This window comes from Pristiophorus japonicus, chromosome 5 (genome assembly GCF_044704955.1).
Source record: "Pristiophorus japonicus isolate sPriJap1 chromosome 5, sPriJap1.hap1, whole genome shotgun sequence".
Lineage (NCBI taxonomy): Eukaryota > Metazoa > Chordata > Chondrichthyes > Pristiophoridae > Pristiophorus > Pristiophorus japonicus.
Window position 1 is genome coordinate 219,785,884 of NC_091981.1, and position 72,089 is coordinate 219,857,972.

Sequence of the window (72,089 nt, forward strand, 5' to 3'; positions counted from 1 at the left end):
TTAAATAATAACTTGCTCTTTGATTTTTTTTCTGCCAAAGTGCATGATCTCATACTTTCCAACATTATACTCCATCTATCAAATTTTTGCCCACTCACTTAGCCTGTCTATGTCCTTTTGCAGATTTTTTGTGTCCTCCTCACACATTGCTTTTCCTCCCATCTTTGTATCATCAGCAAACTTGGCTACGTTACACTCGGACACTCGGTCCTTTCTTCCAAGTCGTTAATATAAATTGTAAATAGTTGGGACCCAGCACTGATCCCTGCAGTACCCCACTAGTTACTGATTGCCAACCCGAGAATGAACCATTTATCCCAACTCTCTGTTTTCTGTTAGTTAGCCAATCCTCTATCCATGCTAATATATTTCCCCCAACACCGTGAACTTTTATCTTGTGCAGTAACTTCTTCTTCTGCGTCTTCCTTTTTCCTCTGCAAGCGGATGCTGTAAATGTGAAATGACAGCATAAACTGCTGCCAATACTCATTTGGGTAGACAGCATGTTGACCTGAGACATGAACTCCACGGATGTTGCGTGACCTGCTGAGTATTCGCACTATGTTCTGTCTTTTCAAAGGCATTCACTTACCATCCAAGCCCTTGCAAGTGTCCAGCAACGCTCCCAAAATACTTTTTAAAAACTTTTCACATCGATTGCAGCAAGTCACCACTTCAATAAAATGCAAGATTCCAAGGCCACACCTTTACATTCAAACTTACCTGATTGATGTGTGAGTCCCTTTAACAGCTGCAGATATTGCCCCTGTCAGCCAGCTTTTTTTTATATTGGTTCATTGGATGTGGGCTTTGCTGGCAAGGCTAGCATTTATTGCCCAACCCTAATTGCCATTGAGAAGTTAAGAGTCAGCCACATTGCTGTGGGTCTGGAGTCATGTATATGCCAGATCAGGTAAGGATGGCAGATTTCCTTCCCTGAAGGACATTAGTGAACCAGTTGGGTTTTTATGACAGTCCAGTATTTTTATGGTCGCTTTTTATTGCAGATGATGTAATTAACTGAAGTTAAATTCCACAGCTGCCATGGTGTGATTTGAACTCACATCCCTGAGATCATTAATCCAGGCCTCTGGGTTACTAGTCCAATAACATAACCACTATGCTAACATTCCCATTAACTAGGTTAACCTGGCGTGCTTACGACCCAGCGCTGAATTGAATTCTGGGGTCGAAGTTCGCGTAGGTGACGTTCAGTCACAGTTGCACGCCGCCTGACGTCACCACACCGACATTTTTATTTACAGCACGCTGCCGGTTACCAGCAGCGCAAAGAGGCCCACAAATATGACAGCCGCCGCAGGGACCACCTCCAGTTGGCGTTGGACACCATTTTTTCGAGAATCACTGGCACTAATGGGGGCGTTAAGTATATGAATTTCTCACCCATAAACTTTATGAGTGATAACTGAGACATCAAATGCATCGATTATTCAAAAATAATTTCTCCAAATTGCAATAAGGTGACTGCTCATAACTGTATCTTTTGATCATGATACAGATCTGTTATACTCTCATTTTATTAATGTTGTAAAGAACTTTGTGGGTAAGAAAAATAATGAAGTTTGTAAAGTACATTAAAGTGGAATTTTCTCTCTTCCCCCTTCCCCCACATGCAGTTTGAATGAAGACAACTTGTCAAATAACAGTCTTCACAGTGAATTATAGTTTATTTCCCCTAATCATAACTAGCCCATATTGATTACTTTTAATTGATTGTTCTCCTGTTCTTCTTGTTAGAAATAGGCCTTTGTTGCCATCCTTTGGATTCTTCTGTAAAGGTTGAATCTCCACCATCATATCTTAAATGCACGTCCCCAGATTTTAATGACATGGAATATCAGACACAAAAATCCTTAAAAACATTAGTGTGATCGAGACCTGCTATTCCCTATGCAGTCAGTTCCCAGTCTTAAGCTGCATCAGTAGGGAGAAAGCTAAGTTAGAAAGAAAGATTCATGAAGTGAGCATTGTTCCTTTTGGAAGTCACATCAAGGTGACCCAATTGAGATTTCCAAGATTATAAAAGAAATTATCTAAGTGAAATTATTTATTATTGGGAAGGATTCAGTACCAGTTAAACTGAGGAAAATTAGGGATTAGAGGTGGAACTTTTATTATAAAATGGAAAAGAAGATTGGACAGATTTATAAGGATTTAAAAAAATTGATTAACTGTTTATTGAGTCATCCAAGCATTGCAGTTGAAAGTCTAGATTTGTGCCATGTGCAAGATGCCATTGTTCTGCGTGTTGTGTGCAATGGAAAATTACAACAAGTGTGAAGATGAGCTTCCTCAGTTTTGATGGTTAAGATTAATTCCTGCAATTACAGATGGCTTTTGATTAGCTGCTCTCTGTAATGTTTGTGTTGTTATGCTGGATGAGATTGGCAGAAGGATTGTATTTTGAAAACCAGTTAAAAATGTACCTGTGCCATCCACAATCTGGGTAAAACCATCCATGGTTGCCAAATATTGAAATAAACAGACTGATGGGGTGGGCAGTGTGATGCCTCAAGCCCTGGTGCTAGCATCCTAGAATTGGCACATGTGGTGGCTGGAAGGAAGTCAAATGTACTTCTTGTTGGGATCAGTACTGGCACTAGGCTCTTGGGTAAAATAACATTTATGCTCACTGGAAAATCCGAAGGAAAGGCTTCATGACATTTTTAAAATACTGCAAACGTCTTTCATGCACTAATGCAGCACAGAATCTGAACTGGAATGTATTTGTGATACACACAACGTATGACAAGCAGCCCTTTTTATTTTACAATAACATTCTGCCTGCCTGCATATACTTTTGGCTCATGACATTGTTATATATGTGGATGTATTTACTCTGTACAGCCACCAGAGGGCTCATCCCCTGGAGTCCCAAGAGATCCCATAATCCCTTGGGAGCAGCTGTACATAAGGAGGCCCCACAGGCTGGAGAGGCTGCACGTCCGCAGAGTCCACCATCAAGGGTGATGAATGCAAGGCCATTAACACCTTGTTGACGCTGCAGGGGTGATCATCGTTTCCATTCATGCTGATTCAAAGAGTACGTTTGCAAGGGCTGTGGAACAATGGTACACCTCCAACGAGTGTGCAGGTGAGCTGCAAAGCCTGTTAAAGCTGCAAACCACCATGTTGCAGAGGAGAACAGATCCACGGAGGATCACGACGAACCAGAGCCTCAGATAGAGGAGGCAGAGGTACATGGGGTGCACACATTCACCACGAATTATCCCCCGATAATGCTGAATGTTGAACTAAATGGACTCCTGGTGTCAATGGAGCTGGACACGGGCACGAGCCAGTCCATCATGGGCAAAAAGACTTTCGAAAGGTTGTGGTGCAACAAGGCCTCAAGGCCAGTCTTAACTCCAGTTCGCACAAAACTAAGAACTTACACTAAAGAACTGATTCCTGTAATCGGCAGTGCTACCGTAAAGGTCTCCTATGATGGAGCAGCATGAAAGCTACCACTCTGGGTGGGACCGGGCGATGGTCCCACGCTGCTCGGCTGGGAAAGATACGCTGGAACTGGGATGGCGTCCGAGCGCTATCGCCCGCTGATGACACTTCGTGTGCCCAGGTCTTCAACAAATTTCCTTCGCTATTCGAACCAGGCATCGGGAAATTCCAAGGATCAAAAGTGCAGATCCACCTAATTCCAGGGGCACGACTCATCCATCACAACGCAAGAGCAGTACCGTACATGATGAGAGAAAGGGTAGAGATTGAGCTAGACTGGCTGCAAAGAGACTGAGTTCAGTGAGTGGGCCAGTCCTATTGTCCCAATCCTCAAGGGAGATGGCACTGTCAGAATCTGTGGCGATTACAAAGTAACTATCAATCGTTTCTCCCTGCAGGACCAATACCCACTACCAAAGGCCGATGATCTCTTTGCAACGCTGGCGGGAGGAAAGACATTCACGAAGCTGGATCTGACTTCAGCCGACATGACACAGGAACTGGAGGAATCATCGAAGGCCCTCACCTGCATCAACACGCACAAAGGTCTTTTTGTTTATAACAGATGCTCGTTTGGAATCCGATCAGCAACAGCGATATTCCAGAGAAACATAGAAAGTTTACTGAAGTCTGTCCTGCACACTGTTGTCTTCCAGGATGACATCTTGGTCACAGGTCAGACCACAGTCGAACACCTGCAGAACCTGGAGGAGGTTCTTAGTTAACTCAACCACATGGGGCTCAGATTAAAACGCTCGAAGTGCATTTTCCTGGCACCTGAAGTGGAGTTCTTGGGAAGGAGGATTGCGGCGGACGACATCAGGCCCACCAACTCGAAGACGGAGGCAATCGAGAACGCACCGAGGCCACAGAACGTGACGGAGCTGCAGTTGTTTCTGGGACTCTTGAACTACTTTGGTAACTTCTTACCAGGTCTCAGCACACTGCGAGAATCACTACATGTCTTACTATGAAAAGAAGGCGAATGAGTTTGGGGCAAAAGCCAAGAAAATGCCTTTGTAAAAGCGAGAAAATTGTTATGCTCCAAAAATTGCTTGTATTGTATGATCCATGCAAGCGTTTGGTTTCCAGCATGTGATGCATCGTCATATGGCGTCAGGTGTGTATTACAACAAGCTAATGATTTCAGGAAACTGCAACCGGTTGCTTATGCATCCAGGAGTCTATCTAAGGCCGAGAGAGCCTGCAGCATGATTGAAAAAGAAGTGTTAGCGTGTGTCTGTGGTGTAAAGAAAATGCATCACTATCTGTTTGGCTAAAATTCAAATTGGAAACTGACCATAAGCCACTTATATCCCTGTTTTCCGAGAGTAAAGGGATAAATACCAAGGCATCGGCCCATATCCAGAGATGGGCGCTCACATTGTCCGCATACAACTACACCATCCGCCACAGGCCAGGCACAGAAAATTGCGCCGATGCTCTCAGTAGGCTGCCATTGGCCACCATGGGGGTGGAAATGGCAGAGCCCGCAGATCTAGCCATGGTTATGGAAGTATTTGAGAGTAAGCAATCACCCGTCACTGCCCGGCAGATCAAAACTTGGACAAGCCAGGACCCCTTATTATATCTAGTCAAAAGCTGTGTGCTTCACGGGAGCTAGTCCAGTGTCCCAGTGGAAATGCAGGAAGAGATAAAGCCATTCCAGCAGCGCAAAGATGAAATGCCTATACAGGCAGACTGCCTTCTATGGGGCAATCGAGTAATGGTCCCCAAGAAGGGCAGAGACACCTTCATCAATGACCTCCACAGTACCCACCCAGGCATCGTAATGATGAAAGCGATAGCCAGATCCCACGTGCAGTGGCGCAATATCGATGCGGACTTAGAGTCCTGCATTCACAGATGTAATACATGCTCGCAGTTATGCAGTGTACCCAGGGAGACGCCGCTAAGTTTATGGTCTTGGCCCTCCAAACCGTGGTCTAGGGTACATGTCGACTATGCAGGCCCGTTCTTGGGTAAAATGTTCCTTGTGGTTGTAGACACGTACTCCAAGTGGATTGAATGTGAGATAATGTCGGCTAGCACGTCTGCTGCCACTACTGAAAGCCTGCTGGCCATGTTTGCCACTCACGGCTTACCCGATGTCCTGGTGAGCGACAACAGGCCATGTTTTGCCAGTGCTGAGTTCAAAGAATTCATGACCCGTAACGGGATCAAACATGTCACATCTGCCCCTTTCAAACTAGCGTCCAATGGTCAGGCAGAGAGAGCAGTGCAAACCATCAAGCAAGGCTTGAAGAGGGTAACTGAAGGCTCACTGCAGACTTGCCTATCCCGAGTCCTGCTTTGCTACCGCATGAGACCACACTCACTCACTGGGATCCCACTTGCTGAACTGCTCATGAAAAGAGCACTTAAGACAAGGCTCTCGTTAGTTCACCCTGATCTACATGAACAGGTAGAGAGCAGGAGGCTTCAACAAAGTGCATACCATGATAGCGCAAATGTGTCACGCGAGATTGAAATCAATGATCCTGTATTTGTATTAAATTATGGACAAGGTCCCACGTGGCTTCCCGGCACTGTCGTGGCCAAAGAGGGGAGCAGGGTGTTTCAGGTCAAACTTTGAAATAGACTCATTCACCGGAAACACTTGGACCAAATCAAACTCAGATTCACGGACTATCCTGAGCAACCCACCTTGGACCCTACCTTTTTTGATCCCCCAACAAACACACTAGTGGCAACCGGCACCACGGTTGACCACGAAGCAGAACCCATCATCCACAGCAGCCCTGCAGGGCCTAACACACCAGGCAGCCCAGCAAGGCCAGCTGCACAGCAGCCCAGCGAGGGCCCAACAAATGATTCAACAACACCAGCTTTCACACCGAGACGATCAACCAGGGCAAGAAGGGCTCCAGATCGACTCACATTGTAAATAGTTACACTATTGACTTGGCGGGGAAGTGTTATCTATGTGGACTTGTATTTACTCTGTACAGCCACCAGAGGGCTCATCTCCTGGAGTGCCAAGGGATCCCATAATCCCTTGTGAGCACAGGTATTTAAGGAGGTTTCACAGGTTGGAGAGACACTCTGAAGACCTGGAATAAAAGACTAAGGTCACACTTTACTTTGAGCTCACAGTGTTATGTCTGACTCTTTCTCCATGCACAACAATTGTGACCACTGTTTCGATAAGCAACTGCCTTCCAAAACTTTGTGTGTAAATTCTGTTATATGATTCACATCCTGAACATAAATTTGTAGTTATCAATTTTGATTGATAATTAATATAACATAAACACATATGGTTCCACGTAGAACGAGTATATTAAAACCAGCTAGGAATTGGAAGGAAATGTCTGAAATCTGAGATATTATCTAACGTTAAAAATTATTGAAGTAACTGCAAAAAGTGATACTGTTGTCTTGAGTACTATTATTGATGTGTCACTGGAACAAAAACTCTGTGTTGATGGCAGAAGCCCCGTTTATTTCCTCAGTGAGATTAAACATACATTTCATTGAAAGATAAAAGTGGCTCCATCTTGCAGTAAAACCAAAAATGCTGGAAATACATAGCAGGTCTGTTAGCACCTGCAGATTCAGCATATTTTGTTGACTGTTTTATGCTCTCCCTCCTGCCACTAGGTCTTACTGGCTCTCCACCACCTCTCTCAGCCAGAAAGGTGCCTGAACAGCAACCACTGCTGCAAATCTGCGAGATGCCTGCAGCAGCACAAGTAGCTGTCATGGTAGAGGCCTCTGACTGCTGTCCAAAAGCAGCAGCCAGGAGGCTTTGCAGCTATTCCCACCTCCAATTTTTGTTTTACTGTTATAGCCTACATTTTAAACCTGAAGAATTATGAATGGAAGAAAATGAGAGGTTACTCGCTGTAGATATTGTCTTCTATATTCTCTATATGAAGTATCTCCATTTACAAATCTCCCTTTTTGTTCTGTGTCTAGAATATGGATGGAACTATTCGGTTGAGTATGTGTTGTCATGCTCCCAATGTACACCTGCAGCCTTATTACTGCTTCTTCTGCTGAACGAACTGAGACGTTTCCCAGAATGAAGCGTTATGTAGAGTTGAGATGGGGTGCTCAACATGTGCACAGGAAGTTCTTAAACTGATATGGATGGAAGATTATCCTGTTTGTACATTACAATTGTATTTCATTGGGAATGAAGATGATGGCACACAATGAGTAATCTAATTTTCTCACAATTCTTGACAGCATTGGGGGGAAAATTCCGGTTGGAGGCTTCCTTCAGAAGAACGCCTCCGACCCGATAATTTTTTCCAAAAATACCTGGTGGTCACAGAGGCACCGATGATTGGGGTAGGAAGCCTTCATTCGCTGTGCCTCCCCGTACGTACGGAAATGCTGAAGTCACGTGGGCCTGGACCACCAATCACTAGGCAGTATTCTCATTGATAAAAATGGGAACTCCGTTTGTACGAGTTCCCATTACAATCAATGAGAAAACCTGCCTAAAAGAAGAAACACAGCATAATAAATTAAAAAATTCACATATTTAAAATGAATTGAAATTAAATATAATTAAATGTTTAAATAAAATTCCAAAAAATATATTTTTTCTAAATGCGTTTTAATAAGGTTAAAAATAAACTTACCTGAATGGACAGGGTTTTTAACATAAAAATGAATGACTAAATTTAATTTATACTTGTTTTAAAACTCTTATGCTGGTAAAAGTAAGTTCTACGCCTGCGATGGGATTTGAGTATAAGAGCAGGGAGGTCTTACTGCAGTTGTACAGGGGTGAGACCACACCTTGAATATTGTGTACAGTTTTGGTCTCCTAATCTGAGGAAGGACATTCTTACTATTGAGAGAGTGCAGCAAAGGTTCACCAGACTGATTCCTGGGATGGCAGGACTGACATATGAAGAAAGACTGGATCGACGAGGCTTATATTCACTGGAATTTAGAAGAATGAGAGGGGATCTCATAGGAACATATAAAATTCTGACAGGATTGGACAGGTTAGATGCAGGAAGAATGTTCCTGATGTTGGGGAAGTCCAGAACCAGGGGTCACAGTCTAAAGATAAGGGGTAAGCCATTTAGGACCGAGATGAGGAGAAACTTCTTCACTCAGAGAATTGTGAACCTGTGGTATTCTCTACCACAGAAAGTTGTTGAGGCCAGTTCGTTAGATATATTCAAAAGGGAGTTAGATGTGGCCCTTATGGCTAAGGGGATCAAGAGGTATGGAGAGAAAGCAGGAATGGGGTACTGAAGTTGCATGATCAGCCATGATCATATTGAATGGTGGTGCAGCTCAAAGGACCGAATGGCCCACTCCTGCACCTATTTTCTATGTTTCTATGTTTTTACCAGGCGTAAAAATTTGAAGGACATTCACTGGGTATGAGTTGGTCAATTGGCCCAATCTCTCCCTCGAGGATGTTCTTCTGGGGATGGAGAGGATTTGGCAAGAGAAATCTTGACAGATCGGAAAAGCCGGATTTTGGCGCATGCTCATCGCGCCCCGAAAACCGGATTTAGCGAGGCCTCGCCGGGTCCACGCGCACTTCGTATTCACCCGGAGAGGCCGAAATCTTCGGCCCATTATGTTTCTACCAGGTTTAGTTTTATTGCTTTCTGTGACAAGTAAAATCTTACAAGAATTTACTGTTGACAGTCAAACAGTATAATGCAATTTTAAAGGGTTTGGAATTTTTTTTAGGGTCATTCTATATCCAACACAACTTCATTAATTCAATCAAGGGTACAGGATTTCTTCCAAAATCTTTAAAGTAAACCTTGGAGGAATAGAATTTGTAAAATTACTTAAGTATAAAACGAGTTCATATCCCTATTTTACCTCTCTCTCTTCCTTCTCCACTTCATTTGTATGTGCACTTGTTCTTGAGGGGTTACAGAAGCCAGCCAATAAAAACAGTTTGAAAATCTCTTTGGAATTATCTCATTGTAATTCTTATCACTTCAATTACAAATGCTTCTTATACACATTGACATTTAGCTTCACTAAGGGGGTCTAATTCCTCTTCTTGATCATTTTGCCAAAAAAAAAATCAATCGCGGTATTAAATGAGATTTCCTATTTTGTACTTATGACTTTTCCAATAACATTATTGACAGGAGTAATTTCACTCCAGAAATGTTTAAACATACATCACCCTTCTTTGAATGAGCTAGGTGCCATAGAATTACCAGAGTATCTTCAGTCCCAGTAAATCTGGCTCCTTTCCCTTCAGAAGCATATAGTTGTGGCTGCAGCAAATAGATAAGCCATCAATTTTCTTGTCTCTCTCACAAATACACCTACTGGAGAAAGGCCAGAAGTTTAACATCCTGCCAAATTGACTGTTATGTTCGATAATCTTTCCTATCTCCCAAATGACCATTTCTCATAAAAGAATGGACTTATCTTCGGACAGCTCTATTGCAGGTGGAATCATGTGCCCCTCAAGCATACTCATGATATGATAGTAAGACCCTACATGATGCTGTTGGAGTACAATACATCCGGTGAAGGATGTGAAATAAACCTCTGTATCTGGTGCAAATTGTTTGGTTGTAACTGGCAGAACAGACATGCTGGTCCCTTTTCAAAGGGGGAAACCTAAGCTCTACATCCAGCTTGTTATCTCCATTACATTCTTATTAAGAGACACCCCAACAGATTCTAGTAATTACTCACTTTCAGTCTCTGAAGATACCAGAATGTTCCTAGCACTGCTTGAGTGTTGTCAATAGCTGATCATCTTTTAAAAATTCTTCCCCTAAAGGAGTATAATGCCTGAACGTTAAATAGGGATAATGTCCTTGGAGTAGATTTTGACTTTGTTAAAAAGTATAAAACGGGTGATAGTGAATCGGCAGCCCGTTTTACATCTCTCCCGATTTTTATCTCCACAATAGGAGGAATTGGGAGAAATGTAAAACAGGCTGCCGATTCGTTATCAACCATTTTACACTACCGCACAGATTTCAAAATCTCCCCCCCTGTACTTGAGAGCAAATTTTCACTATTTCTTCAAAGAAAAATGCGAGAAATAGATTTTTATCTTCACTGATTGAGTTCTAATCTGATGGAGAGGATTGGCTGTTGCAGAACCCACCCGATTATCATTTTGTTGATTTCAATAGAATTAAAATCGGGCAGGCTCTAGAATGGCGATCCACTCGGCCAGATTACCATCCAAGAGGTGAAGACATAAATATACCCAATTTTATAATTGGGTGGTTCCCTCTCTCTGATCAGTACACTCTCTCCCACCCTGCTCCCCTGCACATGTTCCCCAATAGCCTATGATTTTTAGAAACAACTAGGCAGAGCTCTTAATTTCTACCCACGGCTTTCAAACATGGCAATCCACCCAATGTGAAATGCCCGCAATTGCACAGCCAGCTACTGAACCCAGACCGGTATTCATTTCTCTTTCGATAGGTAAAACTTGATTAAATCAGTAAAAGGAGCAAGCAATTACTGGTGCTGATATTAGCAGATGAACAATACCAACTTGTATTTATATAGCGCCTTTAATGTCCCAAAATGCTTCATAGGAGATTTAGCAGACAAAATTTGACACTGAGCCACATCAGGAGATATTGGGACAGGTGACTAAAAGCTTGGTCAAAGAGAAAGGTTTTAAGGAGTGAATTAAAGGAGGAGAGAGTGGTAGAGAGGCGGAAAGTTTTAGTGAGTGAATTCCATTGTTTAGGACCTCGGGAGCTGAAGGCATGGCCACCAATGGTGGAGTGATGAAAATTGGGGATGCACAAAAGGCCAGTATTAGAGGAACGCAGAGATCTTGGAGAGTTGCAGGGCTGGAGGAGTTTACAGAGATAGGGAGGGGAAAGGTCATGGAGGGGTTTGAACACATGGATGAAAATTTTAAAATGGAGGAGTTGCCATACCGTGAGCCAATGTAGTACAGGGGTGATCAGGTCTTGGTGTGAGTTAGTGCGAGCACTAAATGCATTCCTATGCTGCTATTTTTCTACGTTAAACCTGCTATAGAAATCGAATCATAGCCTCGCTGATAGTGGGCCACAGCTAAGTTCCAGAGCGAGGGTGCCGATCGCAGCCAGCAGGAGTGTTGTGGAGCCGGGAGGAACATTCCCGCTCCTCCTGGTTCCACCACAATTTAAGAAAATAATAATTAAACTTAGCTTTCCAGTGGCTGCTGGCTAGGTGGTATGCATGACCAGAAAACTGATGGCTGTGATACTCAGGCCTGCCCAATTTCGGGGAGAGGTTCTAAAACACGTGTTAGACCCCTCATCAGCGAGGGACTTAATACCCGTTTTAAATGGCCACCATGGACACAAGGCAAGTGGCCCGGCAGAATGTTTGGTCAGACATCCTTGGGCATAAAACGGATGCAATGAAGTCCAATTTCTGCCCACTATTTTTTTTTGTTGATAGTACATACCTGGGCAATCTTTCACATTGTAAGGTAGTAATTTCTAGCCCAAGGTTTCTTACCTCTCTATACAAATGTGATATTTTGCTTGTTTTATTTGTGTAAGAATAAACCCAGCAAGTCAGTTTAACCCCAGTCAGGGGAAGATTTTAGAAACGATAATCAGTGTAGGGGGTGGTGGGTTTGTCAGCCTTTTCTGACCTTGACCGTTCGAATCGTCCCACTCCCTGGTTCTAGGGCTTGGAATTATTTAGGGGATGTGATAGATGTAGACAGACAACTGTTTGGTGCAAGAACAAATATTTTATTTAGACAATAGCACACCACACTAATTAACTAAATAGCATATAACAAAATGTACAGAAAAAGGGGGAAAATATATAAGCAACGGGTACAGAGGTTATGCAGTGAAAAAAAAACACCTCCTGCCACTACACTAAGATAGGCTCTGAAATTGCAGGGACTATGCTCACCAAAGGATTTCTCCACAGTTTAGACCAGTTGCACACTGCTTTCTCTCTCCTCAGTCTTGTGGATTCTTTGGCTGGTTGCGGTGTCTTCGGTATTAGCACTGGTCGACGTTTTGATGGTAAATAAGTTTTTTCCTTGAGTCAGCGCTGGATGATTGTTGTAGACAGACTCCGAGGCTTCTTATTAGGTTCTTCTTGTTGTGTTGCTGTAACCTCGTGTGGCAAGTTAGATGTTTGAAAGCCAGAGTCAAAGGGCCCAGAGTCCAAGTGCTTTTTCAGAGTGTTCTTGGGTACGTTTCTTCAAAATTGTTTCCTCAGCCCAAAGGTTACCACCCAAGCTACCAGCAAGGCCCCCCAGTTATACCTGAGAGGCTGCTTAAACTTTTGCGCCAAAACTCGGGTGCACAATTGATTTTTGATGACTGCTTTTGTGCGATTTTGGCTGGCTGATGAACTCTAATGCGATCCCTTTGTGAGAATTTTGGTGGGCTGATTGAGCATTAGCATGATACAAGATTCCCAAAGGTGTTGATGGGGTTTTCGAATGGTGCTGTTAGAATGTAATCAGGTCTTGATACTGTCCATTGTGTGTTTTGCTGATGCCAGGGTTTTTCTGTATAGCTGTTTTAAGAACTATTAAAATATGTATGTATCTGGGTCCCTGGTAAATGGGCTTTTGTTAGACTGCTAATGTCTCCCTGGGGCCTGCCTCCCAGATGGGTTAGCAGTCCTATAAGGATCCTATTTCCTTATGCAGACCCAGCATACAATTTAAAAATGTCCAAACACAATCTAAAAGGCCCTAGTTTAGTCCAAAGGTGCCTAATAGTGAGATATTTCTATCCACATTTCTCCTCCAAACCAAAAGTATAACACAGTTCCCTTTTAAATTCCAGACACATGTCCATTGAGTAGGCGTCCCAGAATTTTGTGAATCCTACATCAGGGGCAAAATTAATAATCACTTGGACAAGTGTGGATTAATTAAGGAAAGGTAAATCATGTTTAATGAACTTAATTGAGTTTTTTGATGAGGGAACAGAAGGAGTTGATGAGGGCAATGCAATTGATGTGGTGTACATGGAATTCCAAAAGGCGTTTGATAAAATACCACATAATAGGCTTGCCAGCAATGTTTAAGCCCATGGAATAACAGGGACAGTGGCAGCATGGATACAAAACTGTAAAAAATCATACGGGATTCTAGGCTTCATAAATAGAACCATAGGGCTCGATTTTTCCTACCGAGGCAGGAGAGAAGTGGGCAAAGTCCAAGGCAGGCTACGACACCGCTTCTGGCTCCATGTCAGTTCCTCCCAAGACTTTCCCCTGATTGGTCTTGTTAAGCCCACCCTGTGAGGTTCCTGGCCAATTAAAATGAAGCGGGTTTGATGACATCATTTGATGACGCGTCATTAGCTGGTTTTCTTAAAGGGACCATGCCCACAGTGTTCTGCAGCATTCAGGTACTGCAAACACTGACAAGCACTGCACAAAGGTGCACAGCTGTACCCAGGCTCTCCCATGACTCCCTCCATATGCTTATGGAGGGAGTCACAGCATTGAGGGAGGTTCTCTTCCCTTCCCATGGGCGCAAGAGACTTCCCCAGGACATCAATGCAGCCTGGTTGCACATTGTACAGGAGGGCTCAAGCAAGGATGTCAACTGGAGGAGCTTGGCTGCAGTGGTGCAAACCATTCAATAATCTCACTAGTTCACGAAACATTACTGCAAAGCCACACTGAACCTCATCCTGCTGTGCCCCTCATTACACCCCCATCACTCTGCCTTCTCTACCCTACTCCTGCACATCCTTACTCACTTCAACTTACCTTGCTCCTCCACCCATCTCTCTCTACCTACATTATCACTTTCCCATCTCACTAGCCACTCCTCACAATCAACCTCATCCTTGTCCAATCATACCAACTAACAACACACAACGATAGGCACTTGGGTCTTTTAGCCAATGTTCATGTAAAGTTTATGTTGATGTGTTGTCAAACATTGAAATCTTTATTTTCAATACTTTACCTTCTTAGACATAGCTCTGTGCACCTTTGGAAGTGGCTTAGTGAGTTGCAGTGAATGGTGAGAAATAATGGTACCCTCCGCAATGGTGATGATTGTGAAACATAGAAACATAGAAAATAGGTGCAGGAGTAGGCCATTCGGCCCTTTGAGCCTGCACCACCATTCAATAAGATCATGGCTGATCATTCACCTCAGTACCCCTTTCCTGCTTTCTCATCATACCCCTTGATCCCTTTAGCCATAAGGGCCACATCTATGTCCCTCTTGAATATATCCAATGAACTGGCATCAAAAACTCTCTGCGGTCGGGAATTCCACAGATTAACAACTCTCTGAGTGAAGAAGTTTCTCCTCATCTCAGCCCTAAATGGCTTACCCCTTATATTAGACTGTGTCCCCTGGTTCTGGACTTCCCCAACATCGGGAACATTCTTCCTGCATCTAACCTGTCCAGTCCCGTCAGAATTTTATACGTTTCTATGAGATCCCTCTCATCCTTCTAAACTCCAGTGAATACAGGCCCAGTCGATCCAGTCTCTCCTCATATGTCAGTCCTGCCATCCCGGGAATCAGTCTGGTGAACCTTCATTGCACTCCCTCAATAGCAAGAATGTCCTTCCTCAAATTAGCAGACCAAAACTGAACACAATATTCCAGGTGAGGCCTCACCATCGCCCTATACAACTGCATCAAGACCTCCCTGCTCCTATACTCAAATCCCCTAGCTATGAAGGCCAACATACCATTTGCCTTCTTCACCGCCTGCTGCACCTGCATGCCAACTTTCAATGACTGATATACCATGACACCCAGGTCTCGTTGCACCTCCCCTTTTCCTAATCTGCCACCATTCAGATAATATTCTGTCTTCGTGTTTTTTCCACCAAAGTGGATAACCTCACATTTGTCCACATTATACTGCATCTGCCATGCATTGGCCCACTCACCTAACCTGTCCAAGTCACCCTGCAGCCTCTTAGTGTCCTCCTCACAGCTCACACCGTCACCCAGCTTAGTGTCATGTGAAAACTTGGAGATATTACACTCAATTCCTTCATCTAAATCATTAATGTATATTGTAAATAGCTGGGGTCCCAGCACTGAGCCCTGCGGCACCCCACTAGTCACTGCTTGGGCATTATAGGGATGCTTTGTGGTGTTGGTGTGGTGGTGTCAACCTGGTACATCATGTGGCAGCCAGGATGTACAGCATCAAGTGAAGTAAATCTGGCCATGGTGAGGCCATCTCTGGCTTCCCAGACAGCAATGTGGTCATGTGCTGGTGCCCTGTGTCCTGCGCAGCATCAGTTGGTTACAGAGAAGGTTGGTGCAGTTGTTGGTGTTGGGGAAGATTGTGGTGGGATTCTGAGTACCAAGGTGAGATTTTTTTCAAGGACTCTGATGCTGATGGAATGAAGCTGAAAAGTGTATTGCAAATCCTGAAGGCTCCAGCTTCTAAGATTAGCAATTGAACAGCTGTGAAATCGTAGATGTTATACCACTTTTGCAGCTGACAACTATTCACAGCAATGGGGAGACATTGAGAACCCGACACATTTACCTGATGTGATCTCAGAGCACCGGGAACCTCGTAAAAAAGTTGGAAATATGGTTAGTACCTGGTTAAATGCTTTTTAAATACCTTTAAACAAGCTGTTAAGAATTTGAAATGGCTCCCCTGCCGTTTGGTGTCGGGTCTGTGAAGCACAATCCCTAACTTGACTTTTGGTTTAGCTTGTCAGACTGCTATGTCAATGGATATGGCCGACCAATATTCCCGAGAATTTCATACCATTTCCAGTCGTCAGACAACCGAGGTGAATTGCCTGCAGGTTAAAAGTAAAAGGATGTTGGGTCTCAAGGCCTCAGCAACTGGCAATAGTAACAGAGCATTGAAGTCATGCTATCAGTGCCTGGGAGAACACATTGCTCAAAGTTGTCCATATATGAAGGCAGAGTGTTTCTTCTGCATCAAAACTGGACATCTTGCAAAAGCATGCTGACTGAAGAGTAAACCAACTTTCAAGGCTATAAGTACAAATCCCCAGAGACTACATAGCATAGAAGAAAAGCAACAGGATGAAGAGATACATGTCATCAGGAGCACAAAGGTATCACAAAGCGATTCGAAAAGTATCATCATCCAAGTAGATGTTGCAGGAGCCAGGATACCCATGGAAACCGACACTGGCGCATCCGTGAGCATAGTACCGGAATCGCTATATTCGACAAGTTGAGTGATTTTCCGTTGGAAAAGTCATAGATGGAGCTGCGAGGTTACTCAGGAGAGAACATTCCTGCGGTACCCCTGATATACAAGGATCAATTTCAGAGTTTGCCTCTCTTAGTAGTGGCAGGAGACAAGCCTGCCTTTCTAGGAAGAAATTGGTTGGGATCACTGAAGCTGGATTGGAATGAAATTTTTTGTGTTGAAACAAAATTTGTATTGAAAGAGGATGTCATCAAGCAATATCTGAAGGTGTTCTGTGAAACAGGCAGTCCGAGCTAAGGCTTCAAGGCGAGTATCAGAGTACAGAAGGACGTTAGACCAGTTCACTGCAAGCCACGTCCCGTACCAAACGCACTCAAGGAAAAAGTTGAGCAAGAACTCAAAAGACTAGAGACTGAGAACATTATCTCTAAGATACACCTATGTAATTGGGCTACACCCATTGTTGTTGTACATAAGTCAGATGGTAAGGTAAGGCTGTGTGTTGATTATAAACTGTAAACCAGGTGCTAGAAGGTAATCTCCCCAATACATTGCTAAATGTAGAAGATTTGTTTGCAACACTGACAGGTGGTCAAAACTTCTCAAAGTTAGATCTTACAAATGCCTACTTACAACTGGAGCTAGATGAGGAGTCCAAGTCATGCTTGACTATAAATACTCATCTAGGCCTAAATCAATTTAATAGGCTAATATTTGGAGTGTCTTCCACCCCCGCCATATTCCTAGAGGTGATGAACAAGATTTTGCAAGGTATTGAAGGGGTAGTATGTTATTTAGATGACATACTAATTTCAGCACCAAACACGAAAATCCATAATAACATATTGAATGAAGTGCTCAAACGGCTGGAGAAGCACAGAGTACGAGTGACTGCTCACAAGTGTGAGTTATTTCAAAACTCAGTGGAGTACTTAGGGCACAGAGTAGACAAAGATAGTATACATCCAATCAAAGGAAAGTTGGGTGCAATTAGAAATGCACCCACTCCCAAGAATGTCACTGAACTTCGATCATTTTTGGGTCTTTTGAACTATTATGGGAAGTTCCTACCAAATTTGGCTACAGTGTTACATCCACTGAATGAACTGTTGAAAAAAACAGGTCCATTGGAAGTGGTCAGAAGAATGCAACGTAGCATTCAAGAAGTGTAAAAGCCAATTGGTAGAGAGCACCATGTTAGTTCACTATGATGTATTTAAAGAGAATCATGATAGAGGTAGGGTAAGAGAGAGAAGTGTGAAATTAAATCAGAAGATGAGCATGAAGAACTATCACCATAAATGGTTAAAGTGGTTACCAGGAAGAGTGGTGAAGGTATGTGATCCTCACACATATTTGGTCAAGATGTTTGATCATGGACAGGTTAGGTTTGTTTACATTGATCATATTATACCTACGGATGTGGAAGGAATTGAAAGTTGGAATGATTCGATTATTGCTGACTCACCAGATAGTCTTGTTACAAGTACAGTACCAGTAGCACATCCAACATCAAATGTACTAGACATAAGTCCAAGAGAAAGTCAGAATTTAAGCCTGAGTCCGAGTCAGGCAGACAAATAGTCTGAAGTTGTAGAGAGTTCAAATGTAGATCAAGGGCAACCCTTGGAGGAAACCTTTCCTCAGGATCAGCCGAGAATGAGTCTAAGTTCGACACCATGTTTAGAAGGTTCTGTTCAAGACCGAAGGTATCCTCTTCAAAACAGAAAACCAGTGGTTAAGTTTGATTTGTAAATATGGCAAAATAAGTCCAAAACAGGTTACCTGACAAGTTCCTGAGTTAAGAGCCATCTTGTAAAAGTGTGTGCTGTGATGCAGATAAAGATAAAGATCCAAGGTTATGGGAAGAATCAGAGCAGTGGGATTAATTTTGAATTGCTCTATCAAAGAGCCGGCACATAAATAATGGGCTGAATAGCCTCCTGTACTGTAATACTCTATGGTTCTATGCTTCCACCACTATCCTGGCTGGGATCAACTGTTTCACACAGACTGCAGATCTTGGTCTGTATGGTTCAGGCAGTCAATGAATAAACTCACTCAGCCAGCAGCAGAGTCCAAGATCAGATCAGCCATGATCTTATTAAATGGCGGAGCAGGCTCGAGGGGCCAGATGGCCTACTCCTGCTCCTATTTCTTATGTTCTTATGTTCTTATTCTGTACGTAAATTAATGCATATTTGCAACACAGAGTAAATTAGAAGCACAGCCCCATCCTCAGGATGAATTATAGCATCCGACTGAAGTTAGTTAATTTCGTAAAAACTATGAATTGAACCTGGGAGTGCCTGTTTGGATGACGCAGTTACATACACAGCTCTGATCCATTGGGGGAGCTGTAAAGACTAACCCTGAAAGGCACATTTAATCATATTTATATGGCTGTTTCCTCATCTCCCTTTTTATGCTGGAAGTGACACAGTGAAAACGATGACCTTACTGTTCCATGGATCACTCTCCATTTGATTCTGACAACTCATGAGTTGCTGCTGCAAGATTTATTTAATTGTGAAGATTTCCCTGTGCTATGCACGTCATTTGCTGAAGTTGCCAATCTTTTAGCACAAAGAGAAATAGTTGTTCAATTAGCAAAAAAAAACTATAGTTAAGCGTGATATTGTATTCCTCTGACAAATCTATTGCAATTTGATCTAATTCAACGATGCAAACAGGGCGATTTATTTTTTGACGGAAAGTATCAGGTTTGTAGATATTTTTCAATATCATTCAATACTGAATAATCTTAAGCTTTTAGGGTAGTTAATCCAACATTGATCAATGCATTGAAGCGGCCAATGTTTTAGAGAGAGCAATAGATTCTAACTTACACACAGTATGCTATTCCCCTGTAGCATTTTGGCAAATTGACCAAAGGGTGAAGAACCAGAGAACATGCATTCAAAGTGATTGGCAAAAGAACGGAAGGCAACATGAAGAAAAACGTTTTTACGCAGCAAGTGGTTAGGATCTGGAATGCATTGCCTGAGAGGGTGGTGGAGGCAGATTCAATTGTGGCTTTCAAAAGGGAGTTAGACAAGTACCAGAAGGAAAATAATTTGCAGGGCTAAGGGGAAAGGGTGGGGGAATGGGACTATCTGACATGCTCTTGCAGAGAGCCGGCACGGGCTCAATGGGCTGAATGGCCTCCTTCTGTGCTGTAACTATTCTCATTCTATGATTCTATGAAATAAAACCTATTGTGTTCCCAACACATATGAGGCTGCACACAGGGAGGTTAAAGTAACAGTGACCTCAGTTTTTAATAAGACACTCCAGAGTGAGGAACAGGCCTTAGGGGCCGGCTGAGATACAGTGCTCCCAAGGGATGCTGGGATCCCTTGGGACTTCAGGGGATGAGCTCCCTGGTGGCGGAACATGGGAGTGCATGCTTTACAGATACACAACATCACTCACCCCCGCAAAGTCAAAGTGAAAACTATTTACAAGGTGAGGCGGTCGGGCGCCTTTCTTTCCCTGGTGGACCACCTCGGTACAAATGTCTGTTCTGGTGTGTTGGCTGTGCCCTCGCTGGGCTGGCGTGTTGTTGGCCCTGCAGGGCTGCTAGGTGAGCCTGGCCTTGCTGGGTTGTTGGGCATGATGGGTTTGATTTCCTGGTCCGGCGTGGTGTCGTTGATCCTTTGGGTGTGTGTTGTGGGCTCGAAAAAGGTGGTGTCTGGTGTGGGTTGTTCAGGGCAGTCTGTGAACCGCAGCCTCGTTTGGCCCAGGTGTTTTCTGCAAAGTTGTCCATTGTCCAGTCTGACTACAAACACCCTATTCCCTTCTTTAGCTATCACCGTGCCCGCCATCCATTTGGGACCATGTCCATAGTTTAGCACATACACAGGGTCATTCAGATCAATTTCCCGTGACACAGTGGCGCAACCATCGCTTACATTTTGTTGCTGCCGCCTGCTCTCTACCTGATCATGCAGGTTGGGGTGAACCAGCGAGAGTCTGGTTTTAAGTGTCAGGGGCACCCCTGTGAGCGAGTGGGGTCTCGTGCGGTAGCTGAGCAGTACTCGGGACAGGCGGGTTTGGAGTGAGCCTTCTGTGACTCGTTTAAGGCTCTCTTTGATGGTTTGTACTTCCCGCTCTGCCTGCCCATTGGAGGCTGGTTTAAACGGGGCCGAGGTGACATGTTTGATCCCATTGCGGGTCATGAATTCTTTAAATTCGGCACTGGTGAAACATGGCCCGTTGTCACTGACCAGAATGTCAGGCAGGCCGTGGGTGGCAAACATGGCCCTCAGGCTTTCAATGGTGGTGGTGGCAGTGCTTCCCGACATTATTTCACATTCAATCCATTTTGAAAAAGCATCCACCACCACCAGGAACATTTTACCGAGAAACGGGCCCGCATAGTCGACATGGATCCTCGACCATGGTCTGGAGGGCCAGGACCACAAATTTAGTGGTGCCTCTCTGGGCACGTTGCTCAACTGAGCACATACGCTGCATTGCTGTATACAGGACTCCAAGTCAGAGTCGATACCGGGCCACCACACGTGGGATCTGGCTATCGCTTTCATCATTACTATACCCGGGTGTGTGCTGTGGAGATCCGAGATGAACGTCTCCCTGCCCTTTTTTGGTAGCACTACGCAGTTACCCCAGTCTGCCTGAATGGACAGCTCGTCCTTTCGCTGCTGGAACGGCTTGATTGGCTCTTGCATTTCAACGGGAATGCTGGCCCAGCTCCCATGCAGTGCACAGTTTTTTACTAGGGACAGCAGGGAATCTTGGCTGGTCCAAGTCCTAATCTGGCGGGCCGTGACAGGTCTTTTATCATTTTCAAATGCTTCCATAACCATCAAGAAGTCCGTGGGTTGCGCCACCATCAACGAGTTTTGCAGGCTGCGCCATTTCCACCCCCGTGGTGGGCAATGGTAGCCGACTGAGAGCATCCGCACAGTTCTCAGTGCCTGATAGCGCGAGTGCCCACCTTTGTATGCGAGCTGAGGCATTAGTATTTATCCTCTTGTTTTCAGTGAACAGGGATGTGAGGGGCTTGTGATCGGTTTCCAGCTCAAATTTGAGGCCAAACAGGTACTGATGCATTTTCTTTACCCCGAACACACACCTTCTCAACCATGCTGTAGGCCCTCTCGGCCTTAGACAAGCTTCTGGAAGCATAGGCGATGGGTTGCAACTTCCCCGCAATGTTAGCTTGTTGTAATACACACCCGACTCCATATGACGATGCGTCACATGCTAGCACAAGTCTTTTACACGGGTTATACAATACAAGCAGCTTGTTGGAGCATAAAATGTTTCTGGCTTTCTCAAAAGCAATTACTTGGCTTTTTCCCCATACCCAGTTTTCACCTTTGCGCAATAATGCATGTAGGGGCTCTAAGAGGGGGCTTAACCCCGGTAGGAAGTTACCAAAATAGTTGAGGAGTCCCAGGAACGACTGCAGCTCCATGACGTTTTGTGGCCTGGGTGCATTCCTGATAGCTTCTGTTTTAGCGTCTGTGGGCTGAATGCTGTCCGCCGCGATCTTTCTCCCCAAAAACTCCACTTCTGTTGCCATGAAGACGCATTTCGACCTCTTCAACCGCAACCCTACGTGATCCAGTCGCTGGAGGAGTTCCTCCAGGTTTTGTAGATGCTTGGCGGTGTCCCGACCCGTGACCAATCTGTCATCCTGAAAGACCACCATGTGTGGTACCGACTTGAGTAGGCTCTCCATGTTTCTCTGGAAGATCGCTGCAGCCGACCGCATTCTAAACGGGCATCTGTTGTAGATGAACAGTCCCTTGTGCGTGTTGATGCAGGTGAGGCCCTTTGAAGACTCCTCCAGCTCCTGCGTCATGTAGGCCGAAGTCAGGTCGAGCTTGGTGAACGTCTTGCCTCCTGCCAGCGTCACAAGTAGGTCGTCCGCCTTCGGTAACGGGTATTAGTCCTGTAGCGAGAAACAATTAATAGTTACTTTATAATCGCCGCAAATCCTGACCGTGCCATCACTTTTGAGTACTGGAACAGTCAGGCTGGCCCACTCGCTGAATTGCACTGGGGAGATGATACCCTCGTGTTGCAGCCTGTCCAGCTCAATTTCCACTCTCTCTCTCATCATGTGATGTACCGCTCGCGCCTTGTGGTGAATGAGTCGTGCCTCTGGGACCAAGTGGATCCGCAGCTTCGCCCCAGAAAAGTTTCCAATGCCTGGCTCAAAAAGGGAAGGAAATTTGTTCAGAACCTGGGTACATGAGGCCTCATCGACATGTGAAAGTGCTCAGATGTCATCCCAATTCCAACAGATTTTGCCCAGCCAGCTCCTTCCAAGCAGTGTGGGGCCATCGCCCGGGACAATCCAGAGTGGCAGTTCGTGCACCGTGCCCTCGTAGGTGACCTTGATCATGGCGCTGCCCAGGACAGTGATAACCTCTATGGTGTACGTTCTCAGTTTTGTGTAGATGGGGGTCAGGGCTGGTCTGAATGCCTTGTTGCACCAAAGTCTCTCAAACGTCTTTTCACTCATGATGAATTGGCTTGCGCCAGTGTCCAGTTCCATGGCTATGGATAAGCCATTCAATTTAACATTTAGCATTGTAGGTGGACATTTTGTCGAAAATGTGTGCACCCCGTGTACTTCAGCATCTGCCTCCTCTCTCTGAGGCTCGAAATTGCTTTGATCCACCATGGACCGATCTTCCTCTGCCATGTAGTGGTTAGCAGGTTTTGCAGAGCTTGCAGCTCGTTTGCAAGCTCATTGGAGGTGCCCCATTGTTCCACAGCTCTTGCCAACATACTTTTTGAAGCAGCATGAATAGGCTGAATGGAATCGTCCACAACGCCAACAAAGTATGAATTGCCTTGCATTCATCCTTTGTTGCGGACTCTCAGTCATCTGGGTCACCTGAGGCCTGCTGGCAGTTTCTGCCCTGTACATTTCTGCTTGCAAACACAGTTCCAGTTAATTTCTGAACATTGCTAGCACTTGTGTGCTGAGAGATTTGTTTGGTGTTATCACTGGTGGACATAAATGCCTGTGCTCTCGCAATGGCCTTACTGAGGGTCACTGTCTCTACAGTCAAAAGTTTTTGTAGGATGGTCTCGTGGCCAATGCCCAGTCCAAAAAAGTCTGAGCATTTTCTCCAGGTAGCCATCAAACTCACATTGTCCTGCAAGTCACCTTAGGTCGGCGACACAGCTCGCCATTTCCTGACCTTCAGATCGCTGGCTCGTGTAGATCCGATACCTCGCCATCAGCACACTCTCCCTCGGGTTAAGATGCTCCCGAACCAGTATACACAGCTCCTCATATGACTTATCTGTGGGTTTCACCAGAGCCAGAAGATTCTTCATGAGGCTGTAGGTCGGTGCCCCGCAGACTGTGAGGAGGACCGCTCTCCTTTTTGCAGCGCTTCCTTCTCCGTCCAGCTCGTTGGCTACAAAGTACTGGTCTAACCGTTCGACATAGGCTTCCCAGTCCTCACCCTCTGAGAACTTCTCCAGGATGCCCACAGTTTGCTGCATCTTTGCATTGGATTCGTATTCTCATCGCCAGTTATTGTGTTCCTAACACAGATGAGGCTGCACACAGGGAGGTTAAAGTAACAGTGACCTCAGTCTTAATAAGACACTCCAGAGTGAGGAACAGGCATTAGGGGCCGGCTTATATTCAGTGCTCCCAAGGGATGCTGGGATCCCTTGGGACTTCAGGGGATGAGCTCACTGGTGGCAGAACATGGGAGTGCATGCTTTACAGAGACACAACAAAACCCTCACATGCAGCCAATGTGTTTTGGATAATCATATGTCCATGCTCACAATGTTCCGTTCATTGAAACCAAATGAGGTAAATAAATGTTACTCTGTTAAGTCAGCATATTTTTTTAAAAATCAGTATGTGAAGCATTTTGAGATATTTCAGCTCGATAAGGCACTGTATACATGCAAGTTACTTTTTAATATGGACTGGAAGGACAAATCAAGAGTATGCAATACCTTTTCTTTAATTCATTATCTGTGAAGCATTTTGAGACATTTCTGAGAAAAATGTTAAGGCACTATATAAATGAAAGACCTTTTTATCTTTATTCGGCTTATCTATCTATTTTGTGTTCTTGGTTGCTGGTGTAGATTATTAATGTTACAATTCTTAAACTTAATGTTCTATGTGCATAACAAAAGTGGACTTTTCCCTGAATATTTCTTGTGTAGAAAGTCAATAAACTTTGATTACAAAAAATGAAAACTGAAGGTGAGTAATTGCTGAGTCATTTTTATGCACCTGAAGAGGTTGCCTGAAGAATGGGGCTGATGGAGGCTTGGGAACATATTACTGTCTAGCCTATTGGCTTCAGGGAAACATGTATAAGTACCCTAAACAAAATAGAGTAATAGAATGATACAGAATAGAAGGAGGTAATTTGGCCCATTGTGCCTTTGAAAGAGCTATCCAATTAGACCCACTCCCTTACTCTTTCCCCATAGCTCTGTAAATTTTTCCACTTCAATTTGGCCCCGATTTTAACTCCAGGTGGATTCTCCACCCAGGCCTGACTTAAAATGACAGTCAGGTCTCAATTATGTCTTTGGGCCACATCGTATATATGTAAAGAAGGACCCATGTTCACTCAGGAGGTGTGTCGTTGCTGCCTGCTCAGGAGGGCAGGTTAAAATTGCAGATGTTGCGATCATGGCGGCTTTCATACAGGTAAGTGCCAAGGCATTTTTAACTGCCCACCTGCCAGGTCTCTGCTGAGCGAGTAGGGATAAAATTGCCCCAATTCCCTTTTGCAAGTTATTATTGAATCTGCTTTCAGGCAGTGCATTCCAGAACACAACTCGTTGCTTCATTTTTTTTTTCCTTGTCTCGCCTCTGGTCCTTTTGCCAATCCTTTGAAATCTGTGTCCTCTGGTTACTGACCCTCTGCCACTGGAATCGCTTTCTCCTTATTTACTCTATCAGAACTGTACATGATTTTGAACACCTCTACCAAATCTCCTCTTAACCTTCTTGGCTCCAAGGAGATCAACCCCAGATTCTTCAGTCTCTCCAAATAACTGAAGTCCCTCATCTCTCGTACCATTCTAGTAAATCACTTCTGCACCCTCTCTAAGGCCTTGACATTCTTCCTAAAGTGTGGTGCCTAGAATTGAACACAGTACTCCAGCTGAGGCCCAACCAGTGTTTTATAAAGTTTTAACATAACTTCCTTGCTTTTGTACTCTATGCCTCTAGTTATAAAGCCAAGGATCCCCAATGCTTTTTTAACAGCTTTCTCAACTTGTCATGCCACCGTCAAATATTTTGTGTACATACACGGCCAGGTCTTTCTGTTCCTGCACCCCTTTTAAAATTGTACCATTTTGTTTATATTGCCTCTCATCCTCATTCATCCTGCAAAAATGTCTCATTTCTCTGCGTTAAATTTCATCTGCCATGTGTCTGCCCATTTCATCAGTTTATCAATGCCCTCCTGAAGTCTATTACTATCCCTTCTCGTGGTTTACTATATCTCTGAGTGTATGCAAGTGGACTTTAAACTGACTGTCTAAATATGTTCATATAATTTAAATTGTAGTGGTATATAGTTAAAATGACAACTGTAGCACAGAGAGCAGTTGTAAAAATTTCACACACCATAAGGTTAAACATGATGATTATTTTTGAAGTGGGCAATAAATGTGAATGAACATTAGCTAATTGAAAGGCATCAAATTACTGATCATACTTAATCCCACTGGAATAATCGAATCAGAATTTATATAGATAAGTTTCAGGGCCCCAAGTTTCGACATGATTTGCTCCTGATTTTTAGGAGCAACTGGTGTAGAACGGAGTATCTTAGAAATCGGAATTCTCGCCATTTAGTTTGCTCCAGTTCTAGTCAGTTAGAACAGTTTCACTTTGGAACAGAATTTTTTTTTCAAAAGGGGGCGTGTCCGGCCATTTACACCTGTTTTCAAAGTTTCGTCAGTGAAAACTTACTCCAAACTAACTTAGAATGGAGTAAGTGAAGATTTTTGTACGCTCGAAAAAACCTTGTCTACACTTTAGAAAATCAGGCGTAGGTTACAAATCAGGCGTAGGGAATGGGGGGGGGGGGCAGTTAAAGGGAAGTTTACAAACATTAAACACTTCAGTTTTATAAATAAAGAGCCATCATCAATAAGAAATTGTAAAAACATCAATAAATCAACCAATAAATCAATCAAAAAAAATTAATAAGAAATAATATTTTAAAAAATCAATAAATAAATCATTTTCTACTTACCGACTGCAGCATCGGGAGCCCTCCAACAGCGTGCTGGGATGCCCCCCCCCCCACCCAGTGTGTCTCTGTCAGTGTCTCTATCTCTCTGTCTGTCTGTGTGTGTGTCTCTCTCATTCTCTGTCTGTCAGTGTCTGTGTTTCTGACAGCGAGGGGAGGAGGGGGAGCAGAGGGAGAGAGGGGGGGGGAGCAGAGGGAGGGATGGGGGAGAAGGGGGAAGGATGGGGGAGAAGGGGGAGGGATGGGGTGGGATGGGGGAGAAGGGGGAGGGATGGGGGAGAAGGGAGAAGGATGGGGAGGGATGGGGGAGAAGGGGAGAGGGGGAGAAGGGGGAGGGAGGAGAGGGGGAGAAGGGGAGGGGGAGAAGGGGAGGGGGAGGAGGAGAAGGGGGAAGAGGAGAAGGGGGGGGAAAGGAGATGGGGGAAAGGAGATGGGGAGGGAAGGAGATGGGGGGGGAAAGGAGAAGGGGGAGGGAGGCTGAACGGGCCGGGCCCGAGACTTCGGGCAGGGCCTGTCCCCAGCACCAGATTTACAGGTAGGTGGCGTTGGGTCGGGTCGGGTCGGGGGGAGCGCGGGTCGGGGGGGTGGTGGAAGGGAGGTCGGTTCGGTTCGGGTCGGGGGGAGGGAGGGAGAGGGAGGTCAGGTCGGGTCCAGTCGGGGGGGGCGGGGGGAAGCGGGAGTCGGGTCGGTGTCGGTTCCGGAGGCGGGAGGCGGGGGGTGGGGGGGAAGCAGGAGTCGGGTCGGGTCCATTCTGGGGGGTCGGGTCCGGTCCGGGGGCGGGAAGCGGGAGTCGGGTTGGGGAGGAAGCAGGAGCTGGGCGTGGGAGCAGCCTTATTCACGCAGCCCCAGTGAGGCCATTCGGCCAGGGCTAGGGGCTGCGTGCTTCGGCCCCTCCCACACAGTTTTGGGCGCCTGGAGCTACTGCACATGCGCGCCCACTGTAGCGTGCATGTGCAGAGGTCTCGGCACTGTTTTCAACGCAGGGACCTAGCTCCGCCCCCCACTGCTGCTGTTGCGCTGCGCCGAGCTGCAAACGACCTGCAGGGAGCTGGGGAATCTGGAAGTTTTTTTTAGGCGCACTTTGTGGTGCGAAAAACGGGCGTCCAGGTCGGGACTGCGCCGTTCTAGGCGCGGCTCGAAACTTGGGCCCCTAGTTTCTAGTTGAAGTTTCTAGTACATACACATTTAATAAGTTTGTCTTTATTGTAGTTGTTCCAGCCAACAACTTTCCTGGTGATCTGAACCATGTAGAAAGACACTGCTTGAACAGTATTATTGTGTTGCAAGAAATTCAAGTAGAAAATTAACACTTGAATAACGACTGTTAAAGGTTAGTTAGCTTTTTCAATAATTTCAAAAAACATGACTATTTACCAGACTCTTCCACTTTTTCATCCAGACCTAAGTTGTGGAAGCAGATTCAATGCAATGCAATGTCCTTGATCTATGTCACCCATGTTCACTCTGTTGTTTCGATGAGGAAATGGAAGATGTACGTGGTAAATATTTTAAGAGTTAATTATTTCTTTTAAAAACACCTAAAACCCTTTTTAGGGTTAAGTATGGACCGTAATCCTTGCCCTAGGAGATCCCCTCTTCTATTTTCAAGATACCTCCTTTGGTTTGTAAATGCAATGCATTTGATGATATTGATGATGCCAAGTAACATCAGTACATTAGGTCCCCCTTTCAAATCAGGGGCAGCTTCTATTTGTATGGGGTAATTTTATGAGATCATGCTTGGCTGTATATTGGAAATTTGGGCATATGCACCCACCGATTTTCTGTCCATTAGGCGGGAGTGTGAATTTGTAAAATGAGCTTTATAGATTTGATTTGAAAGAAAAATGATTACAATGGAGTTTACTGGAGACAGATCTACACTGCAGCAGGTACAGCATCTCCATGTTATTAACCTTCCCAGTGAAAATCTTGGCAATCTTACTCAGCAGGTCATTCCATTAATACCTACACAACTTCCTCAGATAACTCCTGTAAACAGTGTTAAGCACTGAATATTGCACAGTTTGATCACAGTTTTAATAGTAAATGCAAAAAACAGGTATTTATTGGCTGACTCATTTAGAAGTGTAATTAATCACAAATTCTTATAAATAATAGCTAACAAGTAGCTATTTCACTCACGTGTGTGAATTCTGTATATTAAGCACCTTTTCAAAAATTAAACTTTATTCAAGTGTAGCTGGAAAATAAGTAATTTCTATTGCAATAGTTGTTGCTGAAACTATTTAATCATTTCCATTTAAGTTGATGAGCTCTTTAAAATACAGTCTTGATTGCTTTATACTCTAATGCGTTTCTATACCAATACATTAATAGTATTTGAACAAGAGACAGAACAGCTAGTGAAGCATTGTGCTGAATAGTCTTCAGTTGAAGTTGAAAACAAGCAAGCTCAGATCCTTTTACATGTGACTACAAAATTGTAAGTGTGACAAAGGTCTATTGGATTGAGGCACATAAACCTCTTTATACCTGTAGTTGGGATGCACACACCTTAGAAAGAAGCATTGCATAGTTTCGGGGAAATGGACAGTTACCCTTGAGCACCAGGGGAGGAATCCTAGCAGGTCGTCACAATAAAAATATACATTGCTTTGATTTTATTAAAATCAATTCATGTTGCTCAAAACAAAACTAAAAAAAAATCAAAGTTTTTTGTCCCAGATCTTTGGCAAATTCTGCACATAACAAGCATAGTGGACTTTGATATAAGTAAGAGCAGAAAAATTGTAAATCACGCTAATCTACAGGATTTGGTCTTGTTGCTTGCCCTGCTAAGGATGTTGTTGTGCCTTTGGGAAGTTTTCTTCGACTCTCATTTCATAAAACAACCAGGAACAAGCAAAAGGGATTGACAGGGTCAATGCTGAGAGGTTATTTCCCCTGGCTGGATAGTCTAGGGCATAGTCTCAGGATAAGGGGGTGGACTTTTAAGACTGAGATGAGGAGGAATTTCTTCACTCTTACGGACTGAACGAAGGTGTTCTGCAAAGCGGTCCCCCAATCTGCGTTTGGTCTCCCCAATGTAGAGGACACCACATCGTGAGCAGCGAATACAGTATACTAAATTGAAAGAAGTACAAGTAAATCACTGGAAGGAAAGTTCTCCTGGAAGGAGCATTTGGAGCCTTGGACAATGGGAAGGGAGAAAGTAAAAGGGCATGTGTTACATCTCCTGCTCATCACAGGAAGGTGCTGTTGGGAAGGGGAGGGGGTGTTGAGAGTGATTCAGCAGTGGACCAGGATGTCGTGGAGGGAGCGGTCCCTTCGGAATGCTGAAAGGGGAGGGGAGGGGAAGATGTGTTTGGTGTGGGATCATGCTGGAGGTGACAGAAATGGCAGAGGATGATCCGTTGAATGTGGAGGCTGGTGGGGTGAAAGGTGGGACAAGAAGAACCCTATTGTGGTTCTAGGAGGGAAGGGAAGGGATGAGAACAGAGGTGCGGGAAATAGAACGGACACGGTCGAGGACCATGTCAAGCACGGTAGAGGGTAATACTCGGTTGAGGAAAAAGGAAGACATATCAGAAGCACTTGTATGAAAGGTAGCATCGTCAGAACAAATGTGACAGAGATGGAGAAACCGGGAGAATGGAATAGAGTCCTTACAGGAAGCGGAGTGGAAGGAAGTGTAGTCTCAATAGCTGTCGGATTTAGTGGGCTTAAAGTGAATGTTTGTCGATAGCCTATACCTAGAAATGGAGACAGAGAAGTCAGGGAAGGGAAGAGTCGGAGATGGACCATGTGATGATAAGCAAATACTATATTCGCTGCTCTACATTGCGGAGACCAAATGCAGATTGGGTGACTGCTTTGCGGAACACTTCCATTCAATCCGTAAGCGTGACCCCGAGCTTCCGGTTGCCTGTCACTTTAATTCTCCACTCCACTCTTACTCTGACCTCGCCGTCCTCAGCCTCTTACACTGTTCCAACGAAGCTCTGTTCCAGTCTTCTGGACTCAACATCATGTTCAACAATTTCAGACCATAGCCTATGCCCTTTTTTTCACATGGCAGCTGTTGATGATTCTGTCATTCCCATTTGCACCTCGTCTAGATTCATCTTCTGTTTCTTTCCTTGTCCCATTACCATCTGCTTTTGCCTTGCACCTGTATTTTATAGTCTCTTGAACAGTCTTAGTTCAACTTAACTCTATTTATTTGGGAGATCTCAGACAGCCATGTGGAGCTTAAGATGGCGTTCCTTCACAGACCCTCTCTCAATACAGCTCCCTATACCTCGGAGCTAGAGGGCGCTATACATTATATTGATACCTCCTAGCTAGAGGGCACTATACATTATCTTGTTGCAGCACCATCATCCTTTTTGTCATTTAATCTCTCCTACAATTCACCCTATCACAGACCTCCCTTATTGTTCTTTCCTCCCCACCTCCTTTCCCTACCCATGCACTTACTTAAAATCTGTTACATCTCTAACTTTCATCGACCTGAAACATTAACTCTGTTTCTCTGTCCACAGATGCTGCCTGATGTGATGAGTTTTTCCAGCATTTTCTGTTTTTATTTCAGATTTCTAGCATCCGCAGTATTTTTCTTTAGTATTAACCTTATCGAATTGTTGTCTGTGGGCAATGACACAGGAGATCAATTATCTTATACATTGCCCTAATGGATCTCCTCTGGTATGTGGGACTAGTGGGCTAGTGTAGCAGTTGGGCAGGGAATAAAGCACAAGAAGGGAGTGAAGCAATTGACCAGGAAATGTAACGTACGGGTTAGAAAACCAAGCAATTGGACTAAGTGGAGCAGGACACAAAGCTGAAAGTTCAAGCAGCAATGAATTCAGAATTGCAACCATATGGAAACATAGAAACATAGAAAATAGGTGCAGGAGTAGGCCATTCGGCCCTTCGAGCCTGCACCGCCATTCAATGAGTTCATGGCTGAACATGCAACTTCAGTACCCCATTCCTGCTTTTTCACCATACCCCTTGATCCCCTAGTAGTAAGGACTACATCTAACTCCTTTTTGAATATATTTAGTAAATTGGCCTCAATAACTTCCTGTGGTAGAGAATTCCACAGGTTCACCACTCTCTGGGTGAAGAAGTTCCTCCTCATCTCGGTCCTAAATGGCTTACCCCTTATCCTTAGACTGTGACCCCTGGTTCTGGACTTCCCCAACATTGGGAACATTCTTCCTGCATCTAACCTGTCTAAACCCATCAGAATTTTAAGCGTTTCTATGTGATCCCCTCTCATTCTTCTGAACTGCAGTGAATACAAGCCCAGTTGATCCAGTCGTTCTTGATATATCAGTCCCGCCATCCCGGGAATCAGTCTGGTGAACCTTCGCTGCACTCCCTCAATAGCAAGAATGTTAGGAGACCAAAACTGTACACAATACTCCAGGCCTCACCAAGGCCCTGTACAACTGTAGCAACACCTCCCTGCCCCTGTACTCAAATCCCCTCGCTATGAAGGCCAACATGCCATTTGCTTTCTTAACCGCCTGCTGTACCTGCATGCCAACCTTCAATGACTGATGTACCATGATACCCAGGTCTCGTTGCACCTCCCCTTTTCCTAATCTGTCACCATTCAGATAATAGTCTGTCTCTCTGTTTTTACCACCAAAGTGGATAACCTCACATTTATCCACATTATACTTCATCTGCCATGCATTTGCCCACTCACCTAACCTATCCAAGTCACTCTGCAGCCTCATAGCATCCTCCTCGCAGCTCACACTGCCACCCAACTTAGTGTCATCCGCAAATTTGGAGATACTACATTTAATCCCCTCGTCTAAATCATTAATGTACAATGTAAACAATGTACAATGAAAGGATGGTGACTTTCTTGTGGAGCGTCAGGGCCAAATGTATAACATAGCAAATCAATGGATACAATTAGCCATTTCGCAACTCAAAACAAATGGCAGTAAATAAGTTGTAGGAGCCATGTTGTTAATTAGGCTACAAACAGATCAACGAGTTGCCTGACAAATTTAATGATTTCTGAATTGGAGGTATTAACCATTTCCCCTTAAATCGTTATCTGATGATAAATTGCCTGGTGAGGAAAAAAGATTCAATGTTGCACGGAAGAATTTTGCGCTCACCAGTGAATTGCTATCAGTCTGTGCTACGATAAGTCATCCATCATTCTCACTGCCTTTGTCACCACAGTCATGGACCAGTAACTTATTGACATCCGAGAGGCAACAGCTTTCAATGGAATGAGCCCATGTCTTGTACAGAGGTGTATTTTGATGGTCTCTTGGCTTTCAATTGACAGTTCAATGTGATGCTATTTGTCTCATCATTGCTGGGGAGAGAGAGCTACACAGGTAAAGCATACTTGTCACAAACCAGTGCTTATTTCAGAATGGTCTACGCCACATTCATGACTTTTAAGGCAACAGTCAAGTAGAAAAATATTTATTTGTAATTTGTGTATAAGTCATGTCCCAAGATCTAATAAAGGTAGAAATTATGCATTTGATATTATGTAATTGTTTCAATTTAACTTTTGCAGCTTGAGAAATATATTGGTCTGTATTTCTGTTGTAATTCAATCTTACTTCATTAATGATAACTTGTCACCTTATCACATGAAGTGCCTTATCACATCTCTGAGAAACATATTGGTGCTTTACAAGAATTACTTTTGAAGTACAGCCTGTCATTTAAGCAAATGCAGCAGCCAGTTTGTGCATGGCAAGATCCCACAAATGATCATGAGATGAGTGACCAGTTTAACCTGTTCTTTAGTGGTGTTGCCTGCGGATTGAATATTGACCAAAAACCTGGGGGAACTCTTGCTCTTTGAATTGTTAGAGAATCTCTAACATCCACTTGAACAGGCAACCTCAGCTTAACGTTTCATCTGAATGAACAACTCCAACATTCCCTTGATACTGCACTGGAGTGTCAACCCACATTAGGAGTTGAAGACCTGGAGTGGTCCTAAACTCACAACCTTCTGATTTGCAGCCAAAAGTACTATCAACTGAGCCTATCTGACAACTACAAATGGCACTAAGTGACATTATAGACCTTTTTACTTCATGATGATTTATTGCTGATTCAACAAAGAAACACCAGATCATATTAATAATTTACTCAGATAGACCTCAAAGCAAAGGCACAAATCCAAACACAGAATGAACTTCCGCGGAGCTTTGACACATTACTGTATGATTCCAAGCAGTTTTTCATAATTCCATTACCAGAGTTCTGCTCAAAAGCTGTTAGCGATTCTATTACAATAATTCCTGCTCCTTCTCGAAAATGGAGACATGGGCCCGAACTTAGTGAGAGTTCCGCCCAGAGCCGCCGATTCTCCGCTCCCCCCCCACCAGATTTTCAAGATTCCTCAGGTACCACCCATCTGTCGCCTAGGTCCTGCCCAGCAGGAGATTCCTCGGTGAAGTACCGCCGGCGTAACTTCCTGTCGCCCGCCCATGCCGGAGGCTCAAAAACAGGGATATTCCTCGTGCACGATTCTCTAAGATCTGCTGCCCAGGTCCCGCCCACCAGAAGGACCGCTGGCAAAAAGGTGGTTTGAGCTGGCTGTGAATCGGACGGCAGGGAGAATCGCTCAGAGTGCTGCAGCGCTGCACATCCCGGGTAGCATCCATATGCTGCAGCATTATCAGAGGCTCAGAATTAGTTATCTGATCGACCTTAACCTGCACAGAATGAGTTCAGACATCTAAATGAAAAGTTCTCTGTTGAAGGGAAGGTGTGGTAGAGGAAGCGGTAATGAGTTCTGAGAGATGGTAAAGGCTCAATGGCGATGCCCGACAAGAGTTTTTAGACCATTGCAAGCAAAACAGAGTAATTGAGAGAATGTGAATGCACAGATGGTATGAGCTTCTGTCAGAGTAAATAGGTGAAAATGAGAACATATCATTCTCTGGCAGGTCGCAGCATGTGATAGTGAGAACAGCATGACCTCAAGTATAGAAGGTATATAATGGACTGCAAGGTCACTGAGGAACATGTGCCCGCAATGGTGGACCTAAGAAAAAGTGGACTGAAGTGGAAGCTTTAATGTGTGCCCTGCAAGCAGTGCGACTGTCTCTCATTGAATGGCAGCATTCCTGCATTGATGACCTTTACTTGTCGTATCACAATTGCCTAATGACAGGACCCATTAATCAGTTGTGTCATATGTGGAGGGCAAGAGATTCCTCATACACCTGAAGGAGATTTGTCTTTTTCTCAGGACGCACCCCAGATAATGTAAAAATGAGACACTGACCAAGAGTGGGTGAATAATGTGACAGTATTGAATGCCAAAGTGACAGAACATGCAAACAATTGAATCCAACATATATACAGTTGTTCTCAGACCAGTCAAGTGACTTTGACAATGACCCATGTGAAACAACAGCCACAACTTAATGAGGAGTAAACAACATATCCACCACCAACACCCAACTCTCTACCCCCTACCACCACCTCTCTTCCCCTCCTCGATGTGAGGACCATCGTCCTCTTCATGGGTCCACCTTCACCATGGCCAGCCGCACCCCTGCCCCTCACCACCTCTGCTCCATCACGTTGTGCAGGAGGGCAGCCGGAGCGCTGCTGATGTATTTGTCTCGGAGAGAAGGTAGGGAGCGTGATTGAAGGAACCGGCATCTCCGGCTCCTCGGGATCTGTCGGCCTCGATGGTATGGGCTTGGGGGGTTGCATGACATGGCCAGAAGCCATTGCTTGCCTCATCGCCTCAACAGAGTCGGTGTTGTGTTCCACCGCACTAATGAGCCGCTCCATACTGGCAATATGCTGCTCAACAAAGGTGGTGATGCTGGCAGCTATCCCAGCTATGGTCTGCAGCACATCTCGCCCTAGTTTGACTCTTGTCCTCGACAACTGGACCATTTCTTGAATTGCTGCCAGTCGTCCTCCATCCTCATTGGATTGTTGCATCATCCTAGGTGCTTGCAGCCTCCCAGCACTTGTTCCTGCTTCGGCCGACTCAAATCCTAAGAAGTCGGACACCGACACCGATGTTGGCCGGACAAGTGGCACACATGTCAGGAGGCTGGAGTACTCCTCTTCCACCTCCTCGATCTCAAGTGGCTCAAACAGTGGCACTTCTCCCTCCTCTCCCTCCTGGTCTATGTGACTCTGGGTGGCGGAGGTGGTTGCGGTGGATATGGGTGATCTTGGGGGGGGTGGGGAGGGGGTTGTGGAGGTAGGAGCTGGTGTGTTGGGCTGGTGACAATGTCAGGGTGGGAGACGTTGGTGTCATACTCGGCCTTTGTGTGCCAGAGGTGGATGGTGAGCATTACTTGGTGCTGTAAGATTCAACATCTGCAAGTAGAGGACAACATTTCAGTGTATAGCTGGAGGGTGGGGTTGGTCAAGCTGACATGTGAGCCATAACATTCACATTGCTACATGAGCACACCATTAATGGCCGACACATTGTGCGTTAAAAGGCATTTGACTTAACATTGCATGACCTTTCATAACATGAGCGTGACACAGACCAGAGTTTAGTATAAGCTTACCATGCTGTAGCATGGGATCTGCATCACCCTTTGTGGTGGCACGGCGGTGGTCACCCACCAATGCCAAGGCACACACCTCTAGGTTGCTCAACTCAATGACATCTGCTGGGTCCCCTCCCATGGCACTCAGGCTTGATACCCGATGCCTTGGATGTTTTTTTCTTCTGCAGAAAAAAACATTGCAACCTTTGCCCCTTTTGCTCATGCAGCACACACACTCACACACTCACACACACACAGACACACACTCACACACAAACACACTCACACACTCACACACACACACACACACAACTGGCAAAGAACCTTTTGGAGTTGCACAGAGTGGTCCAATAAATGGTTACTCACTCTTGCTGATGCCACCACATCCTTCCGTCGGTTCCGACACTGGTCTCCATCCCGCACAATGTTGCCCATTGAGGACACGGCCTCAACAATCTCCCTCTAAATGTGTCTATATTGGGATGGTGCAGGCTTGTCGCGAACATCCCGGGTGAGGTCTTTATACCTGCGCTCTACCTCATGTACAAGCTCCTCCAGCTCATCATCATTAAACTAGGGAGCTTTGGGCTTGGCTCCATCAGACTTCTTGGAATCTTTTTTTCCACTCATTATTACTTTCCTTGATGGATGGCTGATGATGAATTGACCCCTATCCAACCGGCAGGTGCAAGTGAGTGCACAGCTTTTATGAGCCTGCGCAGCTGTGCTATTAGCCCCAATCGCAGCAAAAGTGATGTCATCACCCAGAGGAAACTACAAAAGAAAATTCTCAAGTCTTGCACGTGCACGGTCTCTGATGTTTGCTGAGTCGAGAGGCCTCCACCTAGCTCCCACTGACGCCACCGCCCACTCACGCTCGCTCCCGCCCGCCGATTCCCACTTCCGGCCGCTGTCGCTGACACAACCCTGGCGAAACTCGCTTCCGACTGGTCCCAGCGGCTGCGGGCGGACAAAAGGTACGTTCCGCCCGGGGACCGCCAAGAAATGGGTGAGCCTTAGCGTTCACCAAGTTCGGGCCCGTGGACTGGAGGAAGGCACACATTGTGCCAATGACCTTTTGGCTGCTCGGCTAGTAGCTATTGCTGCCTAATGGCTGGCAGTTACTTTTGAATTTAGCTGACTATTGTTCAAATCCATAACGGTTGGAGTATTTTTTTTACGAGTGTGAACTATTCAAATTAAGAAATTAATTTAGAAATGTTAAAGGGATCGGTCAGGCCAAGTAGCTCCTGCAGGGCTATCAGAAGAAAAGAAAACCTGCACGTATAAAGATTAACCATAAAATAATAATCACCAGAGATTGCGAGCATTTATTATTTTATTTTATTTTTGAGAAGTTGGTACATTATAATAACTATTGCAAATTATATATGTATTCTATAATTTATTTGCTTGTCCGTTTAATGTTTAATAATTTCACCAGATAACTAAAGTCTGAAATAAGATTTGAATTTGTGATTGCCACTTTCTGAGGACTTGAGAAAGATCCCGTGACGGCACAGGGTAGATCCAGGGACCAAAGAGAATTTGAAATTAAAATCCCCCCCCCGTCCCCCCCCCCAAAGGTCTTACTTTCAGGTCACTGCCGATGAGGCAAGCGGCCTGAAATTCATTTCTTCAAATGGGCAAGCTCTAAAGAGAGGTTCAACAGGCACCAAAGGCTCTCCCAATTAATATTAATGAGGTCTGAGGCCGTAGCTCGAGCCGGGATTACCTCCCCTCCCCCACCCCTTGGAGTTACCTGCACACCTTTGCCAGCATCTGAGCTGGCCAAACTTCAAATGGCCGGAGCGATAAGCTGCGTAGCAGCACTTGATTGGCGATGATAAGGTCCAAGGATAAATTTAGGATGGTCGTCAGGCTTCTTCGTTCTGGCATGCCTTGGCTGAGCGTCACAAGTATTACGTCTGGCTTTTGGCACTAAACCATTTAATTCCCATAATTCCCTGAAAATGCAGATAGACAAAGCCATGAAGAAGCCAACAGCTTTTGGGGTTTCATAAATAGGGGCATATTTGACAAGACTGAAAAATAAAGGAGACAGAACAGAGGCTTTGAATAGAGTGAATAAGGAAAGACTATTTCCTCTGGCTGGGGAATAAGAATTTAAAGGAGCAATTTTAACTTAAGCTGCCCAGCGGGTAACTGATAGGATTGGATGGGCTGCCCATATTATACCCTGTCAGGTGGGATATAGAACAGGCAGCTGATCCAATGTGGTCAGTTTCCCATCGGACGGATTAGGTTAAAATTACCCCTAAAGTTTGCAGTTAATAATAAAATAGGAGGCATTGTAAATCATTCCAAGGACCTAGGGAAGCTGTAAAGAAATATTGATAAGATGGCAAAATGGACAAACAATTGGCAGATAGAATTCAATATTAGTAAATGTGAGGTGGTACATTTTAGTTGAAAAATAAAAGTACTAATTAGACTTTGAACGAGAGAAAGGTCGGATGATGTAGAAGAGCAGGGAGATTTGGGAGTTCAGGTTTGCAAAACATTAAAAGCAGCACCTCAGTGGATGAGGCCATAAAAAAGCTAATGGCATACTAGGTTTAATGGCAAGAGGCATAGCGTATAGCATTTGAGATGTAATGGTGAATCTATATAAAGCCTTAATAAATCAATGTCATAGGCAGTCCCTCGGAATCGAGGAGGACTTGCTTCCACTCCCTAAGTGAGTTCTTTGATGGCTGAACAGTCTGATACGGGAGCCACAGACTTTGTCACAGGAGGGACAGACATTCGTCGGGGGAAGGGGTCGGTAGGGCTGGTTTGCCGCGCACTCCTTCCGCTGCCTGCGCCTGGCCTCTTCCTGCTCCTTGCGTTGAGACTTAAAGAGCTCAACGCCCTCCCGGATGGACTTTCTCCACCTCGGGTGGTCTGCGGCCAGGGTCTCCCAGGTGTCAGTGGTGATGTCGCACTTTACCAGGGAGGCTTTGAGGGTGTCCTTATAATGTTTCCGCTGTCCTCCTTTGGCTCGTTTACCATGAAGAAGCTCCGCATAAAGCATTTGCTTAGGGAATCTCGTATCTGGCATGCGTACTATGTGGCCTGCCCAGCGAAGCTGATCGAGTGTGGTCAGTTCTTTAATACTGGGGATGTTAGCCTGGTCGAGGACACTGATGTTGGTGCACCTGTCCTCCCAGGAGATTTGCAGGATCTTGCAGAGACATCATTAGTGATATATCTCCAGCAACTTGAGGTGTCTACTGCACATCGTCCATGCCTCAGACCCATACAGGAGGGCGGGTATTACTACAGCCCTATAGACCATAAGTTTGGTGGTAGATTTGAGGGCCTGGTCTTCAAACACTCTTTTCCGCAAGAGGCCGAAGGCTGCACTGGCACACTGGAGGCGATGCTGAATCTCCACATCAATGTCTGCCTTTGTTGATAAGAGGCTCCCGAGATATGGGAAATGATCCATGTTTGTTGCGTTCCTAACACAGCTGAGACTGTACACAGGGAGGTTAAAGTTACAGTGACCTCAGTCTTTATTAAGATACTCCAGAGTGAGGAACAGGTCTTTGGGGCCAGCTTATATACAGTGCTCGCAAGGGATGCTGGGATCCCTTGGGACTTCAGGTGATGCACTCCCTGGTGGCGGAACATGGGAGTGCATGTTTTACAGATACACAACATCACTCCCCGCTAAAGTCATAGTGAAAACTATTTACAATGTGAGGCGGTCAGGAGCCTTTCTTTCCCTGGTAGACCGCCTCGGTACAAATGTCTGTTCTGGTGTGTTGGCTGTGCCCTCGCTGGGCTGGCGTGTTGTTGGCCCTGCAGGGCTGCTGGGTGAGCTTGGCCTTGCTGGCTGTTGGGCATGATGAGTTCGATTTCCTGGTCCGGGGTGGTGTCGTTGATCCTTTGGGTGTGTGTTGTGGGCTCGAAAAAGGTGGTGTCTGCTGTGGTTGTTCAGGGCAGCCTGTAAACTGCAGCCTCGTTTGGTCCAGGTGCTTTCTGCAAATTTGTCCATTGTCTAATTTGACTACAAACACCCTACTCCCTTCTTTAGCTATCACCGTGCCCGCGATCCACTTGGGACCATGTCCATAGTTTAGCACATACACAGGGTCATTCAGATCAATTTCCTTTGACAGTGGCATGACCATCGCTTACATTTTATTGCTGCCGCCTGCTCTCGGCCTGATCATGCAGGTTGGGGTGAACCAGCGAGAGGCTGGTTTTAAGTGTCCTTTTCATGAGTAGCTCAGCCGGGGGCACCCCTGTGAGTGAGTGGGGTCTTGTGCGACAGCTGAGCAGTACTCGGGACAGGCGGGTTTGGAGTGAGCCTTCTGTGACTCATTTGAGGCTCTGTTTGATTGTTTGTACTGTCCGCTCTGCCTGCCCATTGGAGGCTGGTTTAAATGGGGCTGAGGTTGTCATGTTTAATCCCATTGCAGGTCATGAATTCTTTAAATTCGGCACTGGTGAAACATGGCCCTCAGGCTTTCAGTGGTGGCGGTGGCGGTGCTTCCCGACATTATTTCACATTCAATCCATTTTGAAAAAGCATCCACCATCACCAGGAATATTTTACCGAGAAACGGACCCGCATAGTCGACAGGGATCCTTGACCATGGTCTGGAGGGCCAGGACCACAAACTTAGTTGTGCCTCTCTGGGCGCGTTGCTCAACTGAGCACACACGCTGCATTGTCGCACACAGGACTCTAAGTCAGAGTCGCAGCCCTACTCGATCCAGTCGCTGGAGGACTTCCTCCAGGTTTTGTAGGTGCTCGATGGTATCCCGACCCGTGACCAATATGTCGTCCTGAAAAACCACCGTGCATGATACCGACTTGAGTAGGCTCTCCATGATTCTCTGGAAGATCGCTGCAGCCGACCGAATTCCAAACGGGCATCTGTTGTAGATGAACAGTCCCTGGTGCGTGTTGATTCAGGTGAGGTCCTTCGAAGAATCCGCCAGCTCCTGCGTCATGTGGGCCGAAGTCAGGTCGAGCTTGGTGAACGTCTTGCCTCCTGCCAGCGTCTGCCTTAGGTAGCGGGTATTGGTCCTGTAGCGAGAAACGATTAATAGTTACTTTATGATCGCCGCAAACCCTGACCGTGCCATCACTTTTGAGTACTGGAACGATCGGGCTGGCCCACTCGCTGAATTCCACTGGGGAGATGATGCCCTTGCATTGTAGCCTGTCCAGCTTGAGTTCCACTCTCTCCCTCATCATGTGAGGTTCCACTCGCGCCTTGTGGTGAATGGGTCGTGCCTCTGCGACCAAGTGGGTCCACACCTTCGCCCCGGAAAAGTTTCCAATGCCTGGCTCAAAAAGGGAAGGAAATTTGTTAAGAACCGGGGTACATGAGGCCTCATCGACATGTAATAGCGCTTAGATGTCATCCCAGTTCCAGTGGATTCTGCCCAGCCAGCACCTTCCAAGCAGTGTGGGGCCATCGCCCGGGACAATCCAGAGTGGCAGTTCGTGCACCGTGCCCTCGTAGGTGACCTTGACCATGGCGCTGCCCAGGACAGTGATAAGCTCTTTGGTGTACGTTCTCAGTTTCGTGTGGATGAGGCTCAGGGCTGGTCTGAGTGCCTTGTTGCACCACAGTCTCTCAAACATCTTTTTATTCATGATGGATTGGCTAGCGCCAGTGTCCAGTTCCATGGCTACGGGTAAGCCATTCAATTTTACGTTTAGCATTATAGGTGGACATTTCGTCTCAAATGTGTGCACCCCATGTACTTCAGCATCTGCCTCCTCTCTCTGAGGCTCGAAATTGCTTTGGTCCACCATGGACCGATCTTCCTCTGCCATGTGGTGGTTAGCAGGTTTTGCAGAGCTTGCAGCTCGTTTGCAAGCTCGTTGGAGGTGCCCCATTGTTCCACAGCTCTTGCCAACATACCCTTTGAAGCGGCATGAATAGGCTGAATGGAAGCCTCCACAATGCCAACAAGGTGTGAATTGCCTTGCACTCATCCTTTGTTGGGGACTCTGAATCATCTGGGTCACCTGAGGCCTGCTGGCAGTTGCAGGCTCGTGGTTTCTGCCCTGTACATTTCTGCTCGCAAACACAGTTCCAGTTAATTTCTGAACATTGCTAGCACTTGTGTGCTGAGAGATTTGTTTGGTGTTATCACTGGTGGACATAAACGCCTATGCTATCGCAATGGCCTTACTGAGGATCGGTGTCTCTACAGTCAAAAGTTTTCGTAGGATGGTCTTGTGGCCAATGCCCAGTACAAAAAAGTCTCTGAGCATTTGCTCCAGGTAGCCATCAAACTCACATTGTCCTGCAAGTCGCATTAGCTCGGCGACGTAACTCGCCACTTCCTGACCTTCAGATCGCTGGTACGTATAGAACCGATACCTCACCATCAGCATGCTCTCCCTCGGGTTTAGATGCTCCCGAACCAGTGTACACAGCTCCTCATATGACTTATCTGTGGGTTTCACCGGAGCCAGAAGATTCTTCATGAGGCTGTAGGTCGGTGCCCCGCAGACAGTGAGGAGGACCGCTCTCCTTTTTGCAGCCCTTCCTTCTCCGTCCTGCTCGTTGGCTACAAAGTAGTGGTCTAGCCGTTCAACATAGGCTTCCCAGTCCTCACCCTCCGAAAACTTCTCCAGGATGCCCGCAGTTTGCTGCATTTTTACGTTGGATTCGTGTCCTCGTCGCCAGTTGTTGTGTTTCTAACACAGATGAGACTGCACACAGGGAGATTCAAGTAACAGTGACCTCAGTCTTTATTAAGACACTCCAGAGTGAGTAACAGGCCTTAGGGGCCGGCTTATATACAGTGCTCCCAAGGGATTCTGGGATCCCTTGGGACTTCAGGGGATGCGCTCCCTGGTGGCGGAACATGGGAGTGTATGCTTTACAGATACACAACAATGTTGTCCAGGGCTGCGCTGTGGAACTTAATGATTGGAGGGCAGTGCTGTGCAGTGGTGACAGATTGGTGAAGGACCTTTGTCTTACGGATGTTAAGCGTAAGGCCCATGCTTTCATATGCCTCAGTGAGTACATTGACTATATCCTGGAGTTCGCCTCTGAAAGTGCACAGACACTGGCATCGTCCGCATACTGCAGCTGAGTGACAGAGGTTGGAGTGATCTTGGACCTGGCCTGGAGGCGGTGTAGGTTAAACTGCTTCCCACTCTAATTTTGTTCCACTCCAGCAGGGAGCTTGTTGATTGTGAGGTGGAGCATAGCAGCAAGGAAGATTGAGAAGAGGGTTGGGACAGTGACGCAGCCCTGTTTGACCCCGGTCCGGACGTGGATTGGGTCTGTAATAGTTCCGTTGGTAAGGATCACGGCCTACATGTCATCGTGAAGGGGGTATCCGGAACGGAGGAGGACGATCCATAGACCCTCACGGTTGACAGTGTCAAAGGCCTTTGTAAGATCGAAAAAGGCCATGTATAAGGGCTGGCGCTGCTTCCTGCAGTTTTCCTGCAACTGTCGCGCTGCAAAGATCATGTAGGGGACAAAATACGCATTGTGATTCCGGGAGGAGCTCCTCAGCCACAGGAAGAAGACGATTGAGGAGAACTCGAACGACAACTTTCCCAGTGGCTGAAAGCAGGGAGATTCCCCTGCAGTTGCCGCAGTCGGACTTGTCCCCCTTTTAAAAAATGATCACAATCACTGAATTTCTGAGATCTCCCGGCATGCTCTCCTCCCTCCAGATGAGAGAGATGAGGTCATGTATCCGCGCCAACAGCGCCTCTCCGCCATATTTTAGTGCCTCAGCAAGGATTACATCCGCACCCATAGCCTTGATATTCTTAAGCTGTTTTATGGCTTTGCCAACCTCGTGCAACGTTGGAGTTTCACTGAGTTGGTGGTGGGTGGCATGCTGCTGGATGGAATCGAGAACACTCGAGTCAAAGGCAGAGTCTTGATTGAGGAGATCTTCAAAGTGTTCCTTCCATCGGGTACTGACAGCCTTGGTGTCCTTGATGATTGTTTCCCCGTTCTTGGCCAGGAGTGGGGTGGGGTCTTGGGAGTTTGGATCGTAGGTGGCCTTGACTGCAGTGAAGAATCCTCGCATATCGTGGCTGCCGGACAGTTGTTGTATCTCCTGTGCTTTCTCCATCCACCACTTGTTCTTTAGGTCCCGGGTTTTTTGTTGGACATGAGCCTTGAGCCGTCTGTAATGTTGTTTTGCAGCTCCCGAGTTGGGCTGTTGCTTGAGGCTCAGAAATGCTTTGCGCTTGCGATCTATTAGTTCTTCGATCTCCTGATCATTTTCATCAAACCAGTCCTGATGTTTTTTGGTTGAGTGACCAAGTGTCTCTTCACAGGCACTGATTATAGAGGCCTGGAGGGCAGACCAAGCACTAAGGGGATTCAGCATCTTAGGGTCATCAAGGCACACCAGATTGGCTGTGAGGCGCTGGCTGTATAGGCCTGCGTCTCTAAGTGCCCCGGCATTTATTTTTTTGCGGAGCTGCTACTGTTGTCCTCTATGCTTTGGGGCAATGTTAATGTTGATGATGGATTGGATTAGGTGGTGGTCCGTCCAACAGTCGTCAGCTCCTGTCATGGTGCGGGTGATGCGCACATCCTTGCGATCCCTGGCTCGGACGATGACATAGTCAAGCAGGTGCCAGTGTTTGGAGCGAGGGTGTTGCCACAATGCTTTGTATTTGTCCCTCTGGCGGAACAGCGTGTTGGTAATGAGGAGTTCATGTTTTATACATTTTGTCAGGAGTAGGGTACCGCTGGAATTGGCTTTCCCTACCCCCTCTCTGCCAATCATGCCTCCCCAGAGGGCTGTGTCTTTGCCAACCCTGGCATTAAAATCACCCAGGTGGCTCAATTTGTCGCCCGTGAGGACATGGGACAAGAATGTCTCAAGGTTGGAATAAAAACTCTCTTTAGCCTCATCCGTTGCATCGAGTGTGGGGGCGTACACACTGGTGACTGTGACACATTGGTTCCGAGATAGGGTGATACGGGGAGTCATGAGACATTCGTTGACCCCACAGGGGGAGTCTTTGAGGCGGTCGACCAGTTCATTCTTGACGGCAAAGCCGACTCCATGAAGGCGGCGTTCTGCCTCTGGTTTCCCTCTCCAGAAGAAGGTGTTACCTCCACCATGTTCCTTCAACTGGCCTTCCCCTGCCCACCGGGTCTCGCTTCGGGTAGCAATGTCAATGTCGAAACGTCTGAGTTCCTGGGCAACTATGGCAGTGCGGCGTTCCGGCCTGTTGCTGTTGGGATTGTCCATGAGGGTCCTGACGTTCCAGGTCCCGAACTTCATATTGACGGAGTGGAAGATGCCTGTGCATGAGTTCTTTTAACGTGGGATGGCCGCTGCACACCGGCAACCACATGGGCTTAGCCGAACAAGGTCTTGGTCCAGTGGCAAGGGGGTCCAAGACAACTGGAGACCAGGCACAGGTCGATAACCCTAATTGCCTACGCTGAAGTGTTGGCCGCAAGCTCAGTGCCAGGTAGCGCCATTGATGGTAGATGGCCCGAGGCTTGGCTGGGGGCAGGCATTCGGAAGGTGACTTCCAAAGTTATTTTAAAAGATTAAAAGTTGATAAAGGTTCCTAATTTATTTCAAAAGTTTCTAAGATATGTTAAAACATTTTAAGAAGTTTCTAAGAATTGTTAAAAATCTAAGATGTAAGTCAATAATAGATCATAAAAGTTTCCCCAATTCAAAAAGCCTCTAAAAGTTGTTAAAAGTCAAAGATGTAAGTTACAAAGAGCGGCTCCGGCTCAGTACAGCGTAGCATCTTCCAGCCGACCCGGGAGAAGCACTCGGTCCACGGCCACCCGGCCCGGGAGGAGCACCGGATTAGGAGGGCGTCTAGCCGGCCGAGGGGACTCCGGGATGACCTGCCAAAAGGACTCGAGGATGTGGGGCCGGCCGAAGGGACTCCAAGGCCAGCGCCGAACCGGCTGAAGGGATCGAGGCGTGACATCGTCTCATACTCCCAACCAACTTTTAATTAATTTTTAAACTTTTAGCCAACTTTTAAACTTATGCAACAATTTAGGAGAAATTTTAAAACTTACATTTTAGACTCTCAACCGAATTACTTTTAAACATCTATTATTAACTTACATCATGAATAAATCAATAGTTGGAATATTGTATGACATTTTGGGCTCCACACTGTAGGAAGGACGTTGAGGCAAGGGAGAGTGTACAGCGCAGCTCCACAAGGATGTTGGTGATATGAGGAATTAGAAAGATGAAAAAAGACTTGGGAAAATTGGTGCTTTTTTCATTAGAACTGTGTGGTTTAATGGGTGGTTTGATCGACGTGTTTAAAAATCTGAAGTGTTGGGACAGAGTAGATAGAAACAAAATGTTTTTAGTGATTTAGGGGTCTTAAGTCTTTTACAGATATGCCAGGAATTTCCTCGGAGCTGCTTCCCCTTTCCCTTCCCCGCTGTAAATTTGCACTTGTGCGGCAGTAGCCCCATTTATGCCAAAATGTCAGGTTTCTGCTGCACTTCTGGGCAAAGGTAAAAGGCAGCAATTACAGACATTCATTTTATATCCGAAAGTAGGAGAAATCTTTTTTACATGGAAGGTTGTAAGGCTGTAAAAGGCACTACCGTTAGTGATTAAAGCAGAAACAACGTCAACAACTTGCACCTTTAACATAGTAAAAATGTCCCAAGGCACTTCACATGTGTGTCTCCAGACAAAACCTGACACTGAGCCTCATAAAAAGATACTAGGGTCAGTGACCAAAAGCTCAATCAAAGAGGTTGGTTTTTGATACGTCCTTACTATACAGTATAAATGCACACAAGGCCCATGAGAGAAGGTCAGTCTGTGACCTGTCCTTTATTTCTTAGCACTCAAGTGCTGGAAGTGGGTGGAGCTTCCCCTTTTATATCTGAAGGTCCAGGTTAGGAGTGTCTCCCATAAGTTCACCACCTAGTGGTCAGTGTTCTCACGGTGTACAACTTAGGTCAGTTTCTACATGGGTTACAATGCTGGTTAAACATATGACATCACCTCCCCCCCCAAAGTCTTATTGGGATCACAGTTTAAGTCTCTCTGGTGGTTTACGTTCCCTTGTAGAGCGCCTGAGTTGGGGCTCCGGTTGTTGGGCGCTGGCCTGAGTGTCTGCTGTTTGCGGTGCCTCAGGCCTGTCCGGACTGCCCACAGTGACTGGGCTCTCCTCCACTTGGTTTCGGTGTTCGGTCACCTGTGGTGTAGTAAACTCTATATCGTGTTCTTCCTCTGCTTCTTCTATGGGGTTGCTGAACCTCCTTTTTGTTTGATCCACATGTTTGTGGCAGATTCGTCCATTGGTAAGTTTAACTACCAGAATCCTATTCCCCTCTTTGACAATCACAGTGCCTGCGAGCCATTTGGGCCCTGCAGCGTAGTTGAGGACAAAAACAGGGTCATTTACATCAATACATCGCACCCTCGCATTCCTGTCATGGTTGTGATATTGTGACTGACGCTTGCTCTCGACAATTTCTTTCATGGTGGGGTGTATAAGGGATAACCAGGTTTTGAGCGTCCTTTTCATTAGCAGCTCTGTGGGTGGAACCCCTGTGAGCGAGTGTGGTCGGGATCTGTAGGCCAACAGGAGTCGTGATAAGCGGCTTTGTAGGGAACATCCTTGGATTCTGAGCATCCCCTGTTTGATTATCTGCACTGCTCGTTCTGCCTGGCTATTTGAGGCCGGCTTGAACGGTGTCGTTCTGACATGGTTAATTCCATTCCCTGCCATGAAGTCCTGGAATTCAATGCTTGTAAAGCACGGGCCATTGTCGCTGACCAAGATGTCCGGTAGACCGTGGACGGCGAACATTGCCCGTAGACTTTCTACTGTGGCAGAGGATGTGCTTGAATTTAAAATGTCACACTCAATCCATTTGGAGTAGGCGTCTACTACAACCAAAAACATTTTCCCCATGAAAGGACCTGCGTAGTCCACATGGATATGTGACCATGGCTTGGATGGCCAGGACCAGGGGCTAAGGGGGGGGGCTTCCCTGGGTGCGTTGCCCAGCTGGGCACACGTGTTGCACCTGCGAACACAAAGTTCCAGGTCTGCGTTTATCCCTGGCCACCAAACGTGTGACCTGGCAATTGCCTTCATCATGACAATGCCCGGGTGCTCATTGTGGAATTCTCTGATGAACACCTCTCTGCCCATCTGGGGCATGACTAATCAGTCACCCCATAGTAGGCAATCAGCCTGAATCGAGAGTTCATCCCTGCGCCTGTGAAATGGTTTAAATTCCGCAGGGCATGCCCTGTACGTGGCTGCCCAGTCCCCATTCAGGACACATTTCTTGACTAGAGACAGTAGCGGGTCTCTATTTGTCCAGACTTTAATCTGACGGGCTGTCACGGGTGAGCCTTCGCTTCCGAAAGCTTCAACAGCCATGACCATCTCAGCAGCATGCTCGGTAGCCCCCTCAGTGGTAGCTAGTGGGAGCCTGCTGAGTGCATCGGCGCAGTTTTTGGTGCCCGGTCTGTGCCGAATTGTGTCATCATAGGCGGCTAACATGAGTGCCCACCGCTGTATGCGGGCTGATGCATTTGCATTTATGACCTTGTTGTCGGCCAAAAGGGCGTTAGGGTTTGTGATCTGTCTCCAGCTCAAATTTCCTGCCAAACAGGTACTGGTGCATTTTCTTTACCGCATATACACATGCGAGCGCCTCCTTTTCTACCATCTCGTAGCCCCTTTCTGCCTGGGACAGACTTCTGGAGGCATTTGCTACCAGCTGTAACTGACCCTTGGCATTGACATACTGCAACACACACCCGACACCATAGGACGACGCATCGCACGTTAACACAAGTTTCTTACATGGGTCATATAGCGTTAACAGATTGTTGGAACATAACAAATTGCGTGTTCTATTAAAAGCCCTTTCCTGGCTGTCCCCCCAGACCCATTCGCAACCTTTGCGTAGGAGCACGTGTAGTGGCTCTAGCAGCGTGTTCAATTTGGGAAGAAAGTTACCAAAATAGTTCAGGAGCCCCAGGAACGAACGCAGCTCTGTCGTGTTACGGGGTCTGGGTGCTCTCTGGATCGCTTCCGTCTTGGACGCAGTAGGGCTGATCCCGTCTGCTGCTACCCTCATCCCCAGGAATTCTACCTCTGGAGCTAGGAAGACGCACTTCGCCTTTTTCAGTCGCAGCCCTACCCGGTCCAGTCTGTGTAGCACCTCCTCCAGGTTGTGGAGGTGTTCTTCAGTATTGTAACCCGTGATGAGGATGTCGTCCTGAAAAACCACTGTCCCTGGAATTGACTTGAGGAGGCTTTCCATATTTCGTTGGAAGATCGCGGCGGCCGAGCGAATCCCGAACGGACATCTGTTGTACTCAAACAACCCCTTGTGTGTCGTGATGGTAGTCAGCTTCTTCGACTCACTTGCCAGCTCCTGGGTCATGCAAGCTGAGGTCAGGTCCAATTTTGAAAAAAGTTTGCCACCGGATAGCGTCGCAAAGAGGTCCTCCGCTCTCGTTAGCGGGTACTGGTCTTGGAGTGACACCCGATTGATGGTGGCCTTGTAATCACCACATATCCTGACCGACCCATCCGCCTTGAGCACCGGCACAATCGGGCTCGCCCAGTCACTGAATTCGACTGGTGAGATGATGCCTTCCCTCAGTAGGCGGTCCAATTCTTTTCCCGCATCACGTACGGCACCGCTCTGGCCTTGTGGTGTACTGGCCTGCCGTCCGGGTTTATGTGAATCACCTTGGCCCCCATGAAAGTGTCAATGCCGGGTTGAAATAATGAGTCAAATTTGCCCAGGATCTGTGAGCATGATACTCACTCCACAGAGGAAATGGCATTGACATTGCCCCATTTCCAGTTCATGACAGCAAGCCAACTCCTCCCCAACAGTGCGGGACTGTCCCCCGGGACAACCCAGAGTGGCAACCTGTTCTCCGAATCATTGTGGGTCACGACTACCGTGGCGCTGCCTAGCACCGGAATGATCTCCTTTGTGTATGTCTGTAGCTGTGCGTCAATCGGCGATAATTTTGGCCTCCTGGCCTTGGACACCCAGAACTTGTCGAACTGTTTGATACCCATCAGGGACTGGCTGGCCCCCGTGTCTAGCTCCATTGATACTGGGATGCCATTGAGGAGCACTTGCATCATTATCGGTGGTGTACTGGTGTATGAACTGTATATGTGCTCCACATGAACTCGCTGAACTTCAGCTTCCAGCGATTTCCCCCAGCGTTAATTTCTGCAATTTCTGCAGGTATTTTGCTCATCTCTGCAAACTCCGGCTGAGTGTGTGCCTCCATGCCTCCAACATGAGCTGCTGTTGAAAACAAAAGGTCCCTTGCCAGTCGATCGTCCCTGGCTGCCCCTGTGATTGTCTTTGTGTGCGTCATTAACAGGTGTTGATGGCCCCATTACTGGCCACATTGTCCCTTGCAATGGTGTGAATCGCCGTTCAGCTTGCCATTGTCTCTGTCGAACTCCCCCTCTTTGTTCGACTATATGTTGGGGCATGCCCAATTGCCCTTGTCTGCCTGGAGAACTGTGTGCTGCTTTAACAATGTTGAATCTCTGTCCCAACCATTCCTTAACACAGTACCTCTCGTCTGTTCTGCTAGTGGCCATGCTCGCGTGGTTTAAATCCCAGTTTCTCATCGCCATTGATACGTCCTTACTATACAGTATAAATGCACACGAGGCCCATGCTTGAGAGAAGGTCAGTCTGTGACCTGTCCTTTATTCTTTCGCACTCAAGTGCTGGAAGTGGATGGAGTTTCCCTGTTTATATCTGAAGGTCCAGGTTAGGAGTGTCTCCCACAAGTTCACCACCTAGTGGTCATTGTTCTCACAGTGTACAACTTAGGTCAGATTATACATGGGTTACAATGCTGGTTGAATACATGACAGTTTTGAGGAGCGTTTTAAAGGAGGAGAGAGAGTTGGAGAGGCAGAGAGATTTAGGGAGGAAATTCTGGAGCTTAAGGCCTAGGCAGCTGAAGTCACGGCCGCCAATGGTGGAGAGATGAAAACCGGGGGTGTGCAAGAGGCCAAAATTTTGTACATGTCAATACATTTTTGTTCTTATTGGTTGATTGTACATTTTACACAAAGATATATTTAATTTGGTACAACTTGTTTTTAAAGTAGCCCTATCAATACCCCTAAACATTTATTGACATCTGAAGAGGCATTCTTTACTCCAACAGGAACTCTACTCATAGTGCAGGACATTTAAAATATCTTCCAACTGGCTAGCATTTGTGTCTTGCAAGTAACAGTTACCCTTATTTTTCTTTACAATCATCTTGGTTAGTGTTGCATGAATGAATCTCACTTGATGTTAAAAATTAGTCTGACCCATACTGCTTCATGCTGAATTGTTAAAGAATCCTTGCCATGCCAGCCTACCAGGAGCATATTGTTCACAAAGGAGTACCTTGAGTGTCTTCAAATAATATATAAAATATGAATGAGTCAGTTTTCCTGCTCCTTTACTGCAGGAGTTGAATGTTGTTTCGTTCCTTTCAGGTGCTCAAGGTTGAACAACTTCCAATTAGATGTGTAAGCAAGTCTGTTCTGTAAGTGGGAAAGCTGAGTCCAATACCGTTGGAGACTACACAGGAATATCACTACATACAATACAAGTGTGTTCCTTCACACAATACAACCGTGCTTTACTTTATTACTTAATATAGAAATTCTTTGTCAAATCACCTGTAATCCTATCAAATTTAGCACACAATATAAATAGTATGAGTAAAGTAATGCAGCTACCAGAGACTTACTAGAGGTGAAGACTGATACTGTCCACTAGCATGCTCTCATACACTTGGTGGTAGGACAGTAATATCTGATTATATTAAAAATGTGGCCATTTATTCAAAGTGTGCACTGTTGCAGAGGTGGTGGCGGGTCGCATGCTGCGGGCATGCCACCACCTCAGCGAAAACCCAACGTTGCACGAAGTAGGAAAAGCCATAAGGCAGCTCAAGAACAACAAGGCTACGGGAACAGATGGAATCCTTGCTGAGGCGCTAAAGTATGGCGGAGAGGCGCTGTTGGCACGGACACATGACTTCATCTCTCTCATCTGGAGGGAGGAGAGCATGCCGGGAGATCTCAGAAATGCAGTGATTGTGACCATCTTTAAAAAAGGGGACAAGTCCAATTGCGGCAGGGGAATCTCCCTGCTATCAGCCACTGGGAAAGTTGTTGCTAGAGTTCTCCTCAACCGTCTTCTCCCTGTGGCTGAGGAGCTCCTCCCAGAGTCGCAGTACGGATTTCGTCCCCTATGGGGCACAACGAACATGATCTTAGCAGCGTGACAGCTGCAGGAAAAATGCAGGGAGCAGCACCAGCCCTTATACATGGCCTTCTTCGACCTTACGAAGGCCTTTGACACTGTCAGCCGCGAGGGTCTATGGAGCGTCATCCTCCGTTTCGGATGCCCCCAAATGTTTATCAACATCCTTCGCCTGCTCCACCACGACATGCAGTTCGTGATCCTTACCAATGGATCTATTACAGACCCAATCCACGTTCGGACCGGGGTCAAACAGGGCTGAGTCATCGCTCTAACCCTTTTCTCAATCTTCCTCACTGCCATGCTCCACCTCATAGTCAACAAGCACCCAGCTGGAGTGGAACTAAACTACAGAACCAGTAGGAAGCTGTTTAACCTTCGCCACCTGAAGGCTAGGTCCAAGACCACCCCGACCTCTGTCGTTGAGCTACAGTACGCGGACGACGCCTGTGTCTGCGCACGTTCAGAGGCTGAACTCGAGGATATAGTCAACGTATTTACTGAGGCATACGTTAGCATGGGCCTTACCCTAAACATCCGTAAGACAAAGGTCCTCCACCAGCTGCACAGCACTGTCCCCCAGTCATCAAAATCCACAGCGCGGCCTTGGACAACGTGGACCATTTCCCATACCTCAGGAGCCTTTTATCAACAAAAGCAGACATTGATAAGGAGATTCAACACCATCTCCAGTGCGCCAGCGCAGCCTTCGGCCGCCTGAGGAAAAGAGTGTTTGAAGACCAGGTCCTCAAATCTACCACCAAGCTCATGGTCTACAGGGCTGTAGTGATATCCGCCCTTCTGTATGGCTCAGAGGCATGGACCATGTACAGTAGACACCTCAAGTCGCTGGAGAAATACCATCAACGATGCCTCCGCAAGATCCTACAAATCCCCTGGGAGGACAGGTGCACCAACATTAGCATCCTCGACCAGGCCAACATCCCCAGCATTGAAGCATTGACCACACTTGATCAGCTCCACTGGGCAGGCCACATTGTTTGCATGCCTGACACAAGACTCCCAAAGCAAACGCTCTACTTGAAACTCCTAGATGGCAAACGAGCCAAGGGTGGACAGAGGAAACGTTACAAGAACACCCTCAAAGCCTCCCTGATAAAGTGCGGCATCCCCACCGACACTTGGGAGTCCTTGGCCGTAGTCTCATCGCTGAGTACATGTAGAAAACAAGCGCAGGAAGTGGAAGGAGCGCGCGGGAAACCTGTCCCACCCACCCTTACCCTCAACGACTGTCTGTCCCACCTGTGACAGGGACTGTGGTTCTCGTATTGGAATGTTCAGCCACCTAAGGACTCATTCTAAGAGTGGAAGCAAGTCTTCCTCGATCCCGAGGGACAGCCAATGATGATGATGATGATGTTGCAGAATTTGTTTTGTTTCAAGTAATTCAAACAAATGCCATAAATGTCAACTTTTAGCTCCTAATTTCTTTGTGACATAGGTTCAAACTCTATAAAATGTGAGCATGCATTTCTCAAAATACCCAGAACCACACTATAATGAAAGTTGCCAATAATTAGCTTTTCGTGGCAAGTGTAAAATGTCATAAGGCTGATTTAAGAAATAACAAAGCAATGCAAGAAAAATAGCAATATCTGTAATCTTATCAAAATATTGATTGAAGTAGTAATATGTTTTCACTTATTCCACAAAAAGTTTCTGCTAAGTAAAAGCCTATGCACAGTTGTACTTCGTTAAATTGACCACCCATGGTTGACTCAGTAAGGTGCTGAAATTAGAGGAGCTTCAGATATTGATTTCTGTCAGTTGTTGCCTCCTGACAGTGTTGGAGGACCAAAGTGAGCAACAGCCTCACCATATTCCACCACCTCTCCAAGCACACTCATATCTCTCTCTAAACCTGCTCTCACCCCAGAATACTCTGCAGATTATCCCATGTCTCCACCAACAGGCCTTATCACTTTCACTTCCTGCATAACTCCCACTCCCTTCCAGCCCCTGATCACTCAACCAGCTGTGCTTGGCTCAAAAGCCCTGCAACATCATCAACTGCTCCTCAGACAAAATGTTTCCACACCTTCAAGTGCTCGATCTCTCTGCTCAGTCACAACACTGCACCATTTCTAGCTTCTCTTATTCTCTAAGGTCCTTGAATCTTTTATTTCTACTGACCTCTCCCACAACTCACCAAAATGCATAGGGTCATTTAATCCAATGGTGCACTTCAGAGGCAGGACTTGTGCCAGCATTCACCAGAGAATAGAGGAACGGGATGTGGGGTGAATGTGGGGAGGAGGTCAGCTCATTTAAATATCCTCTTATGCTTCACAGGAATATTGCGCTAGGGTGGGGTCTAAAACCTACTGCTGCGGCCTTTAAATAACCAGAACTTGCTGAGGATTGCAGCAGAATGTTGGAGGAGCAATAGGTGTATCTGATACAAGACTGAGTTGACTGAGAGATTGTTGTAATCGACATCTCAGGTGAGATTTTATGCCATTTTCAAAGAATTTTTGCTACACGAGTAGCAGGCAGAGGCATCCAGAGAAAGGAGTCGGGCCTTCGCAAAAGGCATAAAGAAGAGCACAAAGTTTTAATGAGGCCTACCTCCAGACCCTCCTGGATAAAGTGCAGCAAAGGAGAGAAAGACTGGTGGGCGCCCATGAGTGGAAACTTCAGGAAAATACCAGTTCTCTCACTCCCAGTACTGTAGAACAGTATCAGAAAAAGCGCAATGATGATGAGGATAGGCAAGGTAACAGATCGGCCACTTGCCCTTTTATTCTTTGGGCACCGTAAGTATCAACATACTTTTCACCCTCTAATACAGCTGGCTGTATAAGTAACCCATCACACTGCACTGTGATTCAGGGTTTCACTAGCACTGTATCTTACAAGAAGTTTTGCCAACTCCCCTAACAAGAATTACTTGCATGCACAGTTTAAAAGCCGCTTTAACAGGGTAATATCAGTAGATCTATAATCTGCTATCTGATGCCACCTGTGAGACATAGCTCACATGCTAGCTTTCACATAATGCAATTAATGCTCTTGTTACATTAGGAACTTGCTCACATTGTCGTTTAAAGGCAGGAAACTTAAAGGGGAAGACATTTGACCCCCCTATGAGCAATGCATTCTGCTTTAGCCAATGGAGATCGCGAGATTGATGGGGCAGTGCAGGCTGCAGATTAGTGGGTGCAGCTATAGACAATCATCTCGTGTCAGCTTGTTAAAAGTAGCTCCCCAGCACCAGGATGAACAGAGTGGATGCCCAAGTTTAGCATTTCTTCAACTTTAAGGAAAGGTTAGCTCCAGAAACTGTTTCTCCAGATATTTCAGATCATCTCAGTCCCTCGTGGATCAAAAATTTGAGTTATATAATTTAGACCTGTTGCATGAGATCACCTTGGAGATAGAAATATACTTATTTTACAAAATGGACCGTGAAATAAGCTTGCATTTTTTAACTTTACTGGACATTTTATAAATAAATATTTCATAAGTAGCATAAAATCCATCTTCAGTGACAGTAAAATGAATATTTTATGACTCGGTAAAGGTTTATAAAGCATCATCATCATAGGCAGTACCTCGGAATCGAGGAAGACTTGCTTCCACTCCTGAAGTGAATTCTTTGGTGGCTGAACAGTCCAATACGAGAGCCACAGACTCTGTCACAGGTGGGACAGATAATCGTTGAGGGAAGGGGTGGGTGGGACTGGTTTGCCGCATGCTCTTTCCGCTGCCTGCGCTTGATTTCTGCATGCTCTCAGCGTTGAGACTCGAGGTGCTCAGCGCCCTCCCGGATGCACTTCCTCCACTTAGGGCAGTCTTTGGCCAGGGACTCCCAGGTGTCAGTGGGGATGTCGCACTTTATCAGGGAGGCTTTGAGGGTGTCCTTGTAATGTTTCCGCTGCCCACCTTTGGCTCATTTGCCATGAAGGAGCTCCGCATAGAGCACTTGCTTTGGGAATCTTGTGTCTGGCATGCGAACTATGTGGCCTGCCCAGCATACCGGCAATAGTGGATATAAGGGTAAATTTGGCGAGGCCCTACTGCAGGTGCACAAGTCAGCACGCCCAATTTGTGGCACTCTCGATTTTCCGATGATTCCCCAACCTGTGCTTTTGTCGAGCGTGGCACTGCACTGACAGCCTTGCCTCACAAAATTTACCCAGTCGTGCTCAACTCGAGCTTGACACTTATATCAACTGTGGAGATTTTCCATTGGTTATACTGATCAGTGTTGTGCTGGAGTTCCCTTATGATGTCACCCCTTTGGCATCGTCTGATGTCACTCCATTCCAAGCAGCTTTTTGCTCAGAGTGTCATTTTTGCCTGAATGAGTGAAATCAGAAGAGTCATGTTATAAGCAACACATTGGAGGAGGAGGCTGAGCAGCCGATTAATCAGCTGTTTAAAGTGTCGGTGAGTGCGAAGCAGTGTCGTACACGTTGCCTGTACTGTCGAGTCAGTTATAGTGATCCTTTAAGCGACTGGCCAAATCGATCACTGTAACCAGATATCAATGGCCCAAAACTCCTATGGGGTGAAATTGCATAGCGCCCCATTCAGAGCGGTAACAACCGCCAGGCGTGGAAGTCCCGCTCCGTGACCTATCTTCGGGTTACCACCCCCGAAAGCGAGTGGAGTTCATAATATCGCACTTCACTTGCACTATTGGGCGCGATCGGGGCGGGAGGGCTCCGTAAGGGGTGCAGCGCTATGCGGTGGGACGCCTGCCACTGCTGCGTAGATAGGGCTCTCCCCTTCATTAAAGGGGAGGGCCAAGCTGCCAACTCTGCGGGGAAGAAACAGCACCTGGACCACCAAGGAGCAGGGTGCGGTATGCCGGGCTACAAGATCACTGCCCAAACCTCGCGACACAAAGTGAAGAAGGTCGCGACCGGTAAACCCGCCATTTTATTTTCAATTCCCCACCTCCCCTTTAAATTTCACACGCGAGCGGCCTACAGCCCCCTGAAGCTGGCACTGGCATCGCCCAGCACAGCTTCAGGGACTGAATTTTCGCTCCAGGGCGAAAACGGGTCGCTGCGCATCGACGCCGCAGAGCAGGGCGCCACCGGTTACGCCGTCTCTAAACTCCCGTGAAATTTCGCGGGAGTTGTTAGCGGTGCCACGCCCAGACAAAAAGTTGTTTGCACCCCATTAGCGCCCCACGGGAGACGTAAACACCTCGAATTTCTCTCCCCCCTAGACTTATCTTGGATGAGTAGTTACAGTCTTTTATAAATCAATGTATCACTGCAGAGCTACTTCCTTTGGCTTCACACTTTCAAAAAGTAATGCTTATGTTTTAACTACCCATTAAAACTGTCCTGATCTGGAGTTGAACATGCCCTTTCCAAACATGTTCAGCTAGAAATTCCATAGTGCCGCACTAACTTTTGAAAAGTAGAAAAAGTAGCGGCAGGCGTTAATGATTCTCTCCTGCCAGGAAATTCAGGTTTAGCACTCCAAGAAGGAAGTGGAGCGCTAAATCAAGCACTAACCACTTCTCTAAGGGTGCTAAAGTCCGAGAGCGGTGTGGTAACGGCAAAGCGCTAAACAATTTGGAGTGCATTGCTAACGGTATCAGAGGCTGCATCCCTCACTTAAAGGGAAAGGCCAATAATGGTGCACAATCTACTTGTCGGCAGTTCTGCATTACAAGGCGACCTGCGCGACTGACGTTACAGCTCTAAACACGCTCACAAAGTCGAGGGCTTGGACATCTTGCAGCAATGAAACATCCAAAATTTTGAGCCGGCACCAGACTGGTGCAAATAATAATGGTTGGCCTACCTGAAATCCATTCCCTTTAATTATCGCTCCCCAACCGAACTGATAAAGCCTCCTCTTCCTGCCGTTGTTGATGCCCGGCGATGATGCAGGGGTTGGGAGGTAATTTCACATCCGGGGCGGTAACGGGGCGCTGCGCACTTGATGATGTCACGATCTACAAGGCGCTAGAGGCTCAGGCGGTAAGAGTTAGCGTCAGTGCTAAACCAGCATTGAAGTTCACGGGCATCACTCCATTCGCCGCGCCTGGTCGCTAACCCCAAAGTGCCTCGTTACAGCCCTCCCCAGGTGCTGTTTCAGCCAATGTTTCAACATGGAAAATAGCCTGTTCCAGTGTTAATAATGCAGCAAATGCTGCAGGCTTTGATTATTGATGTTCCCTTCATACACATCCTGAAACACAGGGTTGTTTGCAAGTCTAGTTTTAAATGTTTTATTATTAAAAGTGCTTTCTATGCACCTCTCAATATCATCATCATCATCATAGGCAGTCCCTCGGGGTCAAGGAAGACTTGCTTCCACTCTTAGCATGAGTTCTTAGGTGGCTGTACAGTCCAATACGAGAACCACAGTTTCTGTCACAGGTCGGACAGACAGATGTTGAGGGAAAGGGTGGGCAGGGAGCCTGGTTTGCCGCACACTCCCTCCGCTGCCTGCGCTTGATTTCTGCATGCTCTCGGTGCAGAAACAATCGGTGAATGCAGTATTTGATGTTCGAATAATCTCTATGGACAATGAGGGTTCCAGCTTTGATTCAGTCATTGAAAGTTGGCATATAGGTACAGCAGGTGGTTAAGAAAACAAATGGCATGTTGGCCTTCATAGCGAGGGGATTTGAGTACAGGGGCAGGGAGGTGTTGCTACAGTTGTACAGGGCCTTGGTGAGGCCATACCTGGAGTATTGTGTACAGTTTTGGTCTCCTAACTTGAGGAAGGACATTCTTGCTATTGAGGGAGTGCAGCGAAGGTTCACCAGACTGATTCCCGGGATGGCGGGACTGACCTATCAAGAAAGACTGGATCAACTGGGCTTGTATTCACTGGAGTTCAGAAGAATGAGAGGGGACCTCATAGAAACGTTTAAAATTCTGATGGGTTTAGACAGGTTAGATGCAGGAAGAATGTTCCCAATGTTGGGGACGTCCAGAACCAGGGGACACAGTCTAAAGATAAGGGGTAAACCATTTAGGACCGAGATGAGGAGAAATTTCTTCACCCAGAGAGTGGTGAACCTGTGGAATTCTCTACCACAGAAAGTTGTTGAGGCCAATTCACTAAATATATTCAAAAAGCAGTTAGATGAAGTCCTTACTACTAGGGGGATCAAAGGGTATGGCGAGAAAGCAGGAATTGGGTACTGAAGTTGCATGTTCAGCCATGAACTCATTGAATGGCGGTGCAGGCTCGAAGGGCCGAATGGCCTACTCCTGCACCTATTTTCTATGTTTCTATGATTCCTAGTGTATGTTAAATTAGTTGATCTCAGCAAGGACAATGGTGGTCTGATTTGCCCCAGGCTAGGGAGGGCAAAATCAATGAAGGTTCCCATTTGTAAATGCTAGCCAGTGATCCTGTTGGGGAGTATAAGTGTGTGAATGGCAGGTGATCAGATCAGTGTTTAAATACCTCACCAACACTTGAGGCTTACGTGGGGAACTTTTCTGAAAACCACTTGAACAGATCTACTACTCTCCTGATGGCTCAACTAGTTAAGGCTGGGTAGCTGAGCCATATAGACCAAGGAGGTTCAATGTGTTATCTCTGGTCTGTATTCAGGTTGGTGATCCCAGCTGGAGCAGTGCTGGGAGTGCCACAATTGGCCTCAGCACTGCTGGGTTAAGGAGGGGCAAATTGAACAAAATCCCACGCCCAGTTGCTATTCAGAGTGCCCAGCTGGAATTGCAAGCACAGGAAGGCAGGCTAAGCTGTGATATCTCTTGTGGCCAAGTTGCCTCCCAGCAGTCATTGTCTAAGCACACATAAGTGACCTTTTAGCTGAGGTATGTGGGATCATCTAGCACCTTTGGAATTGTAGTCAGCATGTATGTACCAGCTTCAGGGGTTGCACAGAGGCGAGAAGCAAAAGGAAAATGATCTATCGTGGGATCAAATGTTTATTCCCATCTGCTCAAGTCCCTTTTGGAGTAATGCAATTTCGAAAGTGAATGATTCATATATTGAGCTGGTGGATATAACTGGGTAGTCAGAGATTCTGTAGTCTGGTTGTCTGAATATTGACATTGAGGCCCATACTTGAGAGAAGGTCATTCTGTGACCAGTAACCTTTATTCGCCAGCACTGAAGTGATGAAGGTGGGTGGAGCTTCCCCTTTTATACCTGTAAGTCCAGGTTAGGAGTGTCTCCCACAAGTTCACCACCTAGTGGTCAATGTTCTCATGGTGTACGACTTAGGTCAGTTTATACATGGGTTACAATGACAGTTAAATACATGACATCACCTCCCCGCCAAAGTCTTATTGGGATCACAGGTTAAATCTCTCTGGTGGTTTACGCTCCCTTGTGGAGCACCTGAGTTGGGGCTCCGGTTGTTGGGCGCTGGCCTGAGTGTCTGCTGTTTGTGGTGCCTCAGGCCTGTCCGGACTGCCCACAGTGACTGGGCTCTCCTCCGCTTGGTTCCGGTGTTCAGTCACCTGTGGAGGAGTGAACTCTACATCGTGTTCTTCCTCTATTTCTTCTTTGGGGTTGCTGAACCTCCTTTTTGTTTGATCCACGTGTTTGCGGCAGATTTGTCTATTGGTAAGTTTAACGACCAGAATCCTGTTCCCCTCTTTGACAATCACAGTGCCTGCGAGCCATTTAGGCCCTAAAGTGTAGTTGAGGACAGAGACAGGGTCATCGACAAGAATACATCGCGCCCTCGCATTCCCGTCATGGTAGTCACATTGTGACTGGCGCCTGCTCTCAACAATTTCTTTCATGGTGGGGTGTATAAGGGATAACCTGGTTTTGAGCATCCTTTTCATTAGCAGCTCTGTGAGCGAGTGTGGTCGGGATCTATTGGCCAACAGGAGGCGTGATAAGCGGCTTTGTAGGGAACCCCCTTGGATTCTGAGCATCCCCTGTTTGATTATCTGTACTGCTCGTTCCGCCTGGCCGTTTGAGGCTGGCTTGAACGGTGTCGTTCTGACATGGTTGATACCATTTCCTGCCATGAAGTCCTGGAATTCAATGCTTGTAAAGCACGGGCCATTGTCGCTGACCAAGATGTCCGGTAGACCATGGGCGGCGAACATTGCCCGTAGACTTTCTAACGTGGCAGAGGATGTGCTTGAATTTAAAATGGCACACTTCATCCATTTGGAGTAGGCATCTACTACAACCAAAAACATTTTTCCCATAAAAGGACCTGCATAGTCAACATGGATGCGTGACCATGGCTTGGCGGGCCAGGGCCAGGGGCTAAGGGGGGCTTCCCTGAGCGCATTGCCCAGTTGGGCACACGCATTGCACCTGCGAACACAAAGTTCCAGGTCTGCATCTATCCCTGGCCACCAAACGTGTGACCTGGCAATTGTCTTTATCATGACAATGCCCGGGTGCTCATTGTGGAATTCTCTGATGAACATCTCTCTGCCCATCTGGGGCATGACTACTCGGTTTCCCCACAGTAGGCAATCGGCCTGAATTGAGAGTGCATCCCTGCGCCTGTGAAATGGTTTGAATTCCTCAGGGCATGCCCCGTACGTGGCTGCCCATTCAGGACACATTTCTTGACTAAAGACAGTAGCGGGTCTCGATTTGTCCAGACTTTAATCTGACGGGCTGTCACTGGTGAGCCTTCGCTTTCGAAAACTTTAACAGCCATGACCATCTCAGCATCATGCTCAGTTGCCCCCTCAGTGATGGCTAGTGGGAGCCTGCTGAGTGCATCGGCGCAGTTTTCAGTGCCCGGTCTGTGCCGAATTATATAGTCATAGGTGGCTAACGTGAGTGCCCACCTCTGTATGCAGGCCGATGCATTTGCATTTATGGCCTTGTTGTCGGCCAAAAGGGACGTTAGGGGTTTGTGATCTGTCTCCAGTTCAAATTTTATGCCAAACAGGTACTGGTGCATTTTTTTTTACAGCATATACACATGTAAGCGCTTTCTTTTCCACCATCCCGTTGCCCCTTTCTGCCTGGGACAGACTTCTGGAGGCATAAGCTACCGGCTGTAACTGACCCTTGGCATTAACGTGCTGCAACACACACCCGACCCCATAGGACTGAGCAAAATCCTTATTAGTCAGGAAATTGTGTTGGGGAAATTGATGGGATTGAAGGCCAATAAATCCCCAGGGCCTGATGGACTGCATCCCAGAGTACTTAAGGCGGTGGCCTTGGAAATAGCGGATGCATTGACAGTCATTTTCCAACATTCCATAGACTCCGGATCAGTTCCTATCGAGTGGAGGGTAGCCAATGTAACCCCACTTTTTAAAAAAGGAGGGAGAGAGAAAACAGGGAATTATAGACCGGTCAGCCTGACATCAGTAGTGGGTAAAATGATGGAATCAATTATTAAGGATGTCATAGCAGCGCATTTGGAAAGAGGTGACATGATAGGTCCAAGTCAGCATGGATTTGTGAAAGTGAAATCATGCTTGACAAATCTTCTGGAGTTTTTTGAGGATGTTTCCAGTGGAGTGGACAAGGGAGAACCAGTTGATGTGGTATATTTGGATTTTCAGAAGGCTTTCGACAAGGTCCCACACAAGAGATTAATGTGCAAAGTTAAAGCACATGGGATTGGGGGTAGTGTGCTGACATGGATTGAGAGCTGGTTGTCAGACAGGAAGCAAAGAGTAGGAGTAAATGGGTACTTTTCAGAATGGCAGGCAGTGACTAGTGGGGTACCGCAAGGTTCTGTGCTGGGGCTCCAGCTGTTTACATTGTACATTAATGATTTGGACGAGGGGATTAAATGTAGTATCTCCAAATTTGCGGATGACACTAAGTTGGGTGGCAGTTTGAGCTGTGAGGAGGATGCTATGAGGCTGCAGAGTGACTTGGATAGGTTAGGTGAGTGGGCAAATGCATGGCAGATGAAGTATAATGTGGATAAATGTGAGGTTATCCACTTTGGTGGTAAAAACAGAGAGACAGATTATTATCTGAATGGTGACAGATTAGGAAAAGGGGCGGTGCAACTAGACCTGGGTGTCATGGTACATCAGTCATTGAAGGTTGGCATGCAGGTACAGCAGGCGGTTAAGAAAGCAAATGGCATGTTGGCCTTCATAGCGAGGGGATTTGAGTACAGGGGCAGGGAGGTGTTGCTACAGTTGTACAGGGCCTTGGTGAGGCCACACCTGGAGTATTGTGTACAGTTTTGGTCTCCTAACTTGAGGAAGGACATTCTTGCTATTGAGGGAGTGCAGCGAAGGTTCACCAGACTGATTCCCGGGATGGCGGGACTGACATATCAAGAAAGACTGGATCAACTGGGCTTGTATTAACTGGAGTTCAGAAGAATGAGAGGGGATCTCAGAGAAACGTTTAAAATTCTGATGGGTTTAGACAGGTTAGATGCAGGAAGAATGTTCCCAATGTTGGGGAAGTCCAGAACCAGGGGTCACAGTTTAAGGATAAGGGGTAAGCCATTTAGGACCGAGATGAGGAGAAACTTCTTCACCCAGAGAGTGGTGAACCTGTGGAATTCTCTACCACAGAAAGTTGTTGAGGCCAATTTACTAAATATATTCAAAAGGGAGTTAGATGTAGTCCTTACTACTAGGGGAATCAAGGGGTATGGCGAGAAAGCAGGAATGGGGTACTGAAGTTGCATGTTCAGCCATGAACTCATTGAATGGCGGTGCAGGCTCGAAGGGCCAAATGGCCTACTCCTGCACCTATTTTCTATGTTTCTAGGACAACGCGTCGCATGTTAAAACGAGTTTCTTACATGGGTCATACAGTGTTAACAGATTGTTGGAGCATAACAAATTTCGTGCTCTATCAAAAGCCCTTTCCTGGCTGTCCCCCCAGACCCATTCGCGACCTTTGCGTAGAAGCATGTGTAGCGGCTCTAACAGCGTGCTCAATTTGGGAAGAAAGTTCCCAAAATAGTTCAGGAGCCCCAGGAACGAACGCAGCTCCGTCGTGTTACGGGGTCTGGGTGCTCTCTGGATCGCTTCTGTTTTGGACGCAGTCGGTCTGATCCCGTCTGCTGCTACCCTCATCCCCAGGAATTTTACCTCTGGAGCTAGGAAGACGCACTTCGCCTTTTTCAGTCGCAGACCTACCCGGTCCAGTCTGCGTAGCACCTCCTCCAGGTTGCGGAGGTGTTCTTCAGTATCACAACCAATGATGAGGATGTCGTCTTGAAAAACCACCATCCTTGGAATCAACTTGAGGAGCCTTTCCATATTTCGTTGAAAGATCGCGGCGGCCGAGCGAATCCTAAACGGACATCTGTTGTACTCAAACAACCCCTTGTGTGTCGTGATGGTGGTTAGCTTCTTCGACTCACTTGCCAGCTCCTGGGTCATGTAAGCTGAGGTCAGGTCCAATTTTGAAAAAAGTTTGCCACCGGATAGCGTCGCAAAGAGGTCCTCCGCTCTCGGTAGCGGGTACTGGTCTTGGAGTGACACCCGATTGATGGTGGCCTTGTAATCACCACATATCCTGACCGACCCATCCGCCTTGAGCACCGGCACAATCGGGCTCACCCAGTTACTGAATTCGACTGGCGAGATGATGCCTTCCCTCAGCAGGCGGTCCAATTCGCCTTCTATCTTTTCCCGCATCACGTACGGCACCGCTCTGGCCTTGTGGTGTACTGGCCTGGCGTCCGGGTTTATGTGAATCATTATCTTGGTCCCCATGAAAGTGCCAATGCCGGGTTTAAATAATGAGTCAAATTTGTCCAGGGCCTGTGAGCATGATATTCACTCCACAGAAGAAATTGCATTGACCGCCCCATTTCCAGTTCATGACAGCAAGCCAACTCCTCCCCAGCAGTGCGGGACCGTCCCCCAGGACAATCCAGAGTGGCAACCTGTTCTCCGAATCTTTGTGGGTCATGATTACCGTGGCGCTGCCTAGCACCGGAATGATCTCCTTTTATATGTCCGTAGCTGTGCGTCAATCGGCAATAATTTTGGCCTCCTGGCCTTGGATGCCCACAACTTGTCAAATTGTTTGATACTCATCAGGGACTGGCTGACCTCTGTGTATAGCTCCATTGATACTGGGATGCCATTGAGGAGCACTTTCATCATTATCGGTGGCGTCCTGGTGTATGAACTGTCTACGTTCTCCACATGAACTCGCTGAACTTCAGCTTCCAGCGATTTCCCCCAGTGTCCATTTGGCTTCGTAGGGCTTACATCGTCCCCGTCCTCCTCGTATATCAACCTGGCTGCAGGTTTCCTGCACATACGCACCAAGTGACTGCTGACATTGCAGTTTCTGCAGGTATATTGCTGATACCTGCAAGCTCTGGCTGTGTATTTGTCTCCACACCTCCAACATGAGCCGTTGTTGGAAACAAAAGGTCCATTACCAGTCGATCATCTCTGACTGTCTCTGTAACTGTCCTTAAGCGTACCATTGACAGGTGTTGATGGCCCCATTACTGGCCGCATTGTCCCTTGCAATGGCATGAATCGGCGTTCAGCTAGCCATTGTCTCTGTTGAATTCCCCCTTTGGGTTCGACTACATGCTTCAACATGTCTGATTGCCCCTGTCTGCCTGGAGAACTGTGTGCCGCGTTAACAGTGTTGACTCCCTGTCCATTTGCTGCATTTAAACCAATATTTTTGTCAAACATCATTCTGGTCTCTTCCTTCCCTGAGATAAATGTCTGGGCCATCAAAGCCGCCATTTCCAGGGTCAAGTCTTTGGTCTCAATCAGTTTCCTGAAAACCCCAGCGTGCCTGATGCCCTCAATAAAAAAGTCTCGCAGCATCTCTGCTTTGCATGCATCTGGGAACTTACATAGGCTCGCCAGTCGTCGGAGATCTGCCACGAAGTCTGGAACGCTTTGCCCTTCTCGCCGCCGGTGCATGTAAAACCGGTGTCTCGCCATGTGCATGCTGCTCGCCGGTTTAAAGTATTCCCCGATCAACTTACTGAGCTCTTCAAAAGTCTTGTCTGCCGGCTTCTCTGGCGTTAGAAGGTCCTTCATCAGGGAGTACGTCCTGGATCCACAAACCGTCAGGAGATGAGCCCTGCGTTTGTCGGCCGAATCCTGTCCCAACCATTCCTTAGTGACGAAACTTTGCTGTAATCTCTCAATAAAACCGTCCCAATCATCACCAACACAGTACCTCTTGTCTGTGCTGCGAGTGGCCATGCTCGCGTGGTTTAAATCCCAGTTTCTTGTCGCCAATAATATGTCCTTACTATACAGTATAAATGCATACAAGGCCCATACTTGAGAGAAGGTCACTCTGTGACCAGTTACCTTTATTCCCGCACTGAAGTGATGAAGGTGGGTGGAGCTTCCCCTTTTTTGCCTGAAAGTCCAGGTTAGGAGTGTCTCCCACAAGTTCACCACCTAGTAGTCAATGTTCTTACGATGTACAACTTAGGTCAGTTTATACATGGGTTACAATGACAGTTAAATACATGACAGATATAGCAAATAGAAGTGGTTAACAGTTTAATACACTTGCTAAATATTGCAATCGGGTGGATCTATCCCTTATTTATGTAAAATAAATGTTTCTGATGAAATTAAGTTCATTTCTGTGACCTGGATAAAGGCCACCACTTGGATGAATGACACTATTACCAACACAATTCAATGTTGCTTTTAAATTAATCAGTGAGTTCATGTTTAGTTAAGATACTGTAAAACTGGGTGTTTTGTACAAGGAATTTTTGTACCTCATGTCAAGGATTTGCTGATGTGAATTCATCATTCCATACATGTATGGTTGGAGAATTAAATGTCAACATGTTAGAATGTGAATTTATGAGGTTATAACTCTGTGTTTTATCTTGTAAAAATGAAATATCGATGCTATGAATTTATTCAGTTCTACACTACTTACTATTCAAATGTATTGCAGCATCTTCTGTTGCTCACCCCATATACATTGAAATACAGAATTGGTGATTCTAAAAAGCTGAAAAAAAGAAATGACAAATATATTACTTTCTGAATTCTTGATCATTGAAGTCGCTGTCAGCTGAAAGCAAGTGAATGTAGTGGGATTCATTGCTCTGACCAGTGCACAAGTTTTCATCAGTATTTATGGCATCACAGGGAGTCATGATATTGATCTCAGCTCACTGTGTGTGTAGCTCTGTAAACTGAAAATCTATTTATTAAAAAGCAGAAAGTAAATGGCAAGTTACTTGTAAGCAGTGAAAGATATTTTAATATAAAAAGAACAGAATTGTTTTGTGGAAGCTCTTTGGTAACTGAAGTTTTTACTTTCATAGTTATAATTGTACATTATGGGAAAAGCTTTTGTTTGATTGGCCACAAATCACCTCAGTGTCTATCTGAAGTGACCCCTATTTCCAATCCAATTTTAGGCTGAATCTGATAGTTCAAGCAAGAAACCGAAGTCCTCAACTGGCTTCTAATAGTTCAGCCTCCCTCCCCACCGCCCCTCCCCCCGACCCACCCCAGAATCCAAGTCTAAAATAGAGAATATTGCTTACAATAACTGAAATACCATTGCTATCCTCAACAAAATAAAAAAGACTTGCATTTATATAATATAACATAAGAACATAAGAATTAGGAACAGAAGTAGGCCATGTAGCCCCTCGAGCCTGCTCCGCCATTCAACAAGATCATGGCTGATCTGGCCGTGGACTCAGCTCCACTTACCCGCCCACTCCCCATAACCCTTAATTCCCTTATTGGTTAAAAATCTATCTGTGATTTGAATACATTCAATCAGCTAGCCTCAACTGCTTCCTTGGACAGAGAATTCCACAGATTCACAACCCTCTGGGAGAAGAAATTCCTTCTCAACTCGGTTTTAAATTGGCTCCACCGTATTTTGAGGCTGTGCCCCCGAGTTCTAACCCCCGACCAATGGAAACAACCTCTCTGCCTCTATCTTGTCTATCCCTTTCATTATTTTAAATGTTTCTATAAGATCACCCCTCATCCTTCTGAACTCCAACGAGTAAAGACCCAGTCTACTCAATCTATCATCATAAGGTAACCCCCTCATCTCCGGAATCAGCCTAGTGAATCGTCTCTGTACCCTCTCCAAAGCTAGTATATCCTTCCTTAAGTAAGGTGACCAAAACTGCATGCAGTACTCCAGGTGCGGCCTCACCAATACCCTGCACAGTTGCAGCAGGATCTCTCTGCTTTTGTACTCCATCCCTCTCGCAATGAAGGCCAACATTCCATTCGCCTTCCTGATTACCTGCTGCACCTGCAAACTAACTTTTTGAGATTCATGCACAAGGACCCCCAGGTCCCTCTGCACCGCAGCAGGTTGTAATTTCTCCCCATTCAAATAATATTTCCTTTTACTGTTTTTTTTCCCAAGGTGGATGACCTCACATTTTCCGACATTGTATTCCATTTGCCAAACCTCAGCCCATTCGCTTAACCTATCTAAATCTCTTTGCAGCCTCTCTGTGTCCTCTACACAACCCGCTTTCCCACTAACCTTTGTGTCATCTGCAAATTTTGTTACACTACACTCTGTCCCCTCTTCTAGGTCATCTATGTATATTGTAAACAGTTGTAGTCCCAGCACCGATCCCTGTGGCACACCACGAACCACCGATTGCCAACCTGAAAAGGACCCATTTATCCCGACTCTCTGCTTTCTGTTAGCCAGCCAATTCCCTATCCATGCTAATACATTTCCTCTGACTCCGCGTACCTTTATCTTCTGCAGTAACCTTTTGTGTGGCACCTTATCGAATGCCTTTTGGAAATCTAAATACATCACATCCATCGGTACACCTCTATCCACCATGCTCGTTATATCCTCAAAGAATTCCAGTAAATTAGTTGCACATGATTTCCCCTTCATGAATCCATGTTGCGTCTGCTTGATTGCACTATTCCTATCTCGATGTCCCACTATTTCTTCCTTAATGATAGCTTCAATCATTTTCCGAACTCCAGATGTTAAACTAACCGGCCTATAGTTAACCAGCCTTTTGTCTGCCGCCTTTTTTAAACAGAGGCGTTACATTAGCTGCTTTCCAATCCGCTGGTACCTCCCCAGAGTCCAGAGAATTTTGGTAGATTATAACGAATGCATCTGCTATAACTTCCGCCATCTCTTTTAATACCCTGGGATGCATTTCATCAGGACCAGGGGACTTGTCTACCTTGAGTCCCATTAGCCTGTCCAGCACTACCCCCCTAGTGATAGTGATTGTCTCTAGGTCCTCCCTTCCCACATTCCCGTGACCAGTAATTTTTGGCATGGTTTTTGCGTCTTCCACTGTGAAGACCGAAGCAAAATAATTGTTTAAGGTCTCAGCCATTTCCACATTTTCCATTATTAAATCCCCCAATCCCCCTTCTCATCTTCTAAGGGACCAACATTTACTTTAGTCACTCTTTTCCGTTTTATATATTGGTAAAAGCTTTTACGATCTGTTTTTATGTTTTGCGCAAGTTTACTTTCGTAATCTATCTTTCCTTTCTTTATTGCTTTCTTAGTCATTCTTTGCTGTCGTTTAAAATTTTCCCAATCTTCTATTTTCCCACTAACCTTGGCCACCTTATATGCATTGGTTTTTAATTTGATACTCTCCTTTATTTCCTTGGTTATCCACGGCTGGCTATCCCTTTTCTTACTGCCCTTCTTTTTCACTGGAATATATTTTTGTTGAGCACTATGAAAGAGCTCCTTAAAAGTCCTCCACTGTTCCTCAATTGTACCACCGTTTAGTCTGTGTTTCCTCCAGTCTACTTTAGCCAACTCTGCTCTCATCCCACTGTAGTCCTCTTTGTTTAAGCATAGTATGCTCATTTGAGACACTACTTCCTCACCTTCAATCTGTATTACAAATTCAACCATACTGTGATCACTCATTCCGAGAGGATCTTTTACTAGGAGATCGTTTATTATTCCTGTCTCATTACACAGGACCAGATCCAAGATAGCTTGCTCCCTTGTAGGTTCTGTAACATACTGTTCTAAGAAACAATCCCATATGCATTCTATGAATTCCTCCTCAAGGCTACCCTGTGCGATTTGATTTGACCAATCAATTTGTCGGTTAAAATCCCCCATGATTACTGCCGTTCCTTTTTCACATGCCTCCATTATTCCCTTGATAATTGTCCGCCCCACTGTGAAGTTATTATTTGGGGGCCTATAAACTACGCCCACCAGTGACTTTTTCCCCTTACTATCTCTAATCTCCACCCACAATGATTCAACATTTTGTTCATTAGAGCCAATATCGTCTCTCACAACTGCCCTGATATTATCCTTTATTAACAGAGCTACCCCACCTCCTTTCCCTTCTTGTCTATCTTTCCAAATTGTCAGATACCCCTGTATGTTTAATTCCCAATCTTGGCCACCCTGCAACCACGTTTCTGTAATGGCCACCAAATCATACCCATTTGTAATGATTTGTGCCATCAACTCATTTACTTTATTTTGAATGCTGCGTGCGTTTAGGTAGAGTGTTTTAATACTAGTTTTTAAACCATGATTTTTAGTTTTGACCCCTCCTGCAGCCCCTTTATATTCATACATATTGTCCCTACCTATCACCTTGTGGTTTACACTTACCCCAGTGCTACTCTGCTCTGTTGCCTCCTGTCTTTTGCATTCTTTCTTGGGGTCCTGTTCATAGGAGCTCTCACCCACTCTAACTAGCTCAGAGCCCTCTCCTGGGTTCAGAATACTCCTCGCTTTGAGGCACCGAGCTTTCATGCTTGCCTTTTTATTACACTTTGACCCTTTAGAATTTTGCTGTACAGTGGCCCTTTTTGTTTTTTGCCTTGAGTTTCTCTGCCCTCCACTTTTACTCATCTCCTTTCTGTCTTTTGCTTCTGTCTCCTTTTTGTTTCCCTCTATCTCCCTGCATTGGTTCCCATCCCCCTGCCATATTAGTTTAACTCCTCCCCAATAACAGTAGCAAACACTCCCCCAAGGACATTGGTTCTGGTCCTGCCCAGGTGCAGACCGTCCAGTTTGTACTGGTCCCACCTCCCCCAGAACCGGTTCCAATGCCCCAGGAATTTGAATCCCTCCCTGCTGCACCACTGCTCAAGCCACGTATTCATCTGAGCTATCCTGCGATTCCTACTCTGACTAGCACGTGGCACTGGCAGCAATCCCAAGATTACTACTTTTGAGGTCTTATGTTTTAATTTAGCTCCTAGCTCCTTAAATTCGTCTCGTAGGACCTCATCCCTTTTTTTACCTATATCGTTGGTACCAATGTGCACCACGACAACTGGACGTCGCAAAATGCTTTACAGCCAATGAAGTATTTTTTGAAGTGTAGTCACTGCTGTAATGCAAGAAACATGACAGCCAATTTATGCACAGCAAGCCCCCACAAACAGCAATGTGATAATGACCAGATAATCTGTTTTAATAATGTTGATCGAGGGATACATATTGGCCAGGACACCGGGGATAACTCCCCTGCTCTTCTCCAAAGTAATGTCACGGGATCTTTTACATCCATCTGAGAGGGCAGACAGGGCCTCCGTTTAAAGTCTCACCCAAAAGACAGACCTCTGACAGCGCAGCACTGGAGTGTCTGCCTAGATTTTT